Here is a 72,089-nt window from a genome sequence, read left to right on the forward strand (position 1 = left end):
ATTCTGAAATTCTTAATGGTGTTGTGACTAACTATCCCACTTATGACAAAGAAATTTATGCATTGGAACAAAGTGTTAAGAAATGGAAACACTCTTTGATGGGGAAGGAGACCATCATCCATACTAACCATCAACCATTGCAGTACTTACAATCACATTCAAAGTTGCAACAATCACGACACTTCAGATGGATGGGTTTTATACAAAAATTTCATTTGTTTATCAAGTATAAAAGGGGAATCTACAATAAGGTAGTTGATATGCTTTCTAGGCTATGGTAAATTCATCTATTTTACTCAAGCACAATTCTGTTTTACATGAAAGTTGCATTGAGCAATATGCATATGATATTGACTTTCAAGATGTGTATGCAAGCTTGAGGCAAGGAAACCAAATTGAAGAGTTAGATTACCATGTACATAACAGTTTGTTGTATCACTTGGGCAAGTTATGTATTCCACAGGGAGAAAGAAATAGTGTCATAAGAGAGGCGCACACTTCATTTATTGTTGGACACTTTGGTGTAGGCAAGACAATAGCGAATCTCCAAAGGTATTGTTATTAGCCACACATGTTCGATAATATATCTCATTTCATTAGAGGATGTTATTTGTGTGCAACGAGTAAGACTAACAATAGGAAACTAGGATTGTACACTCCACTTCTAGTACCTTCACGTCCATGGGAGAGTATCTCAATGGATTTTGTAGTAGATCTTCCATTGTCAAGGAAAGGTCATGATTACTTGTATGTAGTTGTAGACAGGTTCAGCAAGATGTGTATTCTAACGCCATGTAAAAAGAAAATTATAGCTGAACAAACATCTCATTTTTTCTTCCAAAATATTTGGGTTCATTTTGGTCTTCCTACTTCCATTGTAAGTGATCAAGATTATTGATTTGTTGGGTATTTTTGGTCAAATTTGTGGGACATGATGGACACTAAGTTGAAGAAGAGTACAACCTTTCATCCGCAAATAGATGGACAAACCGAGGTGGTCAACAAGAAAGTCATTCATCTTCTTAGAGGATATTGCAGCAAACATCGCAAGTTGTGGGATGAACAGTTTCATTACATACACCATGCATACAACAGGGAAAAGCGTTCTTCCACAAACACATCGCTATTTGAGGCATGTTTTGGGTACTTGCCAAGATCACCATTGGACTTCATATTTGAGAAATATGTCGCCATCGATGGTCATAGTGTGATCCGGATTTAAACAAGAACGCAACAAATTACAGAGATAACCATAAACACAGAGATGTAGTGAAATAATACTTCATTTCATTAATGTAAAATAATGAAATATGCTTACAAACAGCAATGGAAATAAACCAGCTAAGGCGATGGTAGCTTATCTCTGAGAAGAGATTTGGCGGCTACATGCCTCTAAACTGTGTTACAATGAGGCTCGAATGCCTATTTATTGTTGAGAAACAATGGAAAACCCTTAATATCCCAAAACCTAACCCTAGAAGATGAAACGCCAAATTGTGGACCCTGTTTGGGTAAATTGGTACATTAATTTCCCGGGGTCGTAACTTTGGCACCCGATCTCCGTTTGACACGTACAATAGCTTGTTAGAAATATCTATCTGAGAAATATACCTTTGGGAAGAGAAACATCGGTCCATGGACCCATGTTGCTCCCAGGTTTCCCAAAAAAAACGTCGTTTAGGGCCTCAAAACAGCTCCGGAAGTTCAGGACCCGAAAAACTGCTAAAAATAGTAAATTGTGCTACAATTATGGAAACTGAAAAACTGAAAGAGACAGTTGTGGGGTTTCAAATAGGATAGGTGGGTGGCCACCAACATCCACCTAGATCATTCCTCCCCCCTTAGGAAGCAATGGTCCCCATTGTGTTGAGTTCCTCCATCTGTTGAACTTGTTCTGCAATCTCTGATGTGTCCAGTAATGGTGGGAAGCATGGTCAACGACGGTCCACATTGAACACTTGGTGCAGGCGAAGGAATGGAGGAATGTTGTGCTCCAAAGCATTATTCCCCACCACCTTGGTACTGCTATAAGGACCATGTTAGAGTGGTCTGAGCTTCTGATGGGCTCTTGTAAGGCATTCTTTCTGTAGATGTAACCAAACTTTGTCACCCACCTGAAACTTGTGTGGTACCCCTATGGGTGAGGATAAGTCATTCCTATGTTCTGCCATGACCATATCCCTTTGCTGCTACTGCTGCATGGAGGAACCCTTCGCGGGGGTCATGGATGTGGCAACGATCTTCCCCTTACTTTGGGAGCAAACCAGACAAAAAATAAATTTCATAGTGTGGGAGATGAGCTTGCTGCCTTTCTTAGTAGAGATCAAAGAGGTGGCAGTAGGTGGGGCTACCTCTGGTATCCTGTATAATGAATTATCCAAAGAAATAATGACAACATGAGGCCTTGACTCGTACACAGCATGTCACCTCCACAAGTATGGCTGGCCTAATAATACATCACAAACATCCAGAGGTGTAACATCACACAATACCTCGTTTGTGAAGGGCTTGATGTTGTAGGGAAGGCGGCATTACTGGCGAACTTTGAGATCTCATCCTTCATGAAGCCACCCGATACTATACGGCTGCGGGTGTGGTGTAGTCGGTAGGCCCAACCGCTTCACGACCTTTGTTGAAATGAGGTTCTTTTAGCTGCCACTGTCGACAATGAATTGCAGCGGCGAACCCTTCACCCACATCTGTGAGTGGAAAAGACGTTCCCCCTCCTCTGGATCTTCGGGTTCATTCTTAAGGATCTTGGCGGTGGCAACAATGAAATTGGGCTCCGCATCAATGATCTGCTTCCCTTTGCCATTCCCCTTGTCGGCATCTGACTCAGGGTCGGAAGATGCATCTGATTCTGAAGCCTTCAACTCGGCCACCCGCGACTGCTTGGTCCGACACTCACTTTTGTTATGAGTGGGACTCTTATGGAACTCACACCACTTTCCTATGTCCTTATTTGACTTCGTGGTGTTGTTCTTTTCTTGCGGCTTCGACGGGTTGTCTTGGGTCACCCCGCCTTAGCTTTGTCCTTTGGTCTTTGGATTTGCAGATCCAAAGTCTCGCTTCTTCTGTTTGAACTTTTGCTCGATTTTGACAGTGTATCGGCACGCCGTGCTGAGTGAGGAGATGTTCAGGAACTCCATCTCTTCCTGGATGTATTTGTGTAGGAAGTCGTGATATTTGAGTACCAAATGCAACTCAGAGTCTTTGATACCCAAATGTGTGCGAAGGGTATGAAAAATGTTTGTGAACTCCGGCACATCTTGGTCCCTTCCCTGCTGTAGTGTGGTCCATCTGATGTATTTGTCCTCATAGCTCAAAAATTAATGTTCTCAAAATCATTTGAAACCTGAACAACCGCATTCGTCTCAGTGATACGATCCCAATGTAACTCATTTCACTCAAAACCGAGTTCATATGAGGAAGATATCGTGTTTTATCTGCTTTTCCAAATACAGGAATTTTTGAAAAAAAATGTACAGTCAGCAGTCCGTACTGCCGATGTGGCATGTAACTGGGCAGGTCAACGAATTGGTCAATGTCAAATTAAGTTTCTCCAAGTGGCATACTGTAGTTGGTCTACAAGTGTGGTGATTTGGCATGTTTTTACTGGTCGAAAGATGGACTAATGAGGAGGGGGAAAGTGGAAATCACAGAGGCTACCACATGTCCCTCCCCAAAGGTCGGGTTGGGCATTCGCGCGTAGTGTAAAATTTATGGATAGGTCGGTGGAGTCTCGCCCGCATTAACCTCACGCCTTACCATTCTACTATTGTGTTGGTTCTTAATAGTTCATGGTTGACAATTATAGTTATGGTGATATACGTTGACAGTTGGGGGGAGGTGGGAGCCAGCCCCACGGGTCAGCCCCCTCCCATGTGACTAGTTACGAAGAACCGGAGGCTGCAACAAACCTTAACCACGACATTGCCACGAAATGTGACCAATACCAAACCATCTGGCGGCCAGCATAAAACATAATTGTTTGCCTTAACTACGCCGGGTAATCTGCATGTGACCACGCCATGTAAAATTGCCAGCATTTATGCTAACAGTTAGCCTAACTTCGTGTTTAAATGTGCTAATCCAAGTTTAACTTAACTTATCCGATAGTTAATTGCGGGATTAAGTTGGCGGAGAAATTGGTGGATCCAATAAATTCATAGATTCCTCCATCTTTGGTGGGACTAACTGGAGTTCTCCAGTTTTAGAGGAGTTTTACTAGGAGAAACACTTTCTGCCATAACTTTTGCAAAATTCGACCAAATTGGGATCAGGAAAAGGTGTTCCTAGATTATTTGGATGTTTTGAGCCCATTGAATTAGGTTTTATGGGGAGTACAGAATTATAAACAACATTTTTTCCATTATTGAGCTAATACAGAGGCCCAAGCCATGGAAGCTGGACCAAGGAGATGTAGCCCAAGAGGGGTGAATTCCTTCATCAAAACACTGTGTTAAGCGTTCATTTTGATGGTTTGCCGTAGATTTTTTTTTTCTGTTGTTCAGCACTTGATTTTCATGTATTTTGCTCATGAACTTAACATAAAACTTGACAAATTTACCTATTTTCATTCACAAACACCATAAGGAAACCTATGAACATGAAGCAAATGATAAGCATTTGTTTTTAAATTCTGAAGTTGAAATTAGCAAAGCAAAACTAACATTCAACAACATATCATCTAAGGTCAATGTGGAGAATGCAGTTGTTTCAGTGTTAGAAGAAATATTTGACCTTGATGATAGCGGTAAATAGGATATGGTGATTGGTGAGGGAGGGGCTCTCCCTCCGATGTTTCATGATCAGCAGGAGTTGGAGCAGGAGCATGGGAAGCAAGGAGTAGTGGAACCATTCCAGCAAGAGAAATTGGAAAAGTTTGCTACGAAGGAACTCGACCAGAACAATGTGGAGGGAACCAAGTAGTTAATTTCATAGTAATAGCTAGGTAGATTATGTTATGTAGGTATGTAAGTATTAATGGGGCATTTTGGTGAAAGTACAAGAAGAATGATGTAGTAAATTTGTAAAAAACATTACTGCATACCCAAAGACACTAGTCAACGCAATTTTGGAGGACTCCGGAAATTTTTATGCTTTTGAATGTAATGGAACTGGCCAGATTCCAATTTGATTAATAGAATTAAAAAAAAAATAACGTGTGAAAATGATTCATGTCCAACAGTCGACAGAAGTAAAAATGATACATCACTTACAAATGATATAAACAAAAATGATGAATTATGTAAGACAAAATGATACAAGTCAATATGATACGTCATGTCCAAATGATATAATTCAAAATGATACATGTTGTTATAAGCCATTTTGTCACATTTGGTCAATAGGCCTTCAACTGGATCAATCGACATCCTTTGACCTCCTTCTCATTATCATAGCACAAATCCCTAAGCATGACTCATTCTTATCCTTGAGTTTCTTCTTGAAAACACCTTGTTTTAATCATTTTAACGACTAAAACTCGCTGGCCTCATAGTGGACAGCGTTGAAAACTAGGTTGCTCCACTATGGACTGCGTTGATCAACTACAGGTTGTTCCACTATTCACTTGGGTTGGTTTTAAAAATTTAAGAAAAAGAGAGATAATCCCGAAGCCTCTTCCTCTAGAAGCTTACAAGATCTATTGTAACCACTTACCTCAAATAAAAGCCTTGAATCCCATCCTATCCTACGTTTTAGTTTTCATCCCTTATCCCTTGATCTCATCCTCCCATCAAGAGTGGATATCAAGCCCTAATTGGTAAAAGGATAAGAATCCATGAACTACCTCCTTCACCTATATATTTACTACCATCCATAGGCAAGGGTTTTATTTTTGGAAAGTGATTCTACCCTTATGCTACTGATGTGAGAGATATATTTCCATGCATTAGGGTGATAGAGGTGCACTTTGTGACAAGGAAAAGGCAAGTCCACTTAGAGGAGCTCTTTACATGATCAACACCTATTTTTGGTTGTAAGTCACTCCATTTCTATTAATGCAAAGAGTTCTTTGTTTTCCTATATATGATGTTATGGTTTCATAAATTTCAATACCATGTTGATCTATTTAATAAAGTGACTAGATGATGCTACATAGATTTTGTGGAGTGTTGGCTTGTGTAATCTGACTGTGCATGTTCTAATAATAGTATTTGGATCTAGGATTCAAGCATTCAAGCCAAGGAAGGATCGAGGCATACTACAGATTCTAGGTAGGCTTCATCATGTTATATATTTAGTTTAAGGAAAACATTAGTGCCTTTGTCTTTATGTTTTTCTAGGTCAGTCCACCAAGCCTAGGGAAGATACTTATGTTCGCAGTCGTAGATTTCGCATAACTAATTAGTGACTCCACTAGGGAATGGTGTATTCCCTAGTGATTTATTTTTCCATTGTATTTGTTTTACCTATTTTCTAGACCTTTACTATCTTATTCAGTTAGGAACAAACCTAGGAAGACCTTTCATTGAGTCTTGATTGCAATTATTGTGCTGAAAATTTGCATCCCTAGACCGATGCACCCTCTGGTCCTCTGACAGAGTGTTGCACCTCAGTCAAGCCTTATTTGTGCCTTCATTGCATAGCCCTAGTGCCTTCTCTTCACCTGTGCTGGCCCCTGTTCATGCACATGTTTTTATTTGTTTTGATTGTCTCTCTAATCCAGCCTTGATTCCAGTTGCTCCTCCTTGAGTCTTTGAGTGCCTTGTGGTCCCTCTGAAACCTCCATTTGGTTTTATTTTGTCTTGATACCTTTGGTAAGGATTTTCTTGAATATTTTACTTTGTTCTTATCATTAGGTTGTTTGCAAACTGATTTTGTTTGATCATTGAGTGCTTAGATGAATTGATGTTCTAGTCATCATTCTAAAAGGCTTGTTTGAATCAGTTATTAAAATTTTCATCTCAATTTTCTTCATTTTTGAAAATTAAGAGGTTTGAAAACAATAATATTTCCATTGGCACTTAAGGTTTTGTGTGTGAAATTGGAATTCCCTAGTGTGAAATTACATGTTTTGTGTGTGAAATTGGAATTCCCTATGATGAATTGTGTATGGGTGTGTTCATGGTGTTGGACCTGCCAACATTTAGGGGATCTCCCTAGTATGAAGTCCCAACTATACCTCACACCATTTCGTGTAGGAGTCCCATCCAGTATGATGGCTTGGTTGCCATTTTCTTAAATATTTACCTTAGCTCTTGCTTGTTAGCACATGAGAGTGGTTTTCTTTGTCTTCGAACAGAAAGGTTCACGTGCCTAGTGAGTGCTTAGTGTTACTTGTGTCAAGGTTCTTTCACTGCATAGGGAGAGGGTGAGAGTGAGTCTCAAGTCGAAAGGGAATAGTCTCAACTCTGTTCAAGACACACAACACAACAGGACATGCGTAACTTCCGACGGAGTAGTCCACATGGATGCGGCAGTCACAAACACAGTGAATATATAGTATGTACAACACCCAGCAGAATTTTCCACACGAGTGTGACGGTCATTATAACAAGTTTATGAGAATGAATCTGTCGAGTGTCCAGCAGAATAATCCACACAAGGGAGACAACGTTAACAAATGATACAACACATTTTTTAAAATCATATGTACTAGAACAACCGAAATAGTTCAACTGTCTTAATATAGGTCAAAGCAAAATGCATTACAAGCGTCCAAAGAATAGTCTTACAAACGAATACAATACATGTGTGAAAACGTGCTGGCCTATTATCAGGTTTCTGAATTAAGCGAAAATTCTAAGACACATTGGTAGACCATACATCACTAACCTCGATAGCGAGGCATTGGAGCCACTTCTTGCTCCTCAAAGAAAAGACTACAGACTCTCAAGACTATGTGGGAGGAGCCAAGGTGAAAAATTATTTTGCATATATAAATGAGGGGTATATATAGCCAAGGGTGAAACTAACCCTTGTGACTGTTCGACTTCCCTCATGACTATTTGAATTACTTGACTCTTCAACTTTACATGTGTGTCCCTTAGACTTCCACGTTACATTACATTGATTACAACAATATGGCCAACAGTAGTGATGTGGTCAAGATGACTCATCACATGACTCGAAACGATAGTGATGGTATGTTCATGTTGATGGTGGTGTCCATGTCGAGCTACAGTGCTACTGAGTGATGAGTGTGCTCTTGGTGTATCATAGCTTCACCTCTGCATGGAAAGGTGTGTGGAGTCTTCGATGGTCTTGGTGTTCGCTTGATGTTGCATGTGCATGTCTCTCCTTCGCTGGTACTTGGCATGCTTCATGTGTTCATTCATTCGCAAACAAGTCTCCTAGCATGCGCTATTTTTTCATCCCATTTGTCGTCGTGCCATGTCTCATCCATGTACCTATATCTGCAATCACTCATGATGAGACGACATCAAATCTAGAAATCTCCTAGTCTACCATGATGCATCATATTTCGATTTCAAGTGTAGGTCACTGAGAGAGAGGACAAGGCCCTGAAACTGCACAGAGCACATTTTAGGCCGGGATACGGGCTCCGAGTACTGTCAAGGAAAATTGCACAGAGGTCACTGGGAGGCTAAGATGAGCATTCTGGAACAACAGTGACTATCTGTAGGATTTGTCTCGGCTAAAGGGAAAAACTGCGCAAATTTTCCAGGGAGGCATTGGAGGTAGCAGGGAGGACATTGGCAGTGAAAACTGCGCAGACTCTCCGAGGAGGCTGGCAGTCAGGCTACGGGAGCTTGCTGGCCAAAATTGCGCAGAACTGGGAGGCTGGCTTGCAGGACATGTCTACACAATTTCTAGGCTGAGAGGGGTGTCAGGCAGCTGGAGGACAGCCCAAGAAAAATGCACATTTTTTTAGGAGGAGAACAAGGTTGACTAATAGGGGAACTGGATGACAAAACTATGCAAATTTCGAGAACAGTGTGGTGACAGGCACCGGGTGCCTATCCTTCATGTCTGCGCAATTTATTCAGTCAGCGGAGGTAGGCATGCTGGCAGCGTCTGTGCAATTTTTTAGAGGAATGAAGCCCGGGGTCACTGCCCGGTCAAACTCTTCGGTTGACCAACAGGAAGCTTGATAGCTTTTCTTGCAGGAAATGCATATTTAGATGGCTTGTTGAGTAACTTCTATGATGCTCTAGGTGACAGTCAATCAGGTTGATTCCAGGATTGTGCAGTGTAGACTGCCTGGGAGGTAGCCTCATGCTCTGTGCAATTCTAGGCAGCTGTGTATGATTGTTGAGGGTTGAGACTGCTCAGTGCATCTTAGTGGAGGTCTGGATGGTGGAGGGTGGTCTAGTCGATAGATCTTCAACAAAATGACTAAGTGTGTGAACGATTGAACTCGTGCATGCATGACCTTGCGAACACACACTCAACATGACTCGATGACAAGACTCCTCGAACCAACAAGACAACATACACTCTGTGTGACTAACCAACGAGTGCAAGCGACAAGTGCGACACTTGTGATAGATCGTTGAACGATTGCGAACACACTTGCACGACATTGCATGGAACTTTGTGTGCAAGTGTTACAGATACTTACATAATGGACACAACTTGTAAACACGAAGACGAACGTGAATATAGCCAGAACATGACCGTAAGCATGACATTATGACCAACATGCTAAAAGATGTCTGGTGAACGGTCAATCGAGGAGGGTGAAAAGACTCGACATGAGCTCATGGGATGAGCCTAAGTATTTTCAAACTCAAGGAACAAACCAAGGAAGGCTCTAAAATTGGATGCAGGCCAAAATTTCGGAGGGTGTTGCAGCCGCTACAACACTTGGCAACACACTGGTTGAATATTAGCTTCTCTGTTTTGGTCCATTGACAACATAGGGCCTTGGTCTATGAGGGAGTATTGAATTGTTGTGCAGGTTACTTTGGCTTCCCCACTTACCCCATGGACAAACATGGTTCACCTTTTTCCAACTTAGTCAAACACAACAACAAGTTTTAGCTTGAGCAAAGTGCTCAAGATGAGGAAGGATAGTTTGGCTCTCACGAGCTGAAAAAAATTAGAGTATAAGTTTTCATCTCTGGTGTTGCTCCACTACCAGCAGGCCTAGACAGTACCCTGGTGGAGTCATGTAGGAACACACACATTTCTCCACTACCAGCGAACCTGGTCAGTACCCCAGCTGAGTTGCATGATTGACCTCTCTACGTAGGAAGCCTTTCTCTTTTTTCGTCTTTGTATTTTTAATAGAGGACTGTGCATAGGTAGTTATTTATTTTTGGGGCAGAATAGGGATTCCGACTTATTAAGAGCAGAAGAGGTTGTTCCTTCAGAGAAGCATGTAAGACCTCTGACATAGGTTTGCTGGTTTAGGTTTAGAATAGTTGGATGAGCATGAACACACGGAGCAAAAGACTGAGTACATGCATGGGGTTTTCCACTGTGGACACAGGTTCATGGTTGGACCCAATCTTCCCTTGTAGATGACTCATATTTTCCATCAAGACTTCATCGAACAAAGGTTATAACCAAGCATAGAGAAGATGGACACAGGACTAGCCAAGTGCTGCAGTCTCACAAGACTCTTTGGATCTCAGCCACATACTCATTCAAAAGCCAAAACTCAATAGAGGGCATCACTTATTGAAAAAACCGAAAATAGCATGATACTAAGCAAACAAAACAAAAATACTAAATCAAAGCAAAAAGGAAAAAAGCAATAAACAAACTATGTACATGGCGCGGGGCACGACCCCAACATACCGAAAGTAGTGTTTGAGATCTTGGCTATTGATGGGAAGGTTGGCAATCCTCCCATCAAGTGATTGCATACGGTACGTGTGTGGGCCAAGATTCTCCTGAAATAGTGTCAAACTATTAGGTTCCACTACCGGAACCTGGTTGTATCCCGAAAGACCATTGAGAAAAGACAACATTCCTGCTCCAGATATTGCGTGTAACATAGGTTCCATTGATGGCACAAGGTAGTTTTTTTTGTCCAAGGTGCGGTCCAAGTTCTGGAAATCAATGCATAAGCAGATCTCCCTGGATTTCTTACGTACATGACTTAAATTAGAAACCCATGTAAAATGACGAACTCTGTAAGTGATCTGAGCATCCAACAACTTAGTCAGTTCTTTTTGTATAAGGGGTTCAAGTGATGGATGTACTTTCCTCAGTTTTTGCTGCAATGGCTTGACCCCTTCTTTGATTGGAATCATGTGTTGGATTATTCATGTGTCATATGTTCTTAGATCATCATATGTCCACGCGAACACATCCTGACATTGTTTGAACAAGCAGACAAAAGCTTGTCGCTCGTGCAGTGTGCCACACGTACCGAGACTAATGAACTTCGGATCGTGGTCTGTTCCCAAGTTGATCTATTCGTATATCATGGTGGAACTGTGGGTTTTGTTGTTTCTTGACCCTTGGAAGAATTTTTGCAAGTCATAAATCTTATCGAGAGGTACCACACACTTGGGGATTAAGTTTCCTTTCTTATCGTCAACTGCATCTTGCAAAGATTGCTTGTGCTCATCTTCATCAGCCGTTGCGTCCTTGAAGACATCAGCATTAGCCATGAAGTGCAATCCCTGTTGATCTTCGTAAAAAACGCGTAGATTAATTATGTTATTAGGGATATAAGGCTTATACAAAATTTCAACAGTAAATCTATCCATAAGTGGTGACATCCTAACAGTTGTGTTTGCTAAGGCAACGACAACTGCATTACACATTCTTGGCACAACAATGATGTTGAATGCTTGGAAGTTAGAGATTAGTCATCATACCTCTTGTTGGTAACTTTTGATATGAGGTGACAAACAGTGTATGGTGTTTGTGATTCTGGATTCGAATATTCCACAGTCTTCATTTTAATGTTGTCTACGTTTCGAGTCTAGAACAAGACTCATCCTCAAGATTGATTTACGTATGGTGTTACGTACCTACCATACCATGATTTTTGAATCACCTACCACCTTGAGCACAACAACATTGAGGCTAATGGTTTTGTGCAAGCCCAATACGAATGCTTCGTTTTCACTAGTGTTGTTTGTGCACTCGAACTCTAAGTGGCTTGAGATAAAAAAAAATCGTGTGCTTTGGGTCTATCAAGACACACACGGCTCCAAAGCCATCTTATGTCTTTGATCTATCAAAATACATGGTCCATAACTCATCTGTACACTAACCGCTTGACCCACTTGTACTACTATTGCTACTGCTACTAGTGTTACAATGTACTTTACAAGTTCCATTTCCGTCAGTTGGGCAAGGAAGGAGACCGAACTACGCGTTTGGTGGGGTTAGAGCTGGTTGTGTGAGATAACACCCTATGTTGTTTCCAAGAGGCAGTTGCCAAACATGAGTTCCGCGAAGGCCAACGACTCATTCTCGCCATTGATGGGAGTGACAATGTGTCTCATGTATCTCTCGGATAACACCCGGATCTAATTGCTTTTGCCCTGGTACGGAAGCCACAAGTGTGACCAGTCTGTATCAAAGTACCCATTCAACTTGTTGGACTAGTCTCTACTAAGCAATAAGCCATACGCTTCCGGTATGTCCACAATGAAAATGTTGATGCACTGGTGAACTCAGACGTCATGATATAATCAGATGATCACATCCCAAAGTTCACCAATGGTTGGTATGCACGTTCGACCTAGTTGGATGATTTGTGCAAATGTCTTGATCCATTGTGCATTGATCTTCTTGGCAATGGAGAGTGGCATGACATTCGCTGATGCACCATAATCAACCAAACAATTGTGAACGTTGTAGTTAAATATTTCAAATGAAAGTAAGAATGGAGAGAAAACAGAGTTTGTTTCTTCCATCCAGAGTGTGTTGAGCACAATTGTGAGTGAACCGGGAGACATGTTTTCTCCCTTGCTAGTAGAGGTTGTGTTGTCTGCAGATGTTTGCTCCAGTGCACCTAACGGAATATCCCGCTAACCCTGAATCTTAGCTAACTCGAGCAAAGAGATGTTTGCACGAGTTTTCTTCATATCTTCCACAATGTTGTAATCAAGAGCGGGCAGACTCACTGAGATGTTTGGGGTTATAGTCATGTTTGTACTGTCCAATGAAATGTTATGCAGTTTATTGCTCATGGACGTACTCTTGTTCATTGTTATCTTCCCGGGCTTGTTTTGTGTTTTCTGCTTTTATACAGTTGGTGGATCAACCTTCCTCAACAGTTCAAGATTTTTTCGCATTTCCCCAATCGTATGGGGAGCCCCTTGACTTTTGAGATTGTATTGATGATTTTTCTTTTGGGGTTGCTTCTTAGTGTTCTTTTTCTACGCTGCTTGCAAGCACTGATACATGTTGATCACCTGTCTAGTGTTGGGTGCCTCATCAGGGGTAACATCTTCCTCATCGTCTGCGTCTCTCGGCTGGTACTGTGCATTTTTTGCTACGTTTAGTGCACGGTTGAATACTAAGTCCACAACTCATTTCCATTCCGAAAAAATCCCTTCCGAGTGAATGTCTTCATGGAATGAACAAAAATCTTCGTTCACGCACAGTTCCGTCTGGAACACTAAGCTATGAAGGTCTTTTCATCAGAATGTTTTTCCAAAAAAATTCCTTTGAACATACCCAGTTATGGATGTAGTTGATATGAAGGTTTTTATACCATACCGCTGCTTGGCCATCCAAGGTGCACGAAAACAATCTGCATGCAACGTCATTTACCCGTACCTCGAGTGTCTGCAGTTGTAGGTAGAATTTTTCCAAGTGGTCTTCAACCTTTACTACTTTGTCAAGGTCATACTTTGTCAACATCCTCTCTGAACGTTTTGGCATGTTGTGAAAAACACCTGGGAGAGCCAATGATCCCTGAGTCATCCATTCTAAGTTTTGGTCAGCCATGTCTTCTTCTTCTTCGTCCTCCTCCTCTTCTTCAAAATCTGATGGTTCTGGCTCTGAGTCTGTTAGTTCGTCTCCGCCTACTCCTCCTCCACTACCTTCCCCTCCACCTCTTGTATCGAAGTCTGAGCCCAAGATCACGAGGGTGTCTTGTTCTCCCTGTCGGAAGACTAGAGGTTCCTCTTCCTTCTCAACAGCTTCTAGCAGGCGTTCGAGCATGGCAAGAACTGCTTCTTCCACTGATGATACAACAACTCCTGTGGGATTGGTCTTTGGATTCTTTGATGAATATGGAAGATCTTGTATTCCTAGGATCAATCCAACTGTTTTGGAAAATTGACGGGTGATGGGACAGAGAGAGCAGAGGTGTTGATATGAAACTTCGTATTCATGTCTAGGAGGTGAGGAGTAACCAACTTCAATATTGTGCATAGGTGAGAGAGAGTGCGAGTTACTGTCTCGACCAAATGATTGATGAGTGGAGGTGAGAGGATATTTAGCCATAAACAACTGGTGACCTTTCTTCTAGCGCCAGAAATGTTGATGGTGTTGAACCCACCAACATTTGGAGGATCTCCTTGGTATGAAGTCCCAACTACACCTCACACCATTTGGTGTAGCAGTCCCATCCAGTATGATGGCCCATATTCCATTATCTTAAAGATTTTCCTTAGCTCTTGCTTGTCAGCGAAAGAGAGTGGTTTTCTCTGTCTTTGAACAACAAGGTTCACGTGCCTGGTGAGTGATTAGTGTTACTTGTGTCAAGGTTTTTTCACTGCAGAAGGATAGGGTGAGAGTGAGTCTCAAGTTGAGAGGGAATAGTCCCAATTCTGTTAGAGACACACAACACAGTAAGACATGCGTAGCTTCCACCAAAGTAGTCCACACGGATGCGGAAATCGCAAACACACAGTGAACATATAGTATGTACAAAACCCAGTAGAATAGTCCACACGAGTGTGACAATCATTATAATAAGTTTATGAGAATGAATCTGTCGAGTGTTCGGCAGAATAGTCCACATGAGCGAGACAACATTAACAATTGATACAAACATATTCTTAAAAGCACATGTACTAGAACAATCGAAATAGTTCAACTGTCTTAATACATGTTAAAGCAACATGCATTACAAGCGTCCAAAGAATAGTCTTACAAACGAATACAATACATGTGTGAAAATGTGTTGGCCTGTTATCAGGTTTCTGAATTAAGCGAAAGTTCCAAGACACATCGATACACCATACATCACTAACCCCAATAACGGGGTGTTGGAGGAACTACTCGCTCCTCAAAGAAAAGACTTCATATTCTCAAGGCTATGTGGTAGGAGCCAAGGTAAAAAAGTCCTTTGCATATACAAATGAGGGGTATATATAGCCAAGGGTGAAACTGACCCTTGTGACTGTTCGACTTGCCTCATGATGTTTGAATTATATGAATCTTCAACTTTAAATGTGGGTCTCTTGGGCTTCCACATTAAATTACATTTATTACAACAGTATGGCGCACAATAGCGATGTGGCCGAGATGACTGTTGGCTTGTTGGGGCCTGACCTAGGTTCGGAGTTGATTTAGCCAAACAAATCCTGCTACTACTGGCCCTTTCGGCAACAGTCCGCGGAGCGTGGACTGAGGTCTCACCTGAAGTAGTATGGGAGGGTGCTAGATCCAGGTTTCCGCACCCTAGAGATGTCTGATGGGTTCAAGTGGTCCGTGGTTCGACCCTGCGCGCATGTCACTACTCGCACTTACCTGTTCCTCGCAACCTGAGGTGCTGCCTTCGCGCAACCCTACTCGGGGCCGAACAATGTTATTACCCAAGTCCTTACTAGTAATCTGATATTAGTTGATGAACTTAGCTTACTTGCATCCATAAAGTGTTAGAAAATTATATATTACGGAGCAATGGAACACATAAAATATTGCAGAAATATAAACACAGAAAACGCACAAAACAAGAGACACAGATATACGTGGTTCACCCAGTTTGGGCTACGTCCACCCCGAACAGCCAGTCCTTCCTTTCTATTATCTAGCAAAATGAAGAGACACAACCTACATCAAATCCACTGTAATATCCTTTGTTTTCTCTCACAGTATCACCTCTCTGTTTCTCGCTCACCGAATACACATCTATCACACAGCCTCAAATACAATATCCTCATACAAAGAGAGGGGTTGCCTTCTAGGGCAAAAAACCCTAAACTAAACATAAGTTCTACCGTCAGATCATCCGCCTAATGAACGGCCCAGATTGACTAGAAATTACTATACTTTGACAAGGCAATTTTGCAGCTGTTTTTAGCTTTGGGGGCACTGCCCCCAAAACCCCCCGCTAGGGGGGGGCTCCCAAAGGTCACAGCCGCCCCCCCGTGGACCCCCCTTGCAGCGAATATTTTACGGGCAGCGTTGCCGCCCCCATTTCGAACTGGGGTCCTATGTGGCGATACCTTTGAATATAGAAGATAATCAGGCTCCACACCCAACAATCTCCCACTTGGAGACTGATTGTAGCAACTCCACTGCTGCTCCATTTGCTGGACAATGACTCCTCTTTGGACCCGGTTGTTTCTCATCTTCATCGTCATCCCTGAAGACCAACTGAAACTGAGCATATTCTCAGTTTCTCCCTGGTTACAACTTTTGTTAGCATATCTGCAGGATTTTGGCTAGTGTGTATCTTTTCCAGCTTCAACTCTCCATCTTCCAACACTGATCGTATGAAATGGTACTTGAGCTGTATGTGTTTAGTCCTGGAATGAAATGCTGAGTTCTTTGCAAGATGAATGGCACTTTGGCTATCACTGTATAACGTGCCCATATCATGCTCCTTACCCAATTCACCCATAAACCTTTGTAACCAAATCATTTCTTTACTAGCCTCTGTAGCAGCAACATACTCTGCTTCTGTTGTTGAAAGTGCAACAACACTTTCGATTTTTGAAACCCAACTGATAGTTGTTCCTCCAATAGTAAATACATATCCTGTAGTGCTCCTCCTGTTATCTCTGTCACCTGCCATATCTGCATCAACATATCCTTGTAGGGAGATGTTTGAACCACCAAAGCATAATGCTTGATTTGTGGTACCTTTCAAATATCTGAGAATCCATTTCACTGCCATCCAATGTTCCTTTCCTGGATTGTTCATGTACCTACTTACAACTCCCACTGCATGTGCAATATCAGGCCTTGTGTAGACCATTGCATACAATAAGCTTCCAACTGCTGATGCATATGGAACTTTAGACATATAATCCATGTCTTCTTGGGTCTTTGGGCACATTTCCTTGCTAAGTTTGAAATGGCTAGCAAAAGGTGTACTAACTAGTTTTGCATTGTGCATGTTAAATATTTTCAACACCTTTTGTATGTACTCATTCTGAGACAATGTTAATTTACGATTTTTCTTGTCTCTAGTTATTCTCATACCAAGGATTTGTTTTGCAGCTCCCAAATCCTTCATTGCAAATGAATTTGCCAATTTTCTTTTGAGCACATTTATTTCCTGCATGTTAGATCCTGCAACAACCATGTCATCTACATACAGTAACAATATAATATAGCTGCCATCATTTTGCTTTTTCAAATAAATACAATGATCAGAGTGACATCTAGTATAACCTTGTTCAGACATAAACTTGTCAAATTTTAGATACCACTGCCTTGGAGCCTGTTTTAAGCCATACAAGCTTTTCTTCAACCTGCACACTAGTTTCTCCTTCCCTTTCACCTCATATCCTTGTGGCTGCTGCATATATATCTCTTCCTCCAAATCCCCATGGAGAAAGGTTGTCTTTACATCTAACTGCTCAAGATGCAAATCTTCAGCTGCTACAAGACTTAAAATAGTTCTGATTGAAGTCATTTTAACAACAGGAGAAAATATTTCATCAAAATCAATACCTTTCTTCTGTGCAAACCCCTTCACCACAAGTCTAGCTTTATACCTCTGTTTTCCTCCATCTTCTTCCTTCAGCCTGTAAACCCATTTATTCTTCAATGTAGTTTTTCCTACAGGCAACCTGACTAAATCCCAAGTCTGGTTATGCATTAAGGAGTCCATTTCTTCTTCCATGGCTACCTCCCACTTCTTCCTGCTTTCAACCTGCATTGCTTCTTCATAACATTCGGGTTCACCGGAATCAGTCAACAATAAATAATATAATGAAGGAGAGTATCGTTCAGGGGGTCTACCTATCCTGGTAGATCTTCTAACACCACTTTCAGGTGTTTGGGGTGCCTGTTGTTGTTGTGGTGGTTGTTGTTGTTGTGGTTGTTGATTATTATTATTTTCAGGCACCTTTACTTTTTCAGTGATTTCATCAAGAACTGCGTATTCCTTGTTTTCCTTTTCCTGTTTATTTTCCTACAACTAATTCTTATACAAGACCTTTTCATTGAATATTACATCTCTGCTCCTAATGATTTTGTGATTTTCGTAATCATATAAGCGATAACCAAAAGCATTAACACCATATCCAATAAAGGTACATTTCTTTGACTTTGCCTCAAGCTTTGTTCTATTTTCTTTATCAATATGGACAAAGGCCTCACAACCAAAAGGCTTTAAAATAGAGTAGTTTACCTTTTTACCTGTCCATGCTTCCTCTGGAACACCACCATCCAAGGAACTTGAAGGCCCTCTGTTTATCAGATAAACAGCAGTGTCTACAACATCTGCCCAAAACTATAAAGGCAATCCTGCATGCAATCTCATGCACCTTGCACGCTCCATGATTGTTATGTTCATCCTTTCTGACACACCATTTTCTTGTGGTGTTCTTGGAACTGTCTTCTCTCTGTGAATTCCATGCTTTGAACAGTACCTATCAAACTCTTTGTTGCAATATTCACCTCCATTGTCTGATCTAAGACACTTCAATTTCTTTCCTGTCTCAATCTCAACCAAAGCTTTCCATTTCTTGAAAGTATCAAATACATTAGATTTATTCTTAATACAATAAATCCAAGTTTTTCTAGTTGCATCATCAATAAAAGTAACATAATAACGAGAGCCACCGAGAGAAGATACCTGAGCAAGTCCCCATACATATGTATGCACAAGCTCTAATTTTTCATTCTTCTTTTCTTTCCCAACTCTGAGAAATCTGACTCTCTTCTGTTTTCCATAAATGCAATTCTCACAGAAGTCCAAATCAACATTCTTCAAACCTGGCAACAAATTCATTGAGTGAAGAATCTTCATCCCCTTTTCACTCATGTGTCCGAGCATATGATGCCATAATGCTGCATCTGCTCCTTTGGAAGTTAAAGCATTAACAGAGTTAGAAATACCATTGCATAAATACAATGTACCAACCTTTTCACCTTTTGCTATTACCAGGGCTCCTTTGGTGACCTTCCAAGCTTTATCTGTGAAAGTTGTCACACAACCTTCACCGCCTAACTGCCCTGTTGAAATCATGTTTTTCTTTAGATCTGGAACATGCCTTACCTCCTTTAGTAGCCATTGGTTTCCATTCTACTGTTTTACAAGAACCTTACCCATTCCAACGATTTTACAGGGTTTATCATCACCCAGACGAACTTGTCCAAAATCTCCTTGAACATAGTCATGAAAGTATTTCTTATCAGGTGTGGCATGGAATGAAGCCCCTGAATCTACCACCCAGGAATCAGTAATATTTTCGAAAGAAAGAATCAAAGCATCTTGTAACACCTCACCTGTCACATTTGCTTCATGATTGTTTTCTTGTTGTGCATCTCCTTCTTTTCCCTTCCGATATCTACAGTCTTTCTTTAGGTGTCCTTTCTTTCCACATTTACAGCACACTATCCCCGACCTGGACTTGGATCTGCCTTTCCTTGATTTACTGCAATATCCTGAGCTCTTTCCTCTTTCCATTTTTCTTCCTCTAGACTCTACACTCAAAGCATTTCCTGATGTCTCACCGGAGATTTTCCGTCGCATTTCCTTGCTAAGGATAGCACCGACAACATCATCAAACTTTAAAGTACTAGATCCAGAAACAGAGTTACTAATGGCCATTACCAAACCATTCCAACTTTCTGGTAATGAGCACAAGAATAACAAAGCTCTAACTTCATCATCAAAGTTTACCCCTACAGAACTTAACTGACTTGTAACTGTATTAAAATCATTTAAATGGTTTGCAACAGATCCACCTTCCGACATATTCATATTAAATAACCGTTTCATAAGAAATACCTTGTTTGAGGCTGAGGGTTTTTCATATAGTTTCGACAACGTTTGCATCAAACCCTCTGTCGTGGTTTCCTTCGAAATGTTGAAGGCGGCTGACGCAACAAGGCACAACCGTATTGTTCCGAGTGCCTTTCTATCGAGAAGGTTCCATTCTTCGTCTTTCATACCCGTCGACATCTTTGTTTTTCTGCCCAATGGTAGGTATAGATCTTTCTGATACAGATAATCTTCCATCTGCATCTTCCACAACGAGAAGTTTTGGCCGTTAAATTTCTCGACCCTAAACTTACCATCTTCCGCCATTGCTCCCACTCGAACCAGGAACCCTTCTTTCCTACGAGTTTATCAGCCAATAGACCTTCGGCTCTGATACCAGTTGTTAGAAAATTATATATTATGGAGCAATGGAACACATAAAATATTGCAGAAATATAAACACAGAAAATGCACAAAACAAGAGAGACACAGATATAGGTGGTTCACCCAGTTTTGGCTACGTCCACCCCGAACAGCCAGTCCTTCCTTTCTATTATCCAGCAAAATGAAGAGACGCAACCTACATCAAATCCGCTGTAATATCCTCTGTTTTCTCTCACAGTCTCACCTCTCTGTTTCTCGCTCACTGAATACACATCTATCACACAGCCTCAAATACAATACCCTCATACAAAGAGAGGGGTTGCCTTCTAGGGAAAAAAACCCTAAACTAAACATAAGTTCTACCATCAGATCATCCGCTTAATGAACGGCCTAGATTGACTAGAAATTACTATACTTTTACAAGGCAATTTTACAGCTGTTTTTAGCTTCGGGGGCGCTGCCCCCGAAACCCCCCGCCAGGGGGGGGATCCCAAAGGTCGCAGCCGCCCCCCCTGGACCCCCCCTGCAGCGAATATTTTACGGGCAGCGTTGCCACCCCCATTTCGAACTGGGGTCCTATGTGGCGATACCTTTGAATATAGAAGATAATCAGGCTCCACACCCAACATAAAGTATACTTAGCAATATAAATCATTCATACAAGTGCGCGTGATAAATAAACATGTAATAACTCAAGAACAGATACACAGAATTTGGAATAAAATTCTTTTATTATTCTCTTCTCCGGTTACAAACTTGACTCCACCCTGCGCACTCAGCTGCAGGGGTCCGCGTACTTAGCTACGGACTCTACTAGGCCTCTGCGCACTCATCTGCAAAGCCTTCTCCTACCCTACGACGGAAGACATACTTAAACACTTGCTCTGTGCTTCTACTTTTTATCTATTAGATTCCATTAGATGTCTTTACAACTTAGAGCCTCGCTGTATTTATACAATTCCATGCTCCGCAGACCATGGGTAGGCCGACATTACATTCAAAACTTAAGGTGGACAACTCTATGACTCTAACATACATTTCGCACTCGTAATTCGTGGAGCTTTACAACAATATCAATTCAAAACTTAGGCTTTGAGCCCCAAAACATGCCGTGGAGGGATTCCATGCTTGTTGGGGCCTGACCCAGGTTCAGAGTTTATTTAGCCAAACAAATACCGGTACTATTGGCCCTTTCGACAACAGTCCGCAGAGTGCGGACTGAGGTCTCACCCAAAGTAGTATGGGAGGGTGCTAGAACCAAGTTTCTGCACCCTAGAGACGTCTGATTGGTTCAAGTGGTCCGCGGTTTGACCCTACGCACATGTCTCTACGCGCACTTACCCGTTCCTCACAGCCTGAGGTGCTGCCTTCGCGCAACCCTACTCGGGGGCCGGATAGTGTTATTACCCAAGTCCTTACTAGTAATTTGATATTAGTTGAATAACTTAGCTTACTTGCATGTGTAAAGTATACTTAGCAGTATAAATCATTCATACAAGTGCGCGCAGTAAATAAACAGTGCATTAGCAATCGATATCAAACATGTAATAACTTAAGAACAGATATAAAGAATTTGGAATAAACTTCTTTTATTATTCTCTTCTTTGGTTACAAACTCGACTCCACCCTGTGCACTCAGCTGTAGGGGTACGCGCACTCAGCTGCGGACTCTATTAGGCCTCTGCGCAGTCAGCTGCAGAGCCTTCTCCTACCCTACGACTCAAGACACACTTAGACACTTGCTCTGTGCTTCTACTTTTTATATATTAGATTACATTAGATGTCTTTACAACTTAGAGCCTCGCTCTATTTATACAATTCCATGCTCCGCAAACCATGGGTAGGCCAAAATTGCATTCAAAACTTAGGGTGGACAGCCCTATGACTCTTACATACATTTCGTGCCTGCAATTCGCGGAGCTTTACAACAATATCAACTCAAAACTTGGGCTTTGAGCTTCAAAACATGTCGTGGGGGGGTTCCATGCCCAACAGGCCCCCAACATAAACATCGTGACTCTCCCTCGAGTCATTTTGTTGGCGCGAAGTCCCTCCAACCGCTCTCGAATGGTACTGATGTCTGCGGCGCACTGAGCTACTGCTTGCTAAACCTATTGCATCCATTCTTCTAAGACCTCTATGTCTGCATTGTTTCCCTACATCTTTATCGGCATCTGCTGCGTATGCTTATAGTCCCGCACCTTTGTCCGGCTCCTCGAAGCGCGAAGACTGTGCTTCGCCCAGCTAGTCAGATAGCCGACCCACTGATGTAGGGCTTCAAGCATCTGCCATTTACTTTTCCTGGGAAGGGTTCTCCATTTAGTTTGACTAGCTGGACTGTGCCTCCGTCTGTGACCTCCTTAACCACGTATGGTCCCAACCAATGCATTCTGAATTTTCCCAGAAATTTTTCAAACTTACTGTCATACAACAGCACTAAGTCATTTACCTTGAAGGTGCGCAACTTGATATGGTGGTCGTGCCAAGATTTTTTGCGCTGCTTTTGTTCCTGTTGATGAAAGCCAGCCAAGAACTGTTCTTCCTCAAGTTATTCCAATTGCGCGAGCCTTTCCTCCATAGCTTCGTGGTATGTCATCCCTGTGAGCACTGCTATGCGCAAACTAGGTACAATATATTCCATCGGCATGAAAGCTTCCACGCCATAAACTAGCTGGAAAGGTGTTTGTCCCGTTAGTTTCTTACATGCTATCCTGTAAGCCCATAGCACTGCAGTTACGCGCAGGTCCCAATCGCTTCGTTGCACATTGCACACTTTGGTCATTGCAGTCTCCAGTATTTTGTTGAAGGCCTCTACAGTCCCATTGGCTTGTGGGTGGTACAACGTACTTGTCAGGTACTCTATCGCAGTGATGATGTAGCATGCGCTTGTCTTTCCCTGAGATTTGATAGGTCCCACAAAGTCAACTACCCATTTCTCGAACGGTTGCAATGTCATTTGCGGATTCAATAGCATCTCGTCCCTTCACAATGGTTTTTCGGTCCTTTGACATATATCGCAGGCCTTACAGTATGCTTTTGAATCCTGGTGAAGGATTGGCCACCATAACCCTACACGAAGAATATTTTGTGCGGTCACGCGTTCTGCATAATGTCCTCATGCAATGCCCCCATATGCTTCCGCGAGGATCTGACTTCGTTCAAATTCAGGTACGTATATTTGCAATATCTCATCATTTCCCATTTTGTATAGATGTCCCGCGATGATAGAAAAATTCGTCGTGTGCACCACCAATTCCTTCTTCTGTCGGATGGAGTATTCCTTCGACGCAATCCCTGTTGTCAGATAGTGGATTATATCTATGAAGTGTCCATCCACGACACGTATCGCAAAGAGCTGAGCATCAGGTAACCCTTCCTCTAAACTAGTAGGTTCCTCGTCCATCTCAATACGCGACAAGTGATCCGGTCCTGCGTTCAGGCATCCAGGTTTGACCACGACCTCAAAGTCATATTCTTGAAATAATAAGAGCCACCTGCATATGCGCCCCCCCAACATAGGGTTATTGACCAAGTATTTTAGTGTGGAATGGTCTGTATACATCTTGAAATGCCCTCTTAGCAAATAGTGTCGGTATTTTTGGAGCGCATACACCATCGCTAACCCCTCGCGCTCGGTTGTGGAATAGTTCTTCTCGAATTTAGACAATCTACGACTTGCAAACGCGATAGGGTGGTCCAATCCCTCGCCGCCCTCTTGTGTGAGCACTGCTCCCAGCGCGATACACGATGCATCAACATGGACATGAAACTCCACATCCCATTTTGGGAAGACCAGGATTAGAGCGGAGGCCAATTTCCCCTTTAGGACGTCCAAGCTCTTCATGCAATCATCATTCTAGCAAAATGTGACATCTTTTTTCAATAGTTTCTCCATCAACGCAGTGATGTCGGGATCCTCAATCAATGGTCCTCGAACCTTGCGACAGCCTTCTGTTTCTAGAATGTTAATATTTCGTGGGTCCTCATCATCCTCATCAACATTTACATTGTAACACTCCAACACGCAGCTCAGCTGTGTCGCCCATTCCCGTTGAAGCACTTCCATTGGCTCCTAGGGTATTTTAAAGATAGTTGTTTTCACTGCTTGTAGCGCATCATCAACAGTGTCCCACCAATGATCTTCAAACGTGAAGGTTAGCAGGAATCCTTCGCACAAGATATCCCATTCGCTTGTGCCATGGCGGAGCTCTGTCTCAGTGTACCAATTCATGGGTATGACATCCAGAGTATGACAGAACAAATGCACCCATTCAGGTTGTGACTCTTCCCTGTAGACCTTGGTCCATTTCGCGGGGTGTGTGCATGGATCATCCCGTCCATCATACTTGTCTGTTAGCCGCATCTGTGGTTTCCCAAATCGCAGGCACATCATCCTTTTGCATCCGCGCCAGTCCTCAAAACTTCTTTGATGCGTACCCCACCATCTTGCAGGCGTAGCACGCAGTGCCCATTTCATAGCGTCAAAACGCTGTTGTTCTAGCACTGCTTGTTCAAATTTGTTCAGGAATTCATCCACCGCTGTCAACCCGTCATACAGGCAGATCCCTTACCTCTGTTGTCACGCAGAGCAGTGATCTTACCACCATGTTGCAATTGAGCGTGGTTACCTCGTGTAACTGGTTCTACCATTTTTATATTTCCTCATCTGAATCTGACGTGTAGGAGCTTTCGCACTCCCACGAAATCCTTCCATCTACTATTGGATTCACCCAATCCTACCCTCGCGTGGTTATCTTGTAGATTCAGTGGAGATCGTTATCACTATCATCGTCACGCACCGGTTCTGTGTAACGCGCTCCTTCCGCGGGGTCTAGCGGTACCACTACGCGTAGTGACTTTTTCTCAATAATCATCTTTCGCTTCTTGAGATTTATCACCCCATTCATATCAGTGGCCCAATCTATTCCCAGTAGTGCAGGATAGGGATCGCTATCATCAACAATCTATATCACTTCGAAATCTGCAAGCGTGCTCGCACCTTCAATATCCACCATTATTCCCTGAAATCTTCCCATGGGTAGGATCTTTTGTTGGTGCGCCATTCTCAATTGAATAGGAGACCACTACAACATGGGCCTGCCCATGTGCTCCCATGTCTGCTTTTGCAGTACATTCACATTCGATCCTAGATCCAGAATCACTTGATCCATTTCATACTCTCTGATTTGCGCAATCAATCTCATTTCCCTTCCTGTTTGCGATGTGTGCTTCTCGAGCTTCTGGACTACGCGCGGTTCTCCTGACTCAGCGCACCTAGTGATGAGTTCCTACAATCCCTTCATAGCCTTGCTGTCGCGCAGCAGCTTCATGCATGTCTCTAGAAAGGTAGTGAGAATTGAAGGATCCATCTCTGGTTCTAGTTGATCCTTACTACCTGAAGTGGAGGCCTCCATGAAGCTATTTTTAGCTTCCATGAATGCCTCCTTCGCGCGCTCCAAATCAAATTCAGGTTCCTTTGTAGGAGTCCTGCGAACCCACGCACTTTCTTGAGGCTTCTTACCTTTGTTATCTATTTTTGTGATACCACTTCAGAGCACGATTTTTACATTCGAGTCCTCTTCGCGCAGCTTAGAGCTCATCATTTGCAAATTCTGAGTCGGGGGAGGCTGGAGTATCCCTTTATCGTGTAGCCTCGCTATCAATGTAGGGCAGTCCTCCGTCTCATGATCAAACTGAGTACAATATAAACATGATGCTCTCGTCGGATTTGTACAATCGTGGGCATAATGCCCTGGCCCTCTGCAATTGTAACAAATTTGCTGTCTACGACCCCTTCCTGGTCCCATTCCACCTCGACCTCGTCCGTGCCTCTGAAATCCAATGCGCGCCATCCCTGCATTTTGATCGAGGGCTCGCATTTCGGTCTGCACTCTGTAGGTAGGATTTTGATCCATCATCAGCTCATAACTTCTGCAAGTGCACTCATCATGTCCTAATGATCTGCATAAATTACAGAACAACTATTGGCACATCTGTGTATACTTCTGCAAGAGATGACAATTATCTGTAGCATGTTTTCCTCCTGTCTGAAAAATCGCGCACCATAATGCAGGCGCTACACTCGGTCTTGCTTGTGCCTCTGGTCTTAATGGCATCGGCCCTCCCCCTGCCGAGTAGTTCGCGAAGACCGGACAATGGTCCTTGTCATGCCCTTGGCCTTTGCATTTTATGCACCATACCTCCTTGCACGCCTCTGGCCGAGTTGTCCTTACTTGTTTCAAACTCTACATTTCTAGACACAAATTTTTCAATTGCTCGTGGATTTTTTGGACTCCCAGGCCAAGATCTTGTATTGGGGTCTCGTGCAGTCTCATTGCAATCTCCAAATCTGCGTCCTGGGTGGATAACTTCCACTGTGACAGCGTCGTCCTTAAATGCAGCGTTAGTGACGCTACAAACCATGCGCAGTGTTGTCCATCCGTCAAGGTCATGTTGGCTTCGCGAATCATACTCTTCAGTCTCTGATCCAGATCCCATGGGGTCTCGCCTAGAAGCATCGCGATTTCCTTAAACCCAATAATCGATTGTGTCTCCAATTTTGGCCTGCTAAATTCCCTGTTTAGCGCAGCTTGGATATCTGCGATCCCTGCGTTTGGATGGTCATTAGAATGCTTAATGTACCATGTTATTGCACGATCCTGCAACGTGCTTACCAGTGTTTCCTTCTTTATATTGTCATCCACAACTCCTTGTGCTTCCCATACAGCTTTTACCACAAACCAAAATTGGTCCGGATCTTTGTTCCCTACTCCTCTGAATACCGACAATTTTATCACGCTCGCCATACTGAACTGTGGTGGTGACGGAGGTGGTGTGGGCGGAGATGGAGGTGAAGATGGTGAGACTGGTGGTGGTGTAGGTGGAGGTGGTATGTGCAGAATTCGCTGCCTTATCAGACTGATCGTACTTCTTGGTGAAACTTTCGCGAGCTCTTCCTCGCTTTCTCGCTGAGGCGAAATCAAGGAGCTAGTTTCTATTTCTGTGCTACCTTCATTTCTATAGATCCTCCCACTTCGCGTAGCCCTAAACATCAATTTATTCGCATCTCATTTTTCACACAATAGCATTTTAATCCAAGTGTTCAAATATTTAATGTACTTACCTCGCAGTCCTTTGAGGAAGCGTCATTCTGCCTCGCTGTAGCTCACTGAAGTATCTACCGCGAACTCGGTGATAAACCCTCCTATAATTCAATCGAGCCAATGGTCCACAGTGCGCGCAATCTGATCTTCTGATGCTTCTAGTCTGCAAACCAATTCTGGAGTCCACACAATTGATTTGTCGAGCCTACACCTTCCATGAGTGTCTACTAGCTTCGCGATCCACTCATACAACTCAGAGAGGAAGGATGCAAAGAAAATTTCGCGGATTTCCATATATAAGTAGCGCTCTAACCACTATTCCTTTGATACTCGGGGATTCTTGTTTTCCTGTGCCGTGAACTCGTGAATCTTTCTGTCCAACCACCCTTCAATTTATTTCTTCATCGGATTCTAGTGACACAACATCAAACATCCCTTATGCAAATTCTGGTCCTAGCAACGGAACCATTCGTTGGCTTGTTGGGGCCTGACCCAGGTTCGTAGTTGATTTAGCCAAACAAATCCCGGCACTACTGGCCCTTTCGGCAACAATACGCAGAGTGCGAACTGAGGTCTCACTCAAAGTAGTATGGGAGGGTGCTAGAACCAGGTTTCTGCACCCTAGAGATGTCTGATGGGTTCATGTGGTCCACGGTTCGACCCTGCACGCACGTCGCTACGCGCACTTACCTGTTCCTCGCAGCCTGAGGTGCTCAACTCTACTCAGGGGCCGAACAATGTTATTACCCAAGTCCTTACTAGTAATCTAATATTAGTTGATTAACTTAACTTACTTGCATGTGTAAAGTATACTTAGCAATATAAATCATTCATACAAGTGCGCGTGGTAAATAAACAATACATTAGCAATTGATATCAAACATGTAATAACTCAAGAACAGATACACAGAATTTGGAATAAACTTCTTTTATTATTCTCTTTTCTGGTTACAAACTCGACTCCGCCCTGCGCAGTTAGCTGCAGGGGTCTGCACACTCAACCGCAGACTCTACTAGACCTCTGCGCACTCCGCTGCAGGGCCTTCTCCTACCCTACGACCCAAGACACACTTAAACACTTGCTCTATGCTTCTACTTTTTATCTATTAGATTCCATTAGATGTATTTACAACTTAGAGCCTCGCTCTATTTATACAATTCCATGCTCCGCGAACCATGAGTAGGCCGACATTACATTCAAAACTTAGGTCAGACAACCCTATGACTCTAACATACATTTGGCGCCCTCAATTTGCGGAACTTTACAACAATATCAACTCAAAACTTGGGGTTTGAGCACCAAAACATGTCGTGGGGGGATTCCATGCCCAACAATGACTCATGACATGACTCGACACGACAATGCTAATTTGCAGGTAATATCTTGCTGATGGTGGTGTCCATGTCGAATTGCAGTGCCGTTGAGTGATGAGTGTGCTCTTGGTGTATCATAGCTTCACCTCCACATGGAAAGGTGTGCGGAGTCTCGACGGTCTTAGTATTCGCTTGATGTTGCACGTGCATGCCTCTCCTTCGCTGGTACTTGGCATGCTTCATGTGTTCATCTGTTCATGAACAATTCTCCTAGCATGCGCTCCTTATTCATATCATTCGTCGTCGCGCCATGTCTCATCCATGTACTTGTATCTGCAATCACTCATGATGAGACGACATCAAATCTAGACATCTCCTAATCTACCATGATCCATCATCTTTCGTTTTTGGGTGCAAGTGACCGGGAGAGAGGACAAGGCTCTAAAACTGCGTAGAGCACATTTTTGTCCGGGATGTGGGCTCCGGGCATTGTCAAGTAAAATTGTGTAGAGGTCACTAGAAGGCTGAGATGAGCAGAGCGGAACAACAGTGACCATCTGCAGGATCTCGCTTGGCTCGAGGGAAAAACTGTGCAAATTTTCCAAGGAGACAGTGCAGACAGCAGGGAGGACATTGGTAGTGAAAACTGCGCAGATTCTCCATGGAGGCTCGTAGTTGGGCTACGAGAGCTTTTTGGCCAAAACTACGCAGAATTGGGAGGCTGGCCCGTAGGACATGTCTGTGTAGTTTCTAGGCTGAGCAGGGTGTCGGGCAGTTGGAGGACAGCCCAAGAAAATTGCGCAGTTTTCAGGAGGAGCAGTAGGCCGACTAATAGGGGAACTTGCTGACAAAAATACACAAGTTTTGAGGACACCACAGTGACAGGGACCGAGTCCCTGTCCTTCGTGTCTGTGCAATTTCGTCAGTCATTAGAGGCAGGCATGCTGGCAGCGTTTGTGAAATTTTTTGGAGTGAATCCCAGGGTCACTGCCCGGTCAAACTCTCTGGTTTACCAACGAGAAGCTTGATAGTTTTTCTTGCGGTAACGCAGATTGAGATGGCTTGTTGAGTAACTTCTGCGCTGCTTTGGGTGACAGCTAGTCAAGTTGATTCCAGCATTGTGAAATGCAGACTGCCTAGGAGGTAGCCTCATGCTCTGCGCAATTCTGGACAGTAGTATATGATCGCTGAGGGCTGAGACTACTCAGTGAAGCTTAGTGGAGGTCCAACTAGTAGAGGGTGGTCCGGTCGACAGATCTTCAGCAAAATGACTAAGTGTGTGAATGAGTGAACTCGTGCATGCATGCCCTTGCGAACAAACACTCAACATGACTTAACAACAAGACTCCTTGAACCAACAAGACAACATACGCTCAGTGTGACTGACAAGTGACAACTGTGACACTTGTGATAGATCATTGAACGACCGCGACGACACTTATGCGGCATTGCATGCAACTTCATGTGAAAGTGCGACAGATACTTACATAGTGGACACAACTTGTACACACGAAGATGGACGTGAACATAGCCAAAACATGACCGCAAGCATGACATTGTAACCAACATGCTAAAAGATGTCAGGTGAATAGTCAAGCGAGGAGGGTGCAAAGACTCGACACAAGCTCATGGGATGAGCCCGAGTGCTTGCAAACATCAAGGAAAAAACCAAGGAAGGCTCCAAAATTGGATGCAGGCCAAAATTTTGGAGGGTGTTGTAGCTGCTACAACAGGGTGGTAATCGTCTTTGAGTGTGATCTCTTTTAATTTTTGAAATTTTCATCCAATTTTAGTTTCAACCCTTTGTTCATGCACTCTCATATTATGTTTGATTTCATTGGAATACTCTTGTGTTTGTTTTGAATAATTCTCTTGCATAAATCACATATGCATAGTTAGAATTCTCATTTTTACAGCATGAAAGGAAATTGTGCATAGATTACATTTTCATAATTTTTAGGGAAATTGTGCATATATTACATTTGAATAGTTTTAAGGGGAATCATGCATAGATTACATTGCATGGTTTGACATCTTTGATGCTTTGAATTGAATTGGAATAGTGAAATTGAAAGATCTAGTTAGGAATCTCTTGTTTGTTGCATATTTAATTATTGCATCATTGTTTGCACCTCTTCCCTACACTAGATAGCTTTCATAAAAAATGAAAAGAGTTGTTTTTGTCATGTTAATTTCATCATAGGTGTGTTCAGGTGACATCGAGTTTTGATCGTTGAAACTAAAATCTAATTCAAGATCAACTCTAAAATTCACTTCAATTAACCTAAGGAGCATTTGAAACTTAACGATACATCTAGAGGTCTAGGCTAAAGATATGTTCCAGTGTCTTTAAACGTAGGCGTTGTCGTTTTTTCCAGCATTGCATTCTGGGGGTGATATCTTGTTCCACGTAATTGTATAGGATCGTTCTCCATGTATCTTTGGGTATATTGGACCGTGCTCTACACATGTAAAGTATATGAGAATGTTGTCACCAAATGGTTACGCATTAGACAACACTACTACATATCACATTTCCATGTACCATTGAGTATATTTTGGAAGTCCACCATAGGTTGTTATCCTCACCATAGGTAACCGAGTCAGTTGCCTTGTACATCGTAATACACTGAACACAACATTCGGGGAGATTGCATGCATGTACGTTAAATCCTTGGTTTGCCGAGGTGTATATTGCAGTTCACAGTTGCTTGGTAAACTTTTTTTCCTAGTTACCCCCTCTTTGTTTTTGTTTGTGTCTTTAATTTCTAAAATCAATTAATTGACCACATAACAACATCCTCCCCGTGGAACAACTCCCTAGTGGATCTTATGTTGAGACTAATGGCAACAATTCCAGAGTCTACCAATCAAGGAAACCCCTATGGCAGGAATCCTGGTCCCTTTTCTTCTTTTGGAAATATCGGTACTCCTTATATGGAAATGTTGTCCCTTTCCGGATTTACCATGGGTTTGCCAGTTTGGTTATTTTCGACCACTATGGTTATGAATGCCCAAACGACGTCTCAAACAAGTTCTCTTCCACGTGAACAATACCAACCTCAAGTTGATACTAAAGTTGACCCTTCTCCTTCTCTTTTTGTTTCTTCGTCTCTTTCTTCCTCCTCGCCTAGTGAAAGTATTGATTATAGTAATCAGGAAGCTAAGAAGAAGAAAGAGAAGAAGAAGAAGAAAAAAAAAAAAGTAGGGGACAACCAAGAAACCATTGCTACGGATGCAACTAGCGTGGAGTAACCTTCCAATCAACCTCACAAAGTTAAATACCCTTGCATGTTATGTAAGGGTGACCACCTTCTTAGAGATTGTCATGATATTCCCAAGGTATTGGAAGTGTGGTCCACAGGCTCACATCGACCTTTTTCATCAGCCTCTAGAGATCATGCTAGTGATAGTAAGGTCCATGGGGAAAAGGGTAAAGTCAAGCTTCCTTGTAAGCTATACGAAGGGAATCATCCAATTCACCTTTGTCCTTTATATGGATGAAGCCTCAAAAGTGTTGGAAAACCTTACATCTTCTCAACCTCGTCTTTTGGTTGGTTATCGAAATATTTCTCCCAATCCTCCACTAGTTGATGAAGTGGTTGATCAGAATCCATCTCCAGTCAATCCTACTCTCTCTGAATGTGAGTCCCATGAGTCCGTTCTTGACCAACCATTGGTTGAGAAAATAGTTGACTCAATTCCACCTTTAGTTGATTGTACCTTTCCTGTAGAGAGTGAACTTCATACTACTCAATTTCTTCTCGTTTCTTCAGGTTCGAATGAACTCGGGGATAGTTCTCATGTTCCCACGACACAAGGGGGAAATACTCCCATTCCCACAACACTGGAGAGCATTTCTCCCATTCCCATAACACAAGGGGGCAGTTCTCCTGTTCCCACAACACCCCCTCCAAGTAGCATGGTCACTTCCTTTGATTAGAGTCGATTGGCAGGATATCGTATTCCTTCTTACGTGCCCTCCCAGATCATAGTACAGGCTTATAATGTTGTCTTACCTAGCACAATCATAGATGAAGGTGTATCTGTTAGTATTCTATCATCAACTACTTGACAAGCTTTAGGTTCTCCACAACTTGTGCCCATTACCGAGAATCTATTGGCTTTTAACAGAGGAACAAGTCAGCCGTTAGGGATCCTTCCTCAGTTGCTTATTACTTTGGGAGGAAAGACTATCTATATCGATGCGATGGTAGTCCAAGGCCCTTTGGATTTTAATTTACTCCTTCGGCGTGCCTATGTTTATTTCATGGGGGCTCTTGTCTATTCACTCTTTCGTGTAATGTGTTTCCCACATGAAGGATGAATCGTTACTATTGAGCAACTTTCGTTCGTTGGTCCTAATTTGACTCCCAATCAACCAGCTTCCCTAAATGCTCTGTATATACAAGTGGTATCATCCCCACCACAAGTTAATTATGTGGAAACATATCCCATTCACATACCTGCTAATGAAGATGAGCCTTTCACTGTCTTCTCAACTTCTTTGGACTTATATCCAGTAGGTGATATGGCGAATCATTTATTGGGGGCATTGGAGCCCGATCTTTCCATTGGATCCTTTGATATCTATCCCTTTCAAAGCATTGTTCTTCCATCTAATGAGAACCTCTTGGAAGCCATGGCCTTCTATAGGTCATGATCAAGGTCCTAATCACAGTGCATTTTCTTGTTTCAAGCTCGTTAAAAAATGAAACGTGTGTAAGCAGAGTTCTTTATTTTGTGTCAAGCTCATTAAAAAATGAAACAAGGTATCAGAGCATAGTTCTTTTTCTTGTGTCAAGCTCGTTAAAAAATGAAATAAGGTGCGAGGAGCAGAGTTCCTTTTCTTGTGTCAAGCTCCTTAAAAAATGAAACAAGGGTCATGGAGCATAGTTCTTTTTCTTGTGTCAAGCTCGTTAAAAAATGAAACAAGTTCCCTTAAGCATAGTTATTTTCATGTGTCAAGCTTGTTAAAAAATGAAACAGACCTCCTTCTAATTCGAGTCTTTTATTAGATCTCATAAATTCCCAATCGAGTCTTTCACTTGATCTCATAAATGAACCTTCATTCCATCCACCTGTTAGCAACCAATTGTCTACTTAGGTCAATGAAATGAAGCGTGGGGGGGCATGTACCTTAGATTGAGTCATTATGCTAGGGGCATGCCAACTTATTTCAAGCATAGTTTTTCTCTGTTTCAAGCTTGTGTAAAAGTGAAACCACTCTCAAGCATAGTTTTTCTCATGTTTCAATCTTGTGAAAAAATGAAACCATCTTCAAGTAATTTCAAGCACAGTTTCCCATGTTCCAAGCTTGTGTAAAAATGAAACCATTCTCATTTTATCCTGCGTGATTGCCATTTTTATCAACTTGTTTTTCCTAGATGAGCCTTGGTTTTCTAATTCCATCATGACCATTTGCTTGGTCGATCATACGCTTTCACTTGGTTCTTCTCCTTTCCTGGGGCACATCTATGATGAGTGGTTTTATTAGCCAACCTCTTGACCTTTGTGTGTTTTGAGTAATTCCATAATGACCGAAACCAGTTACTATCCATTTATACCACTCGTTCCTCCAAGAAAAGTCCTCTTTTAGCTCTTTTTAGACTCCCAAAATATGAAAAAATGTTTACTCAATATAAGTTTAACCCTATTCCGGACTGAGATATACTACTTACGAAAAAAGAATACCTTAATCGAACATGGGTAAGAGGTTCTCTTGGGTATTATTTTCTTCCTTTTTGGACCTATGAAAAAGAACATCTGGAGTTTTTTTTTTTTTTTTTCCTGCCTCATTTTCATACTCTCTAAACTTGAAAAACATGTCGCTAGGCTTGATGTGTCCAAATCTATTGCCTTGCATCACAACTCTACTTGTACTGAGCCTTAAGATAACGTAGGTCAACTAAGTTTGGAAGCTAACAGAGAGTATTTACTTGGAATATTGAACCCTTACAGATGGGCAAGTAGTTCCTGACAATAACATTAGTGATTTTGGAGGGGTGCAAGCTCCCCAATCCTCCCACTAATGGGTGGAAACCTATAGAGGCCATTGATGTTAATCCTATAACTACATGTGGAAGAGAGACTCCCACAACCATGATTAATTGCTTTTGGTAGTTAGCATGATTACTATTTAGAATGTTTATGTTCAAGGAGTAATTCTTTCTGGGTTGACTTTATCACTTTACTAGTTGTTTTGACATAAACAAACACTCTAGTTTTACACCCACTTTTGATATTGATTAATGGATAAATTACTTTGATTTGTGTCAAACTCAATTTTCTTGTGAAATTAAAATAACCACCCACTCTATTTCATATTAAAATTGTACATATTATTTATCAATAAAATTTTAATTTTTATTAAATTACCATAAATATAAAAATAATTAAAATATTTAAAATATAATAAAAATTCATTAATTAATCTTTTCATTTACAAAATTATTCATAAAATAGATTCGAAAAAGACTTTTCCTATAAACTCTGTACACAACACTTACAAATAAAAAATATAAATATTTTATGCCAGAAATACAACACCTATATTATATTTTATAGTTAAATTACAAAATTATGTATAAAATGGTTCCGGAAGAAACATTTGACCACAACAATCATAACCTATATACTAGCAATATTCTAAAATATCAAAAAGGTTGACCGCATGATAACCAAAAACACTTTCAAATAAAAAAATTATAATATTTTATGCAAGGAAATGCAACACATATATCATACTTTATAGTGTAAGTACAAAATTATCTATAAAATGTATCCAGAATAAACATTTCATCATAACCATCATAGTCTATAAGTGATATTTTAAAATATTAAAATGTTTCAGACTTCGCTGGTAGCATGATAACTGAAAACACTTACCAACCAAAAAATAAAAAAATAATATATTTTATGCAGGAAAATACAATACATATTTTATATCAAAGTACAACAAAACATATATTTGTCCAATGGAGCCCGCCTTGATTTTGGTAACAAGTAACAAAAAAACTTACTGATAATCCCGTTGCTTATATTTCAGGCGTGGTTTAATTATTAAAAATTTTGTGAAAAGTTTATGTTTCAAACTTGTAATTCTTATAAATTTTAACTAAATTACAAATTAAACTAAACCAAAAAAAATATCTAAATTATTTTTCAAATTTTATAAAGTGTATAAATTTATATTAATTTCCTACATAAAAGTTTTCCAAGTGAATGAAAAACCAGCAATGTCATCATGCATCTAGATTGATAACTTAATAGAATTGCTTCGTAAAAAAATCCATAAATTACTTTGAAAAATAATAAAAAATTTGGTAAAATTATGATAAAATCTGGCCGAAATTATTGAAAATTTAGGTTCAGGCCCAAAAACTCTGGATTCCCAGAAATTCTTGATAATACTAAATCCATTTCGACCAAGAAACGATTCTTCTGATTTATGAAATTTATTTTTGACCAATTCCGGCCAAAAAAACTGCCATCCTCACAATTATGTGGCGTAACGCCTTAGTATCTCTGTTTTCAGAGTTGTACTGCGTACGTCTACCTGAAGAGTTATTTCATTCATTAGCCAATGAAGAGATTTAGTATGTGTGTCAGTACCATCTACCATTCATGATTCATTTAATCAACGAAGGCCTGGGAAAATCTTCATCTTGAATGTCAGCATTCCATGACATGATGTTAGTAATGGAAATATGTGCAGAAACACTGGATGGTGAAACACCACTTTCACATCCATTAAGATACTGTTATCCTCTGAAACTCACTTTATTTACAATGAACCGTAATGATTTTCTGCCTACCTAGCGTCCAATTCACTAATGGTGACATCATTTATGGAAGGAACCAAAGGACTCTGTGTATGGACAGACGACACAGATGATGCAGTGGCAGACGACCGTGACTGGTGAATCCCACTGCTAGAGCTGCCAGCTGTGGATCGTCCACGGGAACTGTCACTACTTTTCACAAATGCGGGCTTTGTTGGATTTGCTAGTGTCACAGAAGCGCTGGAGATCATCAATATAACATTAGACATAATTGGACGGAGGCCTGCATCAGCCTGCGTGCATAGAAGCGCAACCTGAATGCATCTTAAAGCTTGCTCTTGTCTGATTGTTTCCGCCAATGTCGAATCTATCATATCTGGAAGACACCCTCGCTTGTATAATCTCCAAGCCTGCATCACAATCATCCAAGGCAAATGCATACTCACTTAACATCTCCTTTGTCTGCAACCACTGTTGCTGATGCAAAAAAGTAATCATGAATTGAAGTCTTACCCATTCTAATAGGCTTTCCATTTCATCGGGAAAATTTGTGTCACTGTTTTTCCTTGCACTTACAATCTCAAGGACTAGCACTCCAAAACTATACACATCAACCTTCACAGATAATTGCCCCCTCATTGCATACTCTGGCGCCATGTAACCACTGCATACTCCAAGCAAATTTTTTCCAAATAAGTAGGGCGTTTAACGTGCCTAAATCTGACGATTGAATAAATGCGAATTGTTCATAAATTGAATTAGGGAAAGGGTAAAGGGAAATATTCCTACTATGTCCCTGCAACTCTGGTTTGGATATGAGTCTCGTCTTCAGGAAAGAGTTTTGCTAACCCAAAGTCTGCTATCTTTGGATTCAATCCCTCGTCCAGCAAAATGTTGTTTGGTTTAATGTCTCTATGAATGATTCGCAACTGTGAATCCTCGTGAAGATAAAGAAGACCACGAGCTATTCCCATTATGATGTTATAGCGTGTATGCCAATCAAGACGTCTCTTTTTCTCTGGATCTGTATTCATATTTCAAGAATACCAAATTTCAAAACTTTTAAATTATCAATCTCATTAAATTTTATGAAAGATTTATCCTCTTTCCCCAATGAAAAAAAAAATCCAAAATGACCTACCAAACAGAAAGGTGTCAAGACTCTTGTTGGGCAAAAACTCGTAGACAAGCAACCTCTCTGGTCCCTCGGCACAACACCCAAGCAGCTTTACCAGATTTCTGTGTTGAACATTGGCCACAAGCTTTACTTCATTCATAAACTCTCGTTTGCCCTGTCCAGATCTTACAGACAACTTCTTCACTGCTATTTCTTTTCCGTCTCTCGTTATTCCCTGAAAGAATTAACCCCATCGATAACCCATGGGAAAACCCCGCTTCGTCTTGGTGAAGTCATGCAATTTCATCTGTTACAAATAGTAATAATAAGTGCATACATACCTTGTATACAGGGCCAAACCCTCCCTCTCCAAGCTTCTTGGTTCCATCAAAATTATCCGTTGCTTCTATGAGATCTTCTAAGGTGAACAGAATTTGCTCCTGCCTCAGTAGCGTCGATTCTGGTTCATTCTCATGTGTTTCTGTGCAGACCAAAAATTAAAAGTGAATAAGAATCTAATTTCATGAGATAACATAAGTTTGGTCGTGCGAAACAGAGGACAAAACTGCAGATTCTACCTTCGTTCTGGGTTGCTGGCCTTGCTGAAATAGCCGATTTCAATCTCCTCCGTATGGCAAACAAACAGACCATTAACGCTAGAAGCACGCCTCCCACGATCCCCAATATTATGGGTAACGTTTTTGAAGAAGAACCTTCTGTAGAGTAGATCATGCAATATGTTATTTACAGAAATTGAAATTGCAATCAAACTGTATAATACCAGAAAGGGGCAAATCATAAAATTAGATGTAGCAGAGAGATTACTTGACGTGGTGGCTGAAGTTCCATTAGCCGGAGGAGTGTGGGCTGCAACTGTGGGAGGGTTTGCCCCCGAGGAGGCGGAGGGTGGAGGTGGACTAGCACTACTCCCTCCAGTACTGCCGTCAAAGAAGGGGTATATTTCATATCGGGCCGTGCAGCTCCCAAACAGTGCTTGAGCTCCTTGCTTCATAGAGCAACAATCGTAGACGCCATTAATTGCTCTTTGCAAACAAGATTTGCAGTCCGCGATGGATAGATCTCTCCAACACTGAACTAGGCCGTAAACGGTGCCAATAGAAGAATATGCAGCTGATCCTTCAGCGAAACCTTTATTTGCGGATTTGTAAGCCTTATATGACAGGTTGGTAAGGAGATTTAATGTAGTGGCCCTAAAACTCTTTAGGTTGCCAGTATTAATGTCGTTTACATTCTCCAGTAAAGGCCCATCGGCTTCTACCTGCGAAATGAAGTTAAAATTCTCGTATCGCACGAAGCAGTTATCTATCCATACTCGACCGCCGACATCGTTTGCGCAAAGTTGTAGAACACTATCGTTTGCTTGCTGTGAACAGATTGAACAGTCTTGTTTAGATATGTTACCTGTGCACTGGAGGAGGCCATAGATTCTGTTGGGGCTTTGTCCATAGGAAGAAGTGTTGAACCCTGTTTGAGGGGTATTCTTCACTAGATTACCCATGACCCTATTCAAATTGCTGGAAAATGTACTTCCATCAGCGTAAGTAGAAGCATTATTGCATTTATATGATCGCACCTCTGATATAACCGAAGGAAAACTGCTAATGAATAGTAAGCCGATCAGATGAAAGAGAATAGTGGCCTGTTTGCAAGAATCAGCAGAATATAAAGTTCCCATAATCTTAAAACTGGGAAAGTCAGGTCAAGGACTCTGATGAATATGGCTACAGGGCGCTATAAAATTGGTGGCGTTAGGTCACTGAGACACGGGAAACAATGGCCCGATGCGGATTGGGATTGGGAATTATCAACTTGGCAAGGATTGCAAAATCAACAAAATTGCTCTGACGAAGTATATGCTTCCTTTCACTAACAGAGACCCTGAATTAGGACACTCAATTGGAATTGGAATTCCCAAACTATTTCGACATCCGCGGACAATAAACTTCAACGGGCCATTCGGCCTTTGGTAGGTATGAAATTGGAACTGAATTCAATGTCTGCAGTGGAAGATTGGGGTTGATTCGGGCGGGTTGGGTACATAAGTTTAGGTGAACTGTATCCAGACCAGAGCAGGGCATATTGCAAGTTATAGATGTAGTTTCTCTGTAAATATAGGGAGGTTAAGTTTTCATTATCTTGGTCAATTAGATACCGCTGCCCGCATTATTACAATGAATCAATTATTGACATTTACAACTAATAGTGTCATTAAAATATGGTAAACAAATACATTATTCTAAACATTGAAAATAGTCGTAGGTTGTTGATGTGTCGCGTCAATCGATTTTAAAGATAAGTGATACCCCTCCAGTTTCACATCAATTCTGTACATGTGTTTATATAATGATAATTGACTAATTTTTTCCTTCGCCTTAAAATTCATGAAAATTTCAATAATATTTTAAATTTAAGTAGAGATTTTTGTAAATTTTAATTAAAGTTGTTAAATTTTAAATGTTTTTAGAAATTTGTAGATAATACTGAATCTATTATTATTTTCAAAAACATGATTTAAATACTATTTTCAATAAAATTATTAAAATTATTTTAAAATGATCATCCAGGCCATTCAACCACCTATATTAAATAGAGTTTAAAATAAAATGGCTACTTTTACCTATAGTCTCACCTTTTTGCAAATTATAAACTACTATTAAATAAATTTAAATATTTGGTTACCCTTTGAAAATTCAGAGTTGGAGTGGTTGGCCAAAATCACGGTGAATAAGCATGTAATCCCTTCCCCGTATCGTGAGCCTCTCAAACTCTGCACACGCAGCAAGAAGCAGCTCCTCTCCAATAGAGAATCGACATTTGTACCTTTTCAGGGTCAGGATGTTGAGAGAGGTTTTCACCGTAGGATTTGTTGTTGCACATTTTGCATCTTAAATTTTTTATATATTCATTTGGTTAAACCTATTTTCGTGGTTTAATTTGTTTTTAAATTAATATAAATTGATTATGTGTATAGTAATGTGGATTTATAATTTTAATTTAATTATTACTGATTATTAAATAGATGGTAAGGATTTAATCTCTACATAATATTATAATATTTTAAAATATTTTTATTGTTGGAGATTATTACTCACAATGATATTCAATTAGCATGTAGTGGTAAGCAATTTATATATAGTCTAAACATGTGCCTTATAAATAAGAGATATAAATTTATGGACATGTAATAATTTAAAATAAATTTATAATTTAGTTAATTTTTATGATTATTTAAATCTTGGCAATGTAAGATTTAAATCTTGACAATGTAAGATGTATAGTGAATTAGTATTCTGATGTTTATAGACGTTTACCAACCATTTAATTAAAATTTTATATAGTTACAACAGTTAATAGAGATCAAAATTTAAAAAAAAAATATTTGAAAAAATCTTTACATCTCCAGAAATTTGATCTTCCCAACACTCAATATATTTGAAGTTAAAATAAATTTATAATAATTTTTTATAATACTAGACTCAAAGTCGCATCTCACTGAGTGGAGTTTTGTATTTGTAAGCAAGAACCAATAAGGACCGCAAGGGTTTTACTCAACTTTAGGTCATTTGTTGGCGTCTCCCCCACTAACCTTGCCCCTACTCTTCAAAACCTAGAGCGACTCAAAGTTGCATCTCGTCGAGCAGAGTTTTGTATCTGTAAGCAAGAGACATGGTTTTCTGCTCAGGCCCTGATTTTGCTTGGGTTTAGGGTGTTACTGCGAAAGAGAAGCTATGCAGGATCCAGAGTGGATGGATTTGTGCCTCGTGGCTCATTTTTTATTTTTTTTAAAGACAATACTGGGCTTGCAAATTTTTCCATTAGAGATTATCATTTTTGTGGGAATTTCACCTGCAAAGTGTTCGTCAAAACATCTGCCCCAGTTATTCATGAACAATGTGGGTTCACATGCAACTTGTCTGACATAATCCCTCATCCAGATCAGATGTCCGGGTTGGGTTTGAACTATTCAAGCTGCTTATCTGAGATGGATTTTGGGCCTCCACATCAATCTACTTTGGGTCCTGGCCTGTGTTGTTGGCCCTGTGAACAGGAATCAATTTTTTTAGATCTTGATACTTTCCCCATTTTTGTTAGATATTTTTATGGGAAGACCCTTTGCTTCTTGGTCAGGGAGGGCGAAGTCATTTCCTCTCTCGCTAACGATATTAACTCTAAGACAAGAACCCGACAGGGCATGATGTGTCTCATTTTTTAGGGGAAACAAGTAAATATGATAGAGGATATTAAAAAACTTGGCACTAAAAAGGATTCAATGCTTTTCCTCATTGCATGATTGTGTGATGGAGCCAAAGGAAAAGGGGTATTCTCGATATCCAATCACCTGTCATTTAAAGACACCCTTAAGCCAGGTTCCAGCTCGGATCTTTTTGGACAAGCTTTCGTGGTGGAGCATTCATCAGTCACTCCTTTGCTTCAGATGAACAAGGCCCTTACTCATCTTAATATTCTTGATCATCAAAAGTGTGTGGTTATTTGTCGTTTCAAAGGATTTTGGCTCCCGACTTCCACCCTAAGGGCTTGGGTTCATTAAAATCATAACCAGAACATGGAATTTCTCTTTCACTCCAAGGGTTATTTTGTAGTTATTTTTAAAGACCTTGAACATAGGCAAAGGGTTTTTGACCTCAGACCCTGGTTCTAGGGTCATGTATGCCTTTCATTGAAACCATGATTTCGAAAATTCAATCACATGTCCATGAAGTCTAAGGTACTCTGGTTTGGGTAAGGCTCGCAAACTTTCCCCTCCATTGTATTTAGCTAGACGTCCTTGAAGCTATAGAAAACACACTTGGTCGTTTTGTCAAAAATGAGAGTGAAAGATTGAGAAATGGATTCATCTCATTCATTCACATTTGTGTGAAACTGGATTTAAGTGAGGTAATCCCATACAAAACTTGTCTTCAATGGGATGGAAAGGAGTATCTTTAGCCACTGGACTATGAAAACACTACTTTTAGATGCATAATTTTTCAACAACATGACATCTTCAGAATGCATGCGCTTCCTCAAAAGGGTTTTCTGATTCCGAGGAAAACAGAAAACCCAACAATGTTTGGAGGGAGCAAAAGACATCATCCATCAGGAAGAACGCACCAAACCACAAGTAGAATTGCTCACAGCAACATAAGAGAACTAATGACACCTCAACTTCTCAAGATTAAGTTGTTGATGGTGCTGGAAATCTGCAACAAAGGGGTTCTCCTTGGTATGAAGCCCGAACTAGACCTCACACTTTTTGGAGTAGGATCCCCATTCGGATAATAGGCCCGACCACCATTATTCTTAGGGATTTTCCTTAGTTTCAATTATCAACATAAGAGATTATGCAAACAACCTTTGCAATAAGAAAGTTGACATTGTGAGTCATACGATTGTAATGTATATAAGGGTGCAAAATTATCGATTGAGAAACTTACCCAAATGATAGTACAGTTGCAACTAAGATTGAGAGAATGTTGCTTATTTTCCAAAGTGCACATAGCTCGAAAGCGAAATATAATTGTGGAAAGAGCTCTAAGTTAGACTCTTTATACATGGAGAGCAGACAAGAGTGAGGTGGCTACTGCTAAGAGGTGTGACAACACTGACTAGAAGAATTGCACTCTCACTATCAAATGGAATTATGCACTGATTGTGCATAAAGACTACACAGTCACTGTCCCTAACAATTGCGTAATTACTGTCCTTAGGGACTGCGCAATGTTTGTGACTAAGGATTGCACAATTACTGTTAAGAAGCACTGTGTGGGTACTATTTCCAAGGACTGTGCAAGCACTACTTTCCAACATTGCGCAATTTCTATCTTCAAGGGTAGACATTGGTTGCTAGGCTTGCTAGAAATGGGGTGTGCTTATGAATGCATGAAAAGGTAAGCATGTGTAAGTAAGTGGTTTCAACATTTAGAGTATTTTAGCAAAAGACTTGAACACTTAGAAAATAATCAATCGATCATGAAGTGACTATGAACAACTTGAGATGACATATCATAATATCACAAGGAGTCTCCAAAATTCAAGTGTAGGAAAAAGTTTAGAGGGTGTTTATCGTAGTGACAACACTCGGTGACATGTTGGAAGAACTCCAACTTCTTTGTTTAAGTCTAAATTTAAGCACGAAGTCTCAATATTTTAGGAATTATTGATTCACCATGTAGATCACCCCAGCTTTACCACTTATCCCGATTAAAAATGTTGTCTCTTTTATCCCTTTCTCAACTTTAAACACATTTATAAGACTAGCCATACCTCAATTGTTTCGATACAGGAGAAGGATAATGAGTATACATGAGCTTTTGATGTTCAGAGTTAAGAACTTTCCTCGTTGTTTCTCCACTGCCAGTGAGCATGTTCAGTACCCTGACGAAGTCACCTTTAGGAGTTACAAGAATTGATTTGCTGCGAGCAGGCCTATTCAGCGCCCTAACGAAGTTGTTTTGTTCACCTCTTTGCACAAGAAGCATTTCTATTCTTCATTATTTATTTTATTTTTTCAATATACTTTAGCATTTATTCAGACTTTTGTTGCATTGAGGTGGAAAATGGATCCCAACTTATTTAACGAGTAAGAGAGGTTGTTCCTTGTATAAGGGATTTGAATGGTACCTGAAATTGATATGGTCATTTTAAGTTTTCTCCTTTCCCTTCTCTACTCGATTGAGTTGACAGGTGAGCACATCATTCATTTACAAGGCCTAGTTAGGAATACATATCCTAAAATAGATACGGGCTTCATAGTTCCACTAAAGGTTTTCCGTTCAAAATGAATCATATTTTCCATCCAGACATCATTGAATTTTAAAGATATGTAAACCAAAGAAAAGAATGGGATCACATGTTATCCAAGCATTGTTCATCATCACAATCACCCTTTCAAAGCTTTTCCACATTGTATCTTGAGCCAAACAAGAGCAGTTTCCATGCATGATCTTATTAAGCAAAACGTGAAAGGATAGACATGACACAACAAGAAAAGAAAACGAAGGGAAAGCGACCAAATTTAAGACTGAAATGAAAAGCAATGTTCAAGACAGAAAGAAAGAAACAAATGCAAAAGCAAAAACTAGATGAGGAACAAAATGCAAGGTCGATGCAATGAAGAAGAGAAGATAAAATGCAACTGGACCTACTCCTAATCTAACCAATTAGAAGGTCAAGGCTAAGTGAAGTGAAATTTCCAATGCAACCACAAAAGCTGCTCCTAACTAATATTTTAAAAGAGATGAACAATTAATAACCATATGAAACAATGTACACAAATAAATATGTTTACCTGAGTTACCTGTACATAAGAATGAAGGTCAAGGTTGTAAGTATAAAGGTGTGGTTTAGAAGCTCGCTTTATCCAATCTGTAGGCTTATCGTAATGGAGAGGATGATGAACATGAATATCTTGAACACACCTTTCAAACATACATCCATACATGTTAATTTCAAGATAGCGTTGGAACTTATTGTTAACAATTGAACTCGTCAGATATGATTCCTCCAACCAAATAGCGATTGGATCATAAAAACAATCAGATTGAAAATTTTGCAAAGATCTTTAATTATCAGATTTGTGCTATGAGAAAGATTAGGTGAAGAAAACATAAGTTGATCTCACTCAAATACTTCATCAATATTGTGGGGACTTGACATAACCATTGAAAAATGTTGAAGTTCCCCAAACCCTTGACAGTTATCTGAAAAATGTGGAAATGAGTCAAATGGAAACCAAAAACTACCATTGGATAAACTAGAAGGAAAATGATTGGTAAGATGACAATTGTTGAAACTAGTTTGTTGATCAAATATGATTTTTGATGTATGAAATGTTCCATTATTCGAAGATAAGGATGTGTTAATTTGAGAGATTTCACAAGTGCTTTGAATTAAAAAATATTCCTCTATAACACCCTCCTCCCACATCTACCCAAGTAACCGACCAACCAGGGTAAATTTGTGATGAGAAGTTACTATGATATGATTTGACTCCCTATGTGTCAGTTAAGGAAGTGGAATCTACGGAAACGCACAACACAAACCTTCTATACCTGCTACAGGACTCCCATAAGCCTTCCCAACCATCCCCTGACTAGCCCTTGGGTCCCACTTAGCTTTTAGACCATTAAACCATTGGACACTCCCTTGATATGGACAAGGATGCATCTGGGAGGCTCCAGATGCTAGCACAACAAGGCATGCATGCATCTGAGGACTTCTCTCCTCATACCTGTGCCTGCGACTCCAGGATTTATGCCACTTTTCAAGCCCATAATCCAAGTCACTACCTAGAAACCCATGTAGCTTTCAGAATCCATAATTAACATAATGAAAATACTTAAAAATAAAAAACTGGCTCTTAGACTAGGCCTGACCATCCCCAACCAAGACTGACATTCTGTCAAACACATGGCATCAATGCAATCTATAGGAAATGGATACATAACATAAATGATTGATAACTCATATGAGACTTGACAAGAAGGATCACCACCCTCTTCCCTTAACTGTTTTAACATCAATTAGGTCTTGCATCCATTATTCTTTCAGTTACAAGTAAATACATGAAATAACCATGACTATAACCAGTCACATAACGATGCTTATAACCAACATTAAACAATGTAACTAACAATGAGATAATAACTATTAAGGCCACATAATAACAAGTAAAAAATCAAGAGAACTTAGCTTTTATTAAACATAGGCAAGAGCCGACCAAGTTTGGGACTTCCACGTACCACCCAACTATAGACATGGTGTTAGGCCCCTATACTACTAGTGTAACCCCTTATTTTTATTAGCACAACCCCCTTATTATATTGTTGTACCCATGTAGTCCCCATATTGTTACTATTGTGCCCCATAGAAGCCCACTATTGTTATTATTGTGCCCTTACATTATTATTGTTATGTCAGCTCTGATTATATTATGACTCCTTACACTCCTATATATAGAAAGGAGGTATTGTCATTTGTATCATCCAAGAATTGTTCATTTATGTAATGATAAGGAGGTTGCCCCCTCGAAGAGGCTGAATTCTAAGGCATTCAACTATCTTTTTTATCTTTTTGTGAGCTGGTTTCATAATATTTGGTATCAGAGCTTTGGATTCTAGGGTTTTGCTGCTCCAAATCGGCCATTGTGGCATTTTCACTATAACTTTTTTTCTGCGATGTTTCAGAAGTGAAACAAAAAAACCATTTGAGACGAAATCGCGCTGAACCTCGGGTCCGAATTTCAGAGCTTTTCGCACTATATTGGCGGAGATATTATCTAAAGAAGTTGGACTTTTTGGAGACTCCTGAATTACATTCCAAACAGGTGACCTTGGGAAAATCGTCATAACTTTTGTTTCGAGCATCAGATTGAAATTTCATAAGAAGTTACAGAAAGAATACAGACTGTAGTTTTTTGTATACATTTTTCAGATCCAAAGGTCGAAACAGTGACACGTGGCACGTCGTACAAGTTCGCTCCACTGAACTAGTCTACAATCAGGTCATCGTGGGAGATTTGGCATAACTCTTCCTTGGAGAATCCATTTGGATCAGACTGGTGGCATTGGAAAGAAGACACAGAGGGATAATGCAGGTCGCAATTTTAGAGCTAGAAGAACGGAAATTACAGAGTTATAATCGTTTCAAGATCGAGCTCCTAAAATCAAGAAAAGGTGATATGAGGAAGTTTGATGGCAAGGATCCAGTAAATTGGATACTTCAGATGGAGCAATATTTTGATCTACATGGTGTACTTCTGTTACAAAAGGTATGTATTGCATCTTCATATTTAGAACCGGATCAATTTTTATGGTATAAAGGGCTTTGTTCTCATAAGCAATTTATTATGTGGTCAATTTTCACGGAGGAAATGATAGCGCATTACGAGGATACAAAGAGCAACACCTTCTTTAGAGCAACACCACAACAATTGGAAAGAGTAAAAGAGCTTTGTTACATAGTGGAAAGTAAAATTATGGCAACAAGGAAGTCTACCCCTTACAACTATATTAATGGAAGTGTTGTTTCTCCTAGCCTTCCACAACCTACAAGGGTTACACCACAACAATTGGAAGAGAAAAGAGAAAAAGGGCTTTTTTACAATTGTGATAGCAAATGCACTAAAGGTCGTAAGTGTGATGAGAAGAAATTATTTTACATAGATTATGAAGAGGAGGAAGAAAAGGATCAAGAAACATAAAAAGAAGAGTATATACACCAGGAACCAACCCCAGAGAAAGAATAAATGAATCTGACCATATCTTGTAAAGCATTGGCAAGAATTACCACTCCTCAAACTCTCAAGATAGAAGGACATATCAAAAAGAAAAAGGTTCAAGAAGTGAAAGATCACATCAAGAAATAAGAAATGAATCCAACCATATCTTGTAACACATTGGCTGGAATTACCACTCCTCAAACTATCAATATAGAAGGACATATCAAGAAGAAAAATGTTCAAGAAGTGAAAGATCACATCGAGCATCAAGAAATGAATCCGACCATATCTTGTAAAGCATTGGAAGAAATTACCACTCCTCAAACTCTCAAGATAGAAGGACATATCAAGAAGAAAAAGGTTCAAGCAGTGAAATATCACATCGAGCATCAACAACAAGTTCTCCAACTTTTAAAGGATAGCGCTACTTTGGTGCAAAATCGAATGAAACAACAGGTAGATCAACATTGTAGTGAAAAATGTTTTGATGTAGGTGATTGGGTATTTTTACTGCTACATTTCAAGCAAGCTATTTATGAGAAGGAAATGTTGGAAATACTACATGCACTTAAGAAATGGCTACCTTACCAAATGGGAAGACAGTTCAAGGTAAAAATGGATCATGATAGTCTTAAATACTTTTTAGAACAAATATTATCTATAAAAGAACAGAAAAAATGGGTCACAAATATATTGGGTTATGAGTTTGACATCATCTATAGAAAAGGGAAGCAAAATTTTGTTGCAGATGCACTCTCAAGAAAAGATGAGGATGTGGAAGCATTGTTTTGTGCTATTTCTATTATCCAACCAGATTGGATAAATGAAGCAAGGGATGAATGGAAGAAGGACGAAGAAGTGTGGCCACTCATTCAAAAGTTGCAGAAGAACCCAATTCAAACAATATTGCAAGAACTTGAAGAGTAAGGAAAAATCATATTGGAACTTGGAGTAGTCACAGAAACAAGAACCCGACAGCTACGAAATCGATCAATTTCAGAGTATCTCATCAAGTGGAAGAACTTACCCGCTGAAGATTCCACATGGGAGGACAAGAATATTCTACAGAAGCATCAAGAACTACTCAAGTGTTGAGGACAACACTTTTTGAAGGAGAGGGGCATGTTAGGCCCCTATACTACTAGTGTAACCCCTTATTGTTATTAGCACAGCCCCCTTATTATATTGTTGTACCCATGTAGTCCCCATATTGTTACTATTGTGCCCCATAGAAGCCCACTATTGTTATTATTGTGCCCTTACATTATTATTGTTATGTCGGCTCTGATTATATTATGACTCCTTACACTCCTATATATAGAAAGGAGGTATTGTCATTTGTATCATCCAAGAATTGTTCATTTGTGTAATGTAAAGGAGGTTGCCCCCTCGAAGAGGCTAAATTCTAAGGCATTCAACTATCTTTTCTATCTTTTTGTGAGCTGGTTTCATAACACATGGTTGAACCAAATATTTCTTTCATCTAGTCACCCACGTGCCATATTCCAAGCATGAATGTGGGATCTCATGGATAAACCAATCCAAAAAAAACCAAGGGAATCCATAGGTTAAACCACATCCACCCTCAACAAATGATCTCATCAAAACCGACACCGAGATCACAAAACCAAACCGAGCTTGGAATTCTTTCGGACTCCATCACTATCCTTGAGCAAATTTTGTCTCCTTGTTTCTCAGGTTTTACTATAATCCACACTAGATCACTAGGCCCTAAACCGAGACACCATCCTTAGGCTTTATAGTGAATCTCGCCAAAACCGGTCAAGGGATTCCTACGCCTCTGGGAATTTTCCTGACACCACCTTTGCCCCGGATTCTGAAATGATCGGCAATTCCAAAGCTCAAAACTGCAAAAGAAATCCCATCACACCATGGCTACCTAAAAAAAGGAAAGGCAAGGAGGAAAACCATTGTCATAACCCGACAAAACCATGCCACCAATAACAAGAGAACCATATACCAACATGCAAGGCCATGCATCTCAAAACCAACTAGGCAATCACACATGCAATATGTTACTTGCAAGTATTCCTGCTAAAGTTGCTTGATCCTGCTCCTCCTTGCTTTATCTTTGATTTCCTTTCCTTTCCTTGTCCTTCCTTTTCTTACTTTTCCCTTCCTTTCTCCAAAGCTAGAAGGCTCCAAGAAAATTCTAAGTGTTCAAGAGTGAGGGAGAGAGAGAATAATGAGAGACCTCTAAAACTGAACTGATCAAAACCCATGAACTGATCCTCAGAAACCTTTTTATCAATGAGGCCTCTATTTTCTTCATTTTCCATTTTTTCCTTCATTTTCCTCCTCACATCCAACCTGTGACCTTTCACATTCCTTTTCTCCTATTTTCCTTTATTTTCATTAATTAATGTGCCAAAATACATTTTTGCCTTTTTAATGCCTTCGCCATTGCCTTTGCCAATTTCCCTTAGCCATAAACACATCCAATGGTTTCCGCTATGATATCTTTACCCAATATTCAGCTTGGAATAAGTGTCCCTTAATGTGGTCTTATTTTTCCTTTATTAACTTTTATTACATTAACTTTTAACCAGGGGCTATTACATCCTCCTCGTGTGATGATGCTAAAAAATGATCAGATCCTCTTTTCTAGTGCAGGAGATCATTAATTTGTATCCGATTATAAACTAGAATAGCAATATGAAAGTTGAAAGAATTAACATTGATTGGTGGTATAACAAAATCCGAAAATCAGTTAAGATACAAAGTGTTAGTGTCGGTATCTTCATCCCTCCGTCAGAGATCAAGTCCTCTTGTTGCATTTCATATTAGGTGTCCCACCCAGTCAGTTGCATTCCATTAGGCGCATGGATCATCTGACGGTAGTGGCTTTCCTATAATTTCCCTCATGTCATTTACCTGTTGGCTCATGTTTGTCCATTAAAAAGAATATACAGTCTTCTTTTTGTCTTAAAGATTGCAAAGGTCTTTTAGGGTTTCATTATCAATTAAGTCTAGGGTTTCATTAGGGTTTTGTCAAAAAATGTTTCAAAGTGTCTAATAACAACCAGCAGGCCATGAGAAGGTTTCAGCATTAATAAATTTCATCATCAAGTGTTCGAAAATGTGTTATTCCTCAAAACTCTGTTTTGAGGAAAAAACAGAGTATTTTGCTTTTATTGTACAAAAATTATGAAATTTTGTTTTCTTCATTGTATATCACTCTATCTGCAACCCTAGTTTCTTTCCTTAGCACCAGTAGTTCCAACACCTGCAAAACAAGCAAAGCTCAGGTCATTTAATTCATCACAAAGCTCAAATGAAGTGAAAAAGTCCAAAAAACAGAGTTTGAAAATAAAGTCATTTCCAGGACATTATGAAAGTGGGTTTTGCAAAATTAAAATTTAAAGGCTCCATGTATAAATCATGTCTCCAAATGTTTAAAGCTCATTTTCACTCTAAGAGAAAAGAGAAAGCAAAGCAAAGTTGTTGTGGTGAGCAAGAGAGAAATTCAGGTAAAAATTGCTCCAAGTCGCTGGGCGCGGCGCACTGGGCAGGAGGCGCCGCGCATTGGGCAGGAAGCGCCGCGCATTGGGCCGCATTTCTCAGTGCAAAAGGACACGGGTGCGGAGCATACATTGGACGTGGCACATTGGGTTGGATGTGCAGCGCACACAGCCAGAGAGCCCGAAAATAGCTAGAACTTGCTCCAATCACCCAAAATGCATGGATTGTCACTTGTCCAAGTAGGTTGACCCTTTGTCATTGCTCTTCGTCCAAATTTCATGGTTGTTTTATGGTGTTTGTTGCATGGTGAATGTTTAAAGGAAAACAAACCCTATCTCTTCAAAATTTTCAAAGGAGATTACTGTTAGGGTTTTGTATTGGCTATTTTGCTACCAAGTATCCCCTCACCTCATCACTCCCTTATTTCATATTTTCCTTGCTTTCCCTATTCCCCAAATTCACATACCCCTAATTCACTCATCCCCTATCCCAAGTTCCCTTTCCAAAAATCCCAAAAACAAACTCCCAAACCTTAGCCCCTCCTAAATCATTCCCTAATTCCCTATTTCCCTAAATTCCCCCTCCATAGTGCCTCATTTTACTGTTTTCTCTTGGTGGCATAGGTCAAACACATCATCAAAGACAGTTTAACACATCAACACCTACTTATCCAAGACAGTTTATCTACCAGCAGACATGGTGTCATGCGGAAAGAGTAGATAGTGCGGACACAACCGACCTCCCTAGAAGCAAAAGCTTTCTAGTGACAAACAAGACAAATAAACACTACCTTTCTCTAAACATGCATTGAGAATACAAGTAATCAGGTGATTTTAACATACCTTTAGTCCAACGCTTTGTAGTAGTCCAGCCTCGCCGATCCGGATGAGCTCCTCCTTCTCTTCGAAACCTGCATTCACTAACAAGACAAAAGATTAAATAGCACCTGATAAACTCATAAAACAATACATATCCATCATACAGACCAAGGAGTATATGAAACAAATCATGAATAACAATCTGTTGAGAAAAATGAGTTCATTTGTATTAAGAGGAAACAAAAGAAACCATTACAACCTGAGCCTTGGTGTTGTGCAGGTCCCTCCTAGGGTCCAGCAAGAGTTTTCCTTTACTTTGACCAGCTCACCCACTCTCAAATAAGGCTAGGAAAGGATGGGAATCTCTCCTCTCAAGCTTTACAAGGGAGTCCTAATTCCAGCAGCATCTACCCTTAGGAATGTTCAGCTTTCAACCTCCCCTCCCTCTGGCCCAATGCCTGTATTTATAGTGCTCTAGAGGAAGTTATTCAGGTCCACCATCAATGGGATAACCCCCTCTTTGGATGGGATAGCTCCCCTCTTGATGGGATAAGTTCCTCTTTGATAGGGATACATGAACCATCTGGAGGCGCTCCATACACGTCAAACAAGCTTCTAGAATGCTCTAGAAATGACTACAAGTAACTTTTTTAGAGTGAAACTTGCGCCTTTTGACCTTTACAGGAGTACGCACCCATTGATTTACAGACAGAGCGTACAAGTACGTAGGTATTGTGAACTTGGGGTGCGTACACACAGGTAAGGCTAAGAGAAACTGCGTACCCATAGATATATAGATTTTTAATGACTTTCTCTCTTTCTTGGAGTTTTACATGGAGAGCAGAGGTATGAGGCTTGCCAAGGAGGATAGTATGACAGTTGATAGAGCCATACTAACTGCAAATAGTCATGGTGACAAATTTTAGTGTAACAGATTGCCCCCTAAAGTGCGAAGCCTGTAGTAGATTAGGGTTTCATATAATCTAGGAAGGGTGAAGTACTTTATCATTTCAAGGATTATCTTGTGGAGAGCCCAGTCGGAACCTGCAAGTATTCAACACAAAATACATATATAAGATCATATCATCGCTGAGGTAGGCATTCCCATACTCAGATTGAAAACTTTAACTAATTGACTATCTACTGCTCTGATACAGGAATGATTTTGCAGTACATCATAATCATAGACTTTTGTAGACACAGTATGGACGCAGCCATCTGTTTATGATTAGTCTACTGTATAATGAATACAAAACTCCTCGCAGCCTGGATGGTGGAAACTAGATCCAGGGTCTTCATTTCTACTTCCCGAACAGGTACGATTCTATCCATGCGAATAAATGAGTTGATGTCGAACATGGTAGAAACCACTTGATTACCAGTCAATGATGTAAACTGTTAACAAGTGTGAGAGAGACCACCGGTGATGTCAATGGTTCTCAAAGTACCCAGTACAATCCATGAGATGTGAATGAATGAGTTGATGTCGAACATTTCACAGAATCCTTCGATCGAAAGTCAATGATGTAAACCGTCGTCAAAGGCGAGAAACCTGCCATTGATGCATGCAGATTTCAAGGTACTGACGATTCCTAGGTCATCTTTCTAGATAATGTGCTGATGTCGATAGAAAGCGACCCGTTGCAGGCAAGCCCACAACACGAAATCATAGATCAAGTTGAAGAAATGTAGCTGTAAGGACTGACTCAGGGATGGTCAAAATGGATGACGAGTATTTTGCGGATGAATGGTTTATATGCAGAGACCTCTTGAATACATAACGACACGACAGATGGCTTGGTGACATTTGACCCAAAGTTAATACCCGACTGAAGACTTTCAATGTGGTTTGATGAACTGTGAGGCAAAGGATTTCCCAACCCAGGTGAATGAAAAGTGTCGTGTTCAAGAGTGGTAATAAGGCTTCTTCTGAGACAAAGGATAACAAATAGGCTCATTTTTCTCTCTTTTCCCCCACCATTTCTGGCAAGTACCTCTTTATTTTTAACAAGCTTGAGGAGGATAACATATGCTTGATTATAAGCTCATCCTTCGGATGAGTCCAACTTAGTTTTGATTCGAACCCTAAGAAGGAGTGGTCCGTCCCTGTTTGTAATCGAACAGGTCCTTTACTGTGAAATTTTAACGAGTCCAGTATAGGAGAAACTCGGCGTTTTTCATTTTTAGAGAGTCTGAAAAAACTTAAGAAGACTCCAGGTTGAACTTTTTTGTAAAGTTGTGTCTCCCAAGCCCGAAAAAGTATAAAATAATACTTGAGAGAACCGCTTAGTCTTGCGACCAAGGAGTACTTTCATGATTAGTGCCTCTGACCTGAAAAGTAAAAAGCGATCAAGGACACGTCGTTTTATTTCCAGTCTCGAGTTTGAAACGACAAAAACTCGGCAATATTTTCCTGTTTTTACGGTCAGAAAAGGGCTATAAGGGGACCGTCTTTTAATTCCATTTTAACGAGTGTAAAAGAAACGCTCGGCAATCTTTTCATGTTTTAGGAGTCAGAAAAGGGCTTAAAAGATGACTCTGATGTTTTGGTTCGTGAAAAATGATAATTTTCCCTGAAAGTCTTTTTGTCCTGCACAAAAACGACACATTACTCATACCTGTTTAAGATAAGCAAAAATGCATTGAAAAATATCCTTTCATGGTGAAAAATAAACAAACTTAGCATTCATTTATCCAAAAAACCTATAAAAAGACCTTTTACCATGTCATTTTTACCATTTTACTGTTGAGGGAGAGAAAAGGGCTTTTGGCAAGAAACTTCCCGTGGACTTTGCGGAGAATCCGACCATCGGAATCAAGCGCCGTCTCTTTCAGGCATTTCACAACATCCTCCTCTTTGTTTTTGTCCGTTTAGAATTTCATTTTAGGCCCTAGTTTGATTTTTTGGGGGCTTTAGGGTTTCAAGATCCGCTTTTCGGGGTACGCAAGTCCCCCATGGGTGACCTGCGTACCCCGAATTGAGAAAATGGCAGGTGTACGCAGCCTACCTTCAGAGAAGTTGCGTACCCACGCTCTGTTTCTGAAGGCGGGGTGCGTACTCCGCGCAAAGCAATTTCAAACCCCCAAATCTCAAAATTGAACCATCAATTTTTGATTTAGTGAATTCTAATGGATGTTTTCTGGTGTGTAGATTGCCCACCATGCTTGATTGGCGCGAAAGAGAACACGAAGATGTCGATTTGGCCGCAATAGATCATCAACCCTCCATTGATGCTTTGAAGGCATGCGGTCTCTACAAATACTGGGCCATACCTGGCATGAGGGCCCAGGTGCGATTCCTAGAGTGGCTGGTTGAAAGGTGGAACGTTCAGGATCAATGCTTTTACATCGGAGGGTACCAGCTCGAGATAGAGCCCTCAGACATATATTTTCTCACTGGTTTGCCCAATAGGGGCGAGCAATTGACTCTGTCCGGGACTAGGCCGGGTGGCCAATCCCTTGCTAGTCTCCGGCTAGAGTGGTGCAATAATCAGCACCAGGAGAAAGGGATAGAAATCAAATACATATCCCTGCCTGAACTTATGGTAATTGCCTTTACAGTTACCAGACTCTACGGCGCGGCCGCTTTGCATATTGCCACCGGGTCCCAAATGCGGATGGCGATTGATTGCTACCGAGGCACCATTTTCAACTGGTGTGACGCTGTGTTGGCCAATATGAAAGGCCAACTGACTAGGGCAAAGAACGGGCAATTAAAGACCTTTGGGTATGGGCCTTTAGTTGTGAGCTTTGCCCTAGAGAGAGTTCTGATGCTGATCCCGCAGCATCTCACCGTTGCAGTTGGGCCACCTCGGGAGCCAAAGTTGATGCGATGGGTTGCGGTAATGGCCCGACATCCTGATGAGGGAGCGGGAGTTGTCCGATTTCCTGCGGGTTACTTTCACTGGTTGGAGGACCAGGTCTTTGCGATCCAGGATTTTCCTTATGCCGGAGTAGATTTTCGCGGTGATCCGGACATGGTTCTTCCACAGGGAGAACAATGGGACGACAGAGGTACTTCATTTTTCACAAGTTTTTAAATTATTTACTTTTTTTTGTTTTTTATATCATCTCAAAACTGACAGTGACAATTTTCAAAATGCAGATGTAGGTCCACAGCGTCCGGCCAATCTCCGGCCGTTCGAGAGAAGAGTACCAGTTGCACCAGCACCGGCCCCACAGGATGCGGCCGCAGAGACCTTAGCCGAGTTGGAACAGGATCTAGAGCGTCTTACGGCGGACATACCAGAGACGACTATAGATGATATTCCTATCCGACTTCAGCGCTATGTGGTTGCAGTCCCAGGACCTTTTAGGAGGTTCTTGTGTAGGGTAGCGCGTGCAGTGGTGTCGTATAGAGAGCACCACCAGTGATTGGCTAGTCACTTTTTGTAGACACACGTGACATTTTGGTTTTTTGTACTTATCATTTTTGTCGATCATAAGGTGTTTTTCAACCTATGATCGAAGACGATGTATATTTTTACACACTCCTATTATATATATCATTATTACCGGCTTATCTTGTTAAACATGTATGATGAAATGTTTTTAAATTTACATGTATGATTATCGCAAATGTCTGTCTAACATTCGAGAAGCAATTGCATCTGCTAATGTATTTAATGACCTTGGAATATGCTGATATTCAATGTAATCAAATTCACGTTCCAAGAGGCGCACTCTCAAAAATAACCTTAATAACACTGGATTTCTAATGGCATATACTCTATTAAGCTGTAATACAACGAGTTCAGAATCTAACCTCACTATCAAACTCCGAATCCCAAACGAAATAGATTCAGATAATAACTCAATCACTGCACTGTATTCTGCAATGTTGTTTGTTGTTTGACCGAGGCTCACCCCATGCATAGAAACTAACTCGTTAGAGGGCGAATAGATAACCCAAGCTGCGGAAGAGATATTCCGTGTACTACGACAAGCACCATCAGCGAATCCAATGTACATTTGGAGAGGCGTCGACATCTGCAATATCAAGAGTAAAACCAAGATAAGCCAGAATAACGACGAAAAATACACTCTCTAAGCTAAGCACACTGTCTATACTAACAAACACACCAGCTAGAAAGAAAAACTAACCTAACTAAATCTCCATACCCATCATTTAAGCATAATACCTCTTTAGGTAAAGTCCATTTCTGGGCTTACCCAAAGAGTCCCCATCAAAATCTACCAGCTCATAGGCCCCTTTTGCTAGCTTTCGCTTGACAATGTAGGGCCCATGCCACATAGGAACGAATTTGCCAGCACCTAATTTATCGTTAGCTTGATCATATAATAGCACTAGGTCTCCTTCCGAAAAATTACGAGGGGTCACGTTGCGATCATACTGAGCTTTCATCCTTTTTGCGTGAGTCTCGATTGCCAATGCAGCGTCACGTCGAGTCTCATCTAATTTAGCTAAGTATAATAGACGCTTCTCCTCTTCGGAAGTAGCTGGAAGTAATTCGACAGCCATTTGAAGTGACGGGATTTCGCATTCAATGGGCAACACTGCTTCCAAACCATAAACTAGTTGGAAGGGAGTGAACCCTGTTGATGTTTTCACTGAGGTTCGGTACGCCCAAAGCACGGAAAATAACATGTTGTGCCAATTCGACCGATGAATACCAATGATTCGTCGGATCATGATAACAAAATCTTTGTTGATAGACTCAACCAGGCCATTGGCTTGTGGATAATAAGGAGTTGAACTATCGTGACGCAAACCAAGCTGGCCTGTAAGTTCTGTCATCATAATGTTTCGAAAATGGCGCCCATGGTCAGTGATTATCGCTTGTGGGACACCAAACCTAGCAATAATGTGATTGAATACGAAAATCGCAGCTGTCTTGCCGTCTGCCTCGAATGTAGGCATCGCCTCGGCCCACTTAGTAAAATAGTCAACCGCAAGGATGATATACGCATGCCCCCCGACCGAGTGAGGGTTACATGTAATAAAATCGATACCCCATTTAGCAAAAGGACCAACGACAATTATAGGGTGGAGAGGAGTAGGTGGTGCGCGCATCTTGCGATCAAACACTTGACAGTTATGGCATTTTCGGACCGCAATGATACAATCTTTAAACATGGACGGCCAGAAGTAGCCAGCACGCAACACCTTTTGGGCTATGGCATACCCAGACATATGACCGCCACACGCTCCAGAATGACAGTCATTCATAACCCTTTCTGCCTCTTCATGAGTTAAGCAACGACGAAAAACCAAGTCCGCCCCACGACGATAAAGAGTATCTCCAATAATTTTGTACTGTTGGGACTGGAATCGAATCTTTTGGCGTTCCGACTTTGAAAGTTCGGGCCGAAAAGATTGGGTTTGGAGATAGACAATTATATCCCCATACCACAGATCTAAAGTGCTGATGAGAAACAGAGATTCGTCCGCAATGGGTTCCTCTGCCACAGTTTCCGTGTCAGCACGCGGGAAGTCACACATCAACTCTGCAAAGACTAAAGATTTCTTAGACTTAGATTTTTCAAATTCCAAGTCGAACTCCTGCAGGATAACGATCCATTTAGAGTACTTGCCCCCTAGCAATTGTTTAGTCAAAATATAGATCATAGGGTTGCAATCCGAAATGACTGTAGTTTTACGGAGAAGAATGTAATGACGAAAACGTTGGACAACCTGAACGGCTGCCAGGGCCAATTTCTCCACATGTGAATATTTTAGCTCAGTGGGATTTAACGTCCTACTAAGATAATATATCACATGTTCCATTGCGAATTCGTCTTCCTGAACTAACACCATTCCAATAGTGGAATGAGAGGCAGCGAGGTACAAAAAGTAGTCTTGGTTGTAGTTGGGAGGATGCAACAACGGTGCATGGGTCAATGCGTGTTTAAGTGCATCAAAAGATTGCTGAGCTATCTCATCCCAAGAGAATTGAGCGTTCTGTTTCAACAAACGTGTAAAACCTTTTGTAACCTCGGCGTAGTTAGGAATGAATCGCCGTAGAAAGTTTGCTTTCCCCTGCAAACTTTGGAGTTGGCGCAGACTCGAAGGAGGAGGCAATTTGATGATAGCCTCTACCTTCGAGGGATCGACGCGAATGCCGGCTTTTGAAACTACAAACCCCAACAATCGTCCCACTTCTATGCAGAAGACACATTTGTGTGGATTCAACCGTATACGATAATGCCTACACCTCATAAAAATTGCTCGTAAATGGACAAGGTGATCAGCTCGATGTAAGGAGTAAGCGGGCAAATCATCGAGATACGGTTGCACAATGTGCTTGAGGTCATGAAATGCATAAGACATCGCCCTTTGAAAAGTGGCTCCGGCATTCTTAAGCCCAAAAGGTAATTTGCAATAAGTAAATGTCCCCCATGGACAAATGAAAGCCGTTTTTGGTTGATCGGCAGGTAGAATATTGATTTGGTTGTAACCGGAAAAACCGTCCATAAAGGAAAATATTTCACTGCCGGCACAATCATCAATTATTTGATCGATATAGGGTGTTGGATAGTTGTCCTTGGGACAAGCATGATTGATATCCCTATAGTCGATACATATTCTTATTGTTCCCTGTTTTTTGTTAACTGGAACAATATTCGATACCCAATCCGTATCGCCTCGGCCCACTTAGTAAAATAGTCAACCGCAAGGATGATATATGCATGCTCCCCAGCCGAGTCGCCATTTTGTCATGCGGAAAGAGTCGATAGTGCGGACACAACCGACCTCCCTAGAAGCAAAAGCTTTCTAGTGACAAACAAGACAAATAAACACTACCTTTCTCTAAACATGCATTGAGAATACAAGTAATCAGGTGATTTTAACATACCTTTAGTCCAACACTTTGTAGTAGTCCAGCCTCGCCGATCCGGATGAGCTCCTCCTTCTCTTCGAAACCTGCATTCACTAACAAGCCAAAAGATTAAATAGCACCTGATAAACTCATAAAACAATACATATCCATCATACAGACCAAGGAGTATATGAAACAAATCATGAATAACAATCTGTTGAGAAAAATGAGTTCATTTGTATTAAGAGGAAACAAAAGAAACCATTACAACCTGAGCCTTGGTGTTGTGCAGGTCCCTCCTAGGGTCCAGCAAGAGTTTTGCTTTACTTTGATCAGCTCACCCACTCTCAAATAAGGCTAGGAAAGGATGGGAATCTCTCCTCTCAAGCTTTACAAGGGAGTCCTAATTCCAGCAGCATCTACCCTTAGGAATGTTCAGCTTTCAACCTCCCCTCCCTCTGGCCCAATGCCTGTATTTATAGTGCTCTAGAGGAAGTTATTCAGGTCCACCATCAATGGGATAACCCCCTCTTTGGATGGGATAGCTCCCCTCTTGATGGGATAAGTTCCTCTTTGATAGGGATACATGAAACATCTGGAGGCGCTCCATACACATCAAACAAGCTTCTAGAATGCTCTAGAAATGACTACAAGTAACTTTTTTAGAGTGAAACTTGCGCCTTTTGACCTTTACAGGAGTACGCACCCATTGATTTATAGACAGAGCGTACAAGTACGCAGGTATTGTGAACTTGGGGTGCGTACACGCAGGTAAGGCTAAGAGAAACTGCGTACCCAAAGATATATAGATTTTTAATGACTTTCTCTCTTTCTTGGAGTTTGACATGGAGAGCAGAGGTATGAGGCTTGCCAAGGAGGATAGTATGACAGTTGATAGAGCCATACTAACTGCAAATAGTCATGGTGACAAATTTTAGTGTAACACATGGCATCTGATCCTTCATATGATTATGAAGAGGAGACCCAAAGTGACTCACCTATAGAGGGACATGCACCCAGGAGGCCTCATAGAGGTGGCAAACATATTAGAGAAGAACCAACCACTCTTGCTGAATTATAGGCCTACCCTCTTGCCATCTCTTGTTTCCAATATCAGTCATGTTATGAATTTTTAGAGAATATTGCTAGCATTCAGCTTCATCATGAGTTGGCTCATTTGTTTGTACTGCATTTACATGGTGATCAAGCCACTCTAGCTGGTGTCACTTTCACATTAACACCAGAATCCATTTCACTAGCAACCGGTATTCCCAACATTGGAGAGAAATGGAACAAGAGGCAAAAAATTGATCCGCGGCATTATGAACCGTACATCAAGCCTGACTTTTTGAGACAGCTCAAGAGAGTGTTTCCTTTTCGATACCTTAAAGATGAATATGCTCCTTTAATGAAACTGATCATGAAGTATTTCAGCTGTGAGGGCTGGTTCTCCCGTTTATATGCTTATCATATTAGGTTGCTGATGCATTTTACCCGGGTATGGATGATGAACATCCCTTACTTCATGTGCCGAAACATAGAGAAGATGACCACCCTAGTGCAGCACAAGACTCCTCAGCAGTAGTTCAACAATATTTACCATTTTTCTCTCATCAAAATTGTGGTCATTCATCAGCTTGGCTTACAGGGCATCACTTGGGAGGACTTCATCTCTCGTGAGTTTTTCAGAGCTCAACAGGGACCTTCAGAGGCTTGGCATGAGATAGGTGGACCTTCTTATCAGCATGAGGGCCATGAGACACAGACCGCTAGTGTGCCGGTGTTCATCACCTATCAGAAGGGCACTAGACGGTTGTTTGCAGCAGCAAAGCGAGTGTTATCTCCACCCGGGGTGGAAGGGGCCTCGCTTCCATCATCAGCACAGTAGGTTCAGGACCGAGGCAAGAGGCCACTACAGGAGGAAGGACCATCAGGTGAGCGGGAGACTGATTTCATTCTCATTGAGGGTGATGATGCTGATATGGGCCCGCAAAGCACCAATCTTAGAGAAATCATTCAGGAGCAGTAGGCGGACATTGATGCCTTGTCTACCAACTTGGATAGAGCCCAATGGACAATATAGTACCTGGAGCAAAGGAATAAGCAACTTGAGGACCAGCAGGTGATTATGGAGTTGCAAAACATTCGGGAGAATCACCAAGCTACCCAAAGGAGGAGGGTGGAGTTCACTTCACTTGAGCAGGAGATTAATGCCAATAGGGAGTCATGGCTTGAAAGAACCAATATCCACTTGGAGAGGAAGCTAGAAAAGGCCAACAAGGAGAAAAACTTGTTGAGACACATGGCTGTTCATTGCATGGTGAGGAACAAAGTTTTTAAGGCGAGAATCAAGAATTTGAAAGCAAAATTGAAGAAGGCATCAAAGAGGCAAAAGGAGCATGATCGACTTTAGATATTGGCCAAGGCTTCCTTGGCCCAACACAGCTCTTGTTAGAGAAGACTCAGCCCAAATTTCAAAAAATTTGGAGCAATTTTTGCATTTTGGAAATTTTTTGGCACAAAAATAGGTTTTCCTGTCTTATGCGCCGCGCCACGTGGCGCTCGCTTTTGCTAGGAGCCTCCAAATTACAAAAACTCATCATTTTTGGATTTGGCATGAAAAATTATGCTTGCCTACCTATGGCCAAGAAATTTGAGTAGGTTTTGAGCCCTAAAAAAGGTCAAAAACACTCAAAACGTGACCTCACTGCCCCTATTTTGACACATAGGAAGTACTGTTGGGAGAATGGACTTTTGGAGGGGCAAATGGAGGCCAAATTGAGAAATTCCACTTGGGTTGGAAAGTAGACAGGCAGACCTTTCCAACAAGCACACCTAAAGTTCATTTGGACACAAGAAATTCCTCCAAAAGTGGGTCCAAACAGGTACGAGGCATAGAGAATCAGGCGCAGCGCATAGAGGAAAAATTGCCAGTTTGACCAAGTTTTGCTCTGTTTTTTGCCCAGCTTTGGCTAGTTTGACTTTTTCACTTTCCTAATGGCAAATTTGTGATGTAATTTGATGAAAATTGATGGGCCATGTTGTAAATATGTTAAATTTTCACTTGTAGAGGTACATTCATTAGTTTAAAGGGTGTTTGAAACTGAATGAATTAGTTCCCTTGTTTCTAGAGGCATGCTGTTATGTTGCCTATTTTCTAGTTCTCAGTTTAGAATCAGTTGGATTAGCTCCTAAACATGTGAGCTAAACCCCTAGAGGCAAGGATGAGCTATGTTTGTCTATATTATGTTGTTTTTTAGTCATTAGCATGGTTGGACTCTTGAGAAAGAAAATAACTTCATTGTACACTCATATTTTCATTTTGGCTAAGGAATTGAGACCGAGATTTGCAGCACTCTTTGGGATTCATATGGAAATTTGTCTTGGTACAGTGCTTTTCTTTGTAATTGTGAATTTTCTTATGTGTTATGTATGCCATTCTCTATCTTGTTTCTTCTTAACTAAACAAACAAGAGTGTAAGTAGAATCCATTGAAATTGCAGTGCTCTACTTGAAGTTTGCTTTAGTTATTTGATGTTTTTAGTTGTTTGGGGAGGATCCATGATTTCTCTTGCCCTCTTCAACACCTCACCTGACTATTCCTTCCATCTCATTCAATTTTAAGTGCCAAAACAATTACCTACCTTGCCCCATTGAGATCTCTGCAGGACTGAACCTCAATCCCTGCACCCCAAAATTTGCCTTTCTCTCTGAGCCAACAAAATCATCATTTTATCAAATCAAATTCTCTTGCACTTATACCTAGCCTAAGATCAGTATTTCTATCAGTCATCTCAAGCCCTCATTGATCATAATTTGCTGAGATTGACCCGGAGAGAGCCCTCTCCTGACCTGGTAGGGCTAGCTACCAGGCTGAGCATGGTTTGATGTTGGCCCTGGATCCTACCTTTTCAGCCTGAGGTAAATCTAGGCACTAACATAGTGGTGACCATACTGGGGAATAAATTGTTTGTTTGTTAGTGTTCTTCGTTTTATAAACTATAGATGGAGCCTGAAGATTAGCCAGGTAGCCTTCGAAACGCTTTTGCTTTGCATTAGCGCAAGTAGATAAATGCTACTTCAGTCAATCTCTGGTCTAGTCTTATAAACAGAGTATCTAACTTGCAGATCACCCCAGTACATCTAATAATTCTAAGCTTTTGGATGATAAGTTTAGGATTTGATAGGCTGAACAAGTTGTTAATGTCCATTTTATTTTTTGGAAATAATAGCACACTGACTTCCAGAAGACATACCAGAGTAAATCTGGATCCTGATCCCCCTCCTGTCTACGAAAATCCGAATCTTATTCCAAGAATCCTTCGCCAAGGAAGTTCTATCATTCCCGTGTTCAAAGCTCAATCATGTCCTTTTCGTTTTTAGTATATCTAGGATCTTGAGTTTGATGAGCAATTTGAGTTGTCTTTATTTGAAACCAAATCTGAAAGCACTGTTGCTTCAACTGCCTTAAATCCTGAGTTTGTTAGAAATCTTGAAACTGAAAGGGCCAATAAATCTATTGATGATTATATCTTGAATCAGCTCCAGACTTCAATTGTAGCTTCTAATATTTCTGATTTCTTAGAGACTGCTTCTGCAACCCTTGGGTCATCTGCAGTTGCATCTAGCTCAAGAATTCCCACCGAACCTCCTTTCATTCCTACCATTTCTATGCAGCCTACTGTTTCTAATAAAAGATCCATAGTAGTGTCGCCTCCATCTACTCCTTCTACTCCTAAAACATCCAATATTGATTTGCCTCCGCATACACCTCCTCATACTCCTCATACATCAGCTCCACCCACCCCCCCAACATCCCCAAGACCGATTGCAAATCCACCAAGAGCAATGGCTGCTTGTTTTGCACCTCTTGTACTGCCTCAAAATTTGGATGATATTCCCACCAATTATCAAAGAAAAATTCCTTTGTTTGATGGCACTCCTCATAGTGTTACAGCTTAGCAACATGTGGACAGAATGACGAATTTCTTCGATCTCCATGAGATTGATGCAAAAAATGTAACCATGAGACTCTTTCTACAAACATTTGGTGGTGAAGTAAGGAAATGGTTCAGGGCCTTGCCGGCTGCAAGCATCACTACATTGGCCAATCTACAGAGACAATTCTTAGACTGCTGGGAAATGAAGAAAAATCCTCTTCAGATCTTTTCCGAATATGAACACATCAAGCGAAACGCTGGTGAGTCTGTTCAATATTACTGTATTAGATTCAATTCAGTTTACAATGCAATCCCTGATCATATAAAGCCACCTATGGGGCTAGCCTTGATTAATTTTCTGGACAGTTTTGATATTGATATGGCTTATCAATTAAGAGAGAGAGATCCAGCTACTTTGGAAGACATGCAGAAGATTGCCGTCAGCGTTGAAGCAAATCTGCTTGCCAAGAGAGCTAGAGCAAGAGCTGAAAAGAAAGTCACAATAAAAGAAGAGTCTTCCTCGTCAGATCAAGTGCTTCGAAAGGTGGAGCAGATGCTTGATAGAATGAAGCTTGACAAGTCTGAACCACAAATCAGAAATCCTAACTTCCGTGGCCAGCAGCAGCCCCAATATAGGATCAAACAAAGAGAGCAGCGAGCCCAAGATCAAGCAGCGCAGCAACAAGTGCAGACACCTCTACAACAAAATTTTGTACATGGTCCGGAATCAGAAGAGGAGGAGAATGTGATTGGAGAAGAAAATCATTTCTTTACACCCGATGACATGCCAATTTTCATCACTGAAGATGAGGAGTACTCCAAGAATTCAGCTGAACAAAGGGATGAAAATTTCATTTTGGCAAATGAGACAGTTCTTGAGGAAGAGTCCGATGAATACCAAAGAGGATACATGAATGCTTTGTCAGCTCAGCAATGGCAATATTCACTTTGAAATAGAGATGTGCCTGTGAATCCAATTCAGAAAAGGAAGGAGGCAGCAACATCAAAGAATGATCATCCTAATGTGCAGAAAAAGGGAAAAGAAACAGCTGATCCTAATACCAGCAAAACAACATTAGCAAGTGAAAGACCAAATCAGCCAAATGTGTCAAAGGAGAAAATGGAAAAGAAGGATGTTCCAGCAAAAGAGGTAGAAAAAGTTTTAGTTTTTAACATAGAAAATGAATTTGCTAAGTTGAAAATATCCATTACTTTAACTGATTTGATGAAGAACAACAATTATAAAAGTCAGGTGTCTAAAATTTTGAGTTTAGATCCATCATCCGACATGGTAAACGTGGAGGATGATAGTCCCAAGCTGATCTTTGGGCCAGCATTGGAAGGTCAGTCCCAAGATAGTGATGTCGCTCCTTTCTATATCAGTCTCAGGGTGCATGACTTTGTATTACATAATGCTATGTTTGATTCTGGAGCTTCTCATAATCTCATGCCGAAAGCCATCATGGAGAAATTGGGATTGGATATCACTAGAAAATATCATGACCTTTACTCTTTCGATTCCGGTAGAGTAAGGTGCATTGGTCTTATCAAGGATTTGGTGGTCAGTTTGGATCAGATTCCGGCTAAAAATGTTTTGATGGATGTGGTGGTGGCGGATATACCTCCTAGATTTGGCATGCTTCTTTCCAGATCTTGGGGAGCAAAGATTAAAGGGACAATGCAACTTGATTTCTCCTATGCTACCATTCCCGTGTTCGGTCAGATGAGGAAACTATACCAGGAACAGAAAATGAAGTACATGATCACTAGCAAGGAGAAACCGGTAAATCATCCAATCAACTATGTACATACTGATCTAGAGTCATTTGTTTTGTATTCAGATAGTTTTAATGATGTAAATAGTCAAATAGTGGAAGTAGAAGACATTCTCGAGATCACTGAAAATTTCAGAGAAGTCTTAAAACAAGAACGGCAAAGACTTGATGGTACCGCTGAGCAATCAACAATCTGACAGCAGCAACATATTGATGGACAACAAGGAAAAGGAAAAGAATTTCAGCATTTGGAAGAAGATGAAACAGGCCTATGGAGCATGGACTTTGATGGCGCAGTAGGAAGGGAAGGTGCTGGAATTGGTATTTGGATACGCAGCCCTGTTTTTGCCCCAAACAAAGTGCCAAGCAATGTAAGGGTTTGCTCTTATAAACTAGCTTTTGACTGTTCAAACAATGAGGCTGAATATGAAGCTTTGATTGCTGGTTTGAAAGTTCTTAGAAAATTAAATGCTAAAAGGATTTCAGTGTATGGCAACTCCGAGTTAGTTATCAAGCAGGTGAAAGGAAAATACCAAGCTAAGCATCCTCGAATGCGAGCCTACCGCAATGCGGTGTTGGATATCTTGAAAGTATTTTCTGATTATACTATAACTTGTGTGCCTGTGCTCAGAATGTCATTACAGATTCACTTGCGACAGCAGCAAGCAATTTGAAAATTCCTATGAACTCAAACAAAAAGTTTGAGATTCACGTGAAGCATCGCCCAGCTGTCCCCGACAATCAAAGGTATTGGCAAGTGTTCCAAGATGATGATGAGATCCATGAATTTCTGCAAAATAAAGGTAAATTCAAAGACATTTCTATTGATGTGGAGTATGATGATGGTGATGAGGATATGGAAGTCAATCAGATGGAAGTTTGGTAGCTCAAAGACAATATCATTCGTAAAGGTCTAATACCTTTAGAGGAGCTCTTCGATCAAGATGATGTGGCTAGAAAACCGAGCTTGCTGCCAACCAAAAAAGGAGTTGAGGATGTGAACATTGGATCAGCTGAAAATCCCAAGATGGTGAAATTATAAAAGGCATTGCCCCCGCAGGTAAAAGCAGAATATATCAGTTTGTTATCCTCTTTTACTGATGTATTCGCTTGGGATTATTTAGATTTGAAGGCATATGACACGAGCATAATTCAGCGTGTGATCCTGATCAAGCCAAATTAAAAGCCTTTTCGTCAAAATAAATCCAAAGTTGCTGCCCTCAATCGAAAAGGAAGTGAATAGGTTTTATAAAGCTGGTATCATAGTCCCCATAAGATTTTCAGATTGGATTTCAAACTTGGTGTCCGTCTGCAAGAAAACATGTGAGATCCAGTTATGCATTGATTTTAGAAATCTGAACAAAGTTTCCTTGAAAGACAATTATCCATTGCCCAAGATGGATCACATACTTCAGAGAGTAGTTGGAGCATCACGGATGTCACTACTCGATGGTTATTCGGGTTATAACCAAATTCTGGTCCATGAGGATGATCGTGACAAAACAGCGTTCACCACTTCGTGGGGAACTTTTCATTATGCAAAGATGCCTTTTGGATTGAAAAATGCTGGAGCAACCTTTCAGCGGGCGATGGATATAGCATTTGCCAATGAAAAAGATGTTTTTCTAGTTGTTTATCTTGATGACTTAACATTTTTCTCTAATACAGTTGAAGAGCACCTCTATCATTTGAAGATTGTTTTTCAGCGGTGTAGGAAGTATGGCATCTCGCTCAATCCAAAGAAAAGCTTGTTTGCCATGAATTAAGGCAATCTTCTCAGGCATATTATCTCAAAGGAGGGCATCCACATCGATCCAGCTCGGGTGGAGGCCATTCAAAAGATTGATTTCCCACGAAGTAAGAAAGAAATCCAATCCTTCAATGGTAAGATAAATTTCTTACGTCGCTTTGTGCCCAATCTTGCAGAACACATAAGAGAAATCACAAACATGCTGAAAAAGGATAGTGCAGTAAGGTGGACAGAGCAAGTAGTTAAGTATTTTAATTTGTTGAAATTAGCTCTTTCTTCAGCGCCAGTTTTGATCAGCCTGGACTATACTTAGGATTTTATTTTGTTTTCAGTTGCCTCGGATCATACTATGGTAGCAGTCTTGATGCAGAAAAGAGACCAGCTCGAGAAACCAATTGCATTCTTCAGCAGAACCATAAGGGATGCGGCATTGAAGAATAATATCATTGAAAAACAGGCCCTTGTGTTGGTAAAAGCATTGAAAGATTTTCGGGTTTATATTTTGCATTCTCACATCCTTGCTTATGTCCCTAATGCTGTTGTTAAGGATGTCCTAGTGAAAACAGATCCGAAGGGAAGGAGAGGCAAATGGATTGCTGCCTTGTTGGAGTATGACGTGGAAATCAGACCGATAAAGCTCATTAAAGGACAGGGGCTGGCTAAACTAATGGCTGAGTCAAATCTGCATGCCTTGGACATTAATCTAATTGCTGCTATGTCTGAGGAAGATGAAGAAAATCTGCTCACTCAGGTATCAAAAATCTTCCTCCTTTCTCGGTATTCAGACATTGTTTATGTACTCCAAAATCTGTCATCACCGCCTAGAATGGCTAAGAAAAAAAGTAGGACACTGAAATTGAAGGCTGCAAAATTTTGTATCATGAATGGTGCACTTTATTGGAAAGATCCTGGTGGTGTCCTGTTAAATTGTTTAGTAGAAGAAGAGGCAAAACAAGTTATGCAAGATTTTCACAAGGGAGATTGCGGAGGCCATCTTTTCTGGAAAACAAAAGCCAATAAAATCTTGAGAGTGGGGTATTATTGTCCAAGTCTATTTGCTGATGTGTACAAAACAGTGGCCAACTGTCATGAATGTCAAATTTTTCAAGGTAAGAGGAAGTTGCAGCCTTTACCACTCAAGCCCATTGAAGTAAGCGCTCCATTTCAACAGTGGGGTTTGGATTTTATTGGTGAGATTCATCCTTATTCTTTAGCACATCATAAGTGGATCCTCACAATGACGGATTATTTCACTAAATGGATTGAGGCAATTCGTACAAGGCAGGCCACCGATTCGGTAATTATCTCATTTCTTGAAAACAACATTTTGTCTTGTTTTGGCTGTCCAAATAAGATGATTACTAACAATTCAACAGCCTTTAAATCAAAGAGAATGATTGACTTTTTTCATAAGTATCAAATCACTTTGGGGCATTCGACTGCCTATTACCCACAAGGCAATGGCTTGGTGGAATCCTCAAACAAATCTCTTGTCAACATTATCAAAAAGCTGTTGGAAACTAACAAGAAGAGTTGGCATAAAAAGCTGGTCAATGCACTTTGGGCAGACAGGGTAAGTCAAAAGAAATCTATCGGCATGTCTCCTTTTGAGCTTGTGTATGGTGTGGACATAGTCTTCCCAACCTCTTTGGCAGTCCCGGTGGTAAAACTGTTGCAAGAAGCTAGCAGCGAAGATGATAGTTTGCAACGGAGGATCAATCAAATGATACATTTGCAGCAAACTAGAGAGGAGGTATTTTAGAACACTTCCAAGCTGCAGGAAAGAATTAAGAGGATATATGACCGAAAAGCAAAGGCGGACAGGTTTGAAATCGGAGACATAGTGCTGAAATGGGATGCAAGGAATGAAGAGAAAGGTAAGCACGACAAATTTGAAAATCTTTGGAAAGGACCGTACAAGATTGCTGCACATCGGGGCCAGAATGCTTTCCTTTTGCAAGAACCTGAATGGTGAAGATTATCCTGTCGGGCCAGTCAATGGTCTGCTCCTCAAACGATATTATGTGTGAACTGTTTTCTGCTGTCCTATTCATCATTGTATATACCGGTTTGTTTAAATTCCATTGCAAGTGTGTACTGTTTTCATTCTTCAGTTTGGGGCTTGAGGTGAAGGCTATAAAGCTGAGGTTTTATTTCAGTTTTGTTTTGATTAGTTAGAGTCAGGTCTTTCGGTCAATTTCAGTCTTGAAAATGAGTCAATTTGAGTCACGTTCAGTCCTGAAATTGAGTCTTTAAGTCAAGAGTTCAGTTTTGTTTGGTCGAAGTTATTGACTCCATAGCCCAATGGACGAAGGCACTGCCCGCTTTCCCAGAGATCTATAGTTCTTGGCACCTCCAAGGAGCTACCATCCCCACTGGAGCCAATGTTAGTGTCGGTATCTTCATCCCTCCGTTAGAGATCAAGTCCTCTCGTTGCATTTCATATTAGGTGTCCCACCCAGTCATTTGCATTCCATTAGGTGCATGGATCATCTGACAGTAGTGGCTTTCCTACAGTTTCCCTCATGTCATTTACCTGCTGGCTCATGTTTGTTCATTAAAAAGCATATACAGTCTTCTTTTTGTCTTAAAGATTGCAAAGGTCTTTTAGGGTTTCATTGTCAATTAGGTCTAGGGTTTCATTAGGGTTTCGTCAAAAAATGTTTCAAAGTGTCTAATAACAACCAACAGGCCATGAGGAGGTTTCAGCATTAATAAATTTCATCATCAAGTGTTCGAAAATGTGTTTTTCCTCAGAGTATTTTGCTTTTATTGTACAAAAATTATGAAATTTTGTTTTCTTCATTGTATATCACTCCATCTGCAACCCTGGTTTCTTTCCTTAGCCCCAGTAGTTCCAACACCTGCAAAACAAGCAAAGCTCAGGTCATTTAATTCATCACAAAGCTCAAATGAAGTGAAAAAGTAAAAAAAACAGAGTTTGAAAATAAAGTCATTTCCAAGACATTATGAAAGTGGGTTTTGAAAAATTAAAATTTAAAGGCTCCATGTATAAATCATGTCTCCAAATGTTTAAAGCTCATTTGCACTCCAAGAGCAAAGAGAAAGCAAAGCAAAGTTGTTGTGGTGAGCAAGTGAGAAATTCGGGTAAAAATTGCTCCAAGTCGTTGGGCGCAGCGCATTGGGCAGGAGGCATGGCGCACTTACCAGGTGCGGTGCATTAGGCCGCATTTCTCAGTGCAAAAGGACACGAGTGCGGGGCATATGCTGGGCGCAGCGCATTGGGTTGGATGCGCGGCGCACACAGCCAGAGAGCCCGAAAATTGCTAGAACTTGCTCCAATCACCCAAAACGCATGGATTGTCACTTGTCCAAGTAGGTTGACCCTTTGTCATTGCTCTTCGTCCAAATTTCATGGTTGTTTGATGGTGTTTGTTGCATGGTGAATGTTTAAAGGAAAACAAACCCTATCTCTTCAAAATTTTCAAAGGAGATTGTTGCTAGGGTTTTGTATTGGCTGTTTTGCTGCCAAGTATCCCCTCACCTCATCACTCCCTTATTTCATATTTTCCTTGCTTTCCCTATTCCCCAAATTCACATACCCCTAATTCACTAATCCCCTATCCCAAGTTCCCTT

General features: G+C 40.8%; 1 protein-coding gene across 1 annotated transcript; it reads right to left on the minus strand.

The window, feature by feature from the left end:
* Nucleotides 1-36,288: 36,288 nt before the first annotated feature.
* Nucleotides 36,289-39,847, minus strand: LOC149222899 (cysteine-rich receptor-like protein kinase 19). The gene is made up of 7 exons (XM_089385664.1): nt 38,530-39,847; nt 38,283-38,420; nt 38,046-38,185; nt 37,729-37,939; nt 37,377-37,611; nt 37,101-37,251; nt 36,289-36,997 (listed from the first exon to the last, which is right to left on the minus strand). Exons 1-7 carry the CDS (start codon nt 39,398-39,400, stop codon nt 36,617-36,619), a joined length of 2,127 nt encoding a protein of 708 aa, XP_089241790.1. The 5' UTR covers nt 39,401-39,847; the 3' UTR covers nt 36,289-36,616.
* Between the last annotated feature and the right edge of the window lie 32,242 nt (nt 39,848-72,089).

The sequence above is a fragment of the Pinus tabuliformis genome, chromosome Q, assembly GCF_031772625.1.
Source record: "Pinus tabuliformis cultivar Carrire ecotype Pingquan chromosome Q, CPIR1, whole genome shotgun sequence".
Lineage (NCBI taxonomy): Eukaryota > Viridiplantae > Streptophyta > Pinopsida > Pinales > Pinaceae > Pinus > Pinus tabuliformis.

Excerpts from the sequence above, each read along its gene's own strand:
- LOC149222899 (XM_089385664.1), bottom strand. The coding sequence starts at position 39,400 with ATGGGAACTTTATATTCTGCTGATTCTTGCAAACAGGCCACTATTCTC. Across the intron at positions 38,421-38,529 it reads AACTTCAGCCACCACGTCAA|AAGGTTCTTCTTCAAAAACG; the intron begins GTAATCTCTCTG and ends TCTACTCTACAG. Across the intron at positions 37,612-37,728 it reads TCTTGACACCTTTCTGTTTG|ATCCAGAGAAAAAGAGACGT; the intron begins GTAGGTCATTTT and ends ATATGAATACAG.